General features: G+C 39.2%; 1 protein-coding gene across 3 annotated transcripts; it reads left to right on the plus strand.

Annotated features, from left to right (window-relative positions):
* The first annotated feature begins 19,008 nt into the window (after nucleotides 1-19,008).
* LOC104235937 (tetratricopeptide repeat protein SKI3) lies at nucleotides 19,009-49,260 on the plus strand. 3 transcript variants are annotated; one of them, XR_713308.2, is made up of 22 exons: nucleotides 19,009-19,282; nucleotides 19,367-19,642; nucleotides 19,723-19,845; nucleotides 19,932-20,015; nucleotides 20,115-20,165; nucleotides 20,456-20,548; nucleotides 21,062-21,202; nucleotides 21,333-21,413; nucleotides 21,618-21,865; nucleotides 21,947-22,118; nucleotides 34,748-34,863; nucleotides 34,956-35,013; nucleotides 35,272-35,337; nucleotides 35,564-35,776; nucleotides 35,920-35,971; nucleotides 36,353-36,726; nucleotides 36,810-36,904; nucleotides 40,611-40,853; nucleotides 41,047-41,690; nucleotides 43,922-44,125; nucleotides 48,284-48,519; nucleotides 48,645-49,260. XR_713308.2 is itself a non-coding variant. In XM_009789777.2 (22 exons), the coding sequence occupies exons 1-21, from the start codon at nucleotides 19,280-19,282 to the stop codon at nucleotides 48,463-48,465; spliced, it is 3,519 nt and encodes a 1,172-aa protein (XP_009788079.1). In that variant the 5' UTR covers nucleotides 19,009-19,279; the 3' UTR covers nucleotides 48,466-48,484; nucleotides 48,645-49,260. The 3 variants fall into 3 exon arrangements, 2 of the variants coding, with proteins under 2 accessions (XP_009788079.1, XP_009788078.1); XM_009789777.2 differs by having other exon boundaries at nucleotides 48,284-48,484; XM_009789776.2 differs by lacking the exon at nucleotides 48,645-49,260 and having other exon boundaries at nucleotides 48,284-48,622.
* Nucleotides 49,261-72,089: the final 22,829 nt, after the last annotated feature.

Genomic DNA, 72,089 nt, shown 5'->3' on the forward strand with positions numbered 1-72,089 from the left:
AAAATCTGAAAAATAACTATTTAGACACAACTAAATTTTTCGGACAAAATTGCCCCTACGGAGATTCTGCTGACAGCGTAAAATGGGTCGCCTCAACGATTGGACTTCCGCGGCTGCGCAAAAGCAAGCGCAGACCACGGTTCTTCTCTTCTGAACTTGGTCTGAACTTTGAGTTCGTTGGGAGCGGAAAATCAACCGCCTCAGTGCTCCTTCAACCGCGGCCACGAAATATGTACGCGGATCGCGGTTTTCAATTTGAGCTCCAAACTTAGTTCTCTGATTCTTAATTCCGCTGAGGGCGAGAATTAGACCACGGTCATGTCAGATGGTACTACTGCCGCGCAATTTTACCGCAGGAAAAGATGACTATTAAGCCCAATAAATGACTCTTTGAACCTGCTACCACTGAGAGCGTAGTTAAGACCGCCTCAGCGGTGAATCTTCCGTGTCTGCTTCTATTTCTTCGCTTTCAGCGCCTTTGTGACTCAGCTTTGAACTTGTGTAGGTTTCACTCCTTTATGAGTTGGTTATGACTTTCTTGTCTCTTTTTGACCAAACACTGCAAACAAGTACAATAAGTTAGCTTTCGGGAATACTTGCACACACTTTTAATCCAAAACCTAAGCAAAAAGGAGCATAAAATAGGCTAGAATCCCTAGTTATCAACCCCCCAAACTTAAGCTTTTGCTTGTTCTCAAGCAAACAAAGTAATTCCCACCTCCTCAAGATAAAAGAATGAAAAATTTCAGCTGTCCTAAAGTAACCTCATCAAGAATCAATTGGTACTAACAATTACCCTCAACTCAAATGCATTATTAAAAATACACAACATTTTTAGCATCATGGCTTTAGTGTAACTCAAAAGCATCAAGAGTTGGCTCAACTCATCAAGGAAACTCTTTCTACTATATTGGTCATTGTGGAACTCAAACTCATACTCCTCGACTCTCCATATGCAAACCTCACTTTTAGATTCTAGTACTCAGAATGAGGATTGTGGAAACACACTCATCTCTCTCAAAGGAAGGTCACAAGTTCGACTCTAAGTACCATAAGTTCGCCCCTTATGTGAGTCACCGCTAATGTAAGCTCACTTAACTCAAGATCATATAGGGCTTTTGCGGGAATGTAATGAAGTCTTTTGGTTCAAGGCAGGGTATATTGGTCAATGAAGGTTTCATCTTTCCTTAATCACCTCATTTTCTTCATTTTCGCTCATATTTTCTTGACTCTTTGAGTCATTTACTTCTTCCTTAGGCGCTAGAGAGACACATTGTCACTCTTTCTTATTCTTTTTAATCCTTTTTCTCCTTTCTAGTCTTTCCAAGACTTTCATCTTTGCTTTTATTGAATCCCTTCATTTCTTCTACATTGATCACTTTCTTTTTGACTTTTTAGCTTTTCTTTCTTTTTCTTTTTGCCTTACCTTTTTTTTTTGTACCTTTTATCACTTTTGCATTCCTCGTCTCTTCCCCTAAACTTATACTTTTGCCAATTTGTGCTAAGGAAAGATCAGGTGCCATGAGAGGATCATTTTAGAACAGATAAAGGCTGGTATCATGGTTTTTGAAATAATAAGGGCTATGGCTCAACAAGGTTGACTAAGGATATCATTTTTGGTGGGCTATGGATGTTTTCAAGTCTCAATTTGGATAAAGGAGAGCCTATAATCACTTCTCAAGTCGAGCTACACTTAGGATTTCACCTAGACAAACATTCAGGGCAAGTTCTAGACTTATTGGCATAGGACTTGGACTTGCAAAATCAAAACCTCACCTCATAAGCTATTGGGTTGCTAAAGAGAACAGAGTCGGGGGCCTACAACAACTTTAGCTAAGATTAAGCAATACAAATGGTTCCTAAAAACCACTCGATGATTTTTAAGTCAACACAAGAGTCTAAAGGTCACAACTATCACCATCCTTTATACATCAATTTGTTTTTAACCATAAGGTCAAAGGTAAATGTGTTAGGCCAAAGTGAAGCTTTGCCTGAGGTACTATTGTTCACTAGCTACTATTTATACAAAAACGAAAAAAAACATACTCAAACTCTTAAGAAGGTTGTCATGTCATCCATCATGGGAAGAGCCACCTGGTTCACACAAACTCCACCTTTGGAAAGTCGTGGCATTAATAAAAACCAAAGGCTTATTGATTACGAAAACTTGTAAAAATAAGAAGCTAGAACTGAAAAAGAAGCTACTAAATGAAATAAGAAGCTATGCTATTAAGGAAAATTGCAAAAGAAGTAACAAAGTAAAATGCAGAAAGTAAACTGAATACGTACAATAGGGGATTGAGACGAATATACATAAGAGGAAATGAATATATACATGGAAAAGTAACTTTATATACATACCGAAATTGAAAAATAACGAAAAGTGAAAAATAAATAGTAAAATTATATACATACCAAAAGTGCAAAATAACAATAAAGAAAAATCAGTATCATAATTACAATCCAATTATCAAATCATCAAAATAGGACCACCCCATCCCCCAAATAAAAACTAGCATTGCCCTCAATGCTAATAACAAAAATAAGATCAAAAGGGGTTAGAGAGTAAAGAAAACTCCCTATGGGCCCTCTATCTAAATAGGGTCCTGTGGCTGGGTCCCTAGATCACCTCCCCCGGGGTCCTGTGGCTGGCCTGATGCACCTCCCTTAGGGTCCTCCAACTCAATCTCTAAGTCATCAGCCTGAGGAATCAGTCTCCCCTTCCTAGGCTCTCCATCAGCCCCCTGCTCCGGTATCTGCTCTGCCTGAGTTGCTGGAATTTGGTCCACTAATAATAGCTCCAATGGTAGGTAGCCAACTGATTTCATCTTTTCCACCTCTCCTCTCAACAACTTCACTGGCTCCTTTGAGGCCCGAGTCTTTTTTAGCTTCTTCATCTGCTTGCTCAGCTCCTTAATTGATTTTCCTTGAACTGTAAGAGCATCCATGATGGGATTCTGGTTGTCCAGGAGCTTCTTCTGGTTGTCCAGAAGCTCCTTGAGAGTTTCCTTCACTGAAGCTGGCACCTGGGGTTGTGCGGGAACTGACTGGGTTGCCACTGAGTTGGATATTATAGACAACTTTGATGTTGCAGCTTGCATCCAGTTGTTGATGTTGGAGAGAGTCTGGTTCAGCCTATGTGCAGTCAAAAAGTATGCTGATGAGGAGGGCACTGAGGAAGGCATGGAAGTAGATGGTCGGGGGGAGGATGTGGTATGGCAGTGGGAGGCTCAGAATCAGTGACCACCACTGTTGGCTCTTCATGCGGGACAGTAGAAGTAGTAGCTTTGCCCTTGGATTTGGGGTTGCCTGGACCTTGAAGGTTGTACCATGAGAAGGGCCTCTTGGGTTTCACCTTGATATCGAAATCCCTTTTCTCAACCTCTTGATCCTCAAGTTACATGGTGAGGAAGTTCAGGAAAGGGTAGGATCTCTCATCCTTGTTGACCACTCTGGTTATCACCCTGGACATGATATTCCCGATATTGATCGGGTACCCCGCCATAATGGATGCCATTATAATCGCCCGGGAAACTAGCATATCACTGTCATGAGTAGTGGGGTCTAATCTACTGCACACAAATGTCTCCCAACCCTTCGCCTCAAAGTTCAGGGTGTTCATGTAGATAGGGACCCCCGCAGTCAACCAAGCTGGAGTAGTACCCGGGAGAGCAAGTATTGATGCTAACCATGGGCGGGCCGCCTCATCTATGGCCACCTTCTCTAAGTACAACGACTTATCTTCATCATTGAATCTAACATAGTCGTTCAGAGTTTTTCCATCAAACTTGATCTTCAGGTTTCGCACCTTAGTCACAAATGTGCCCTTTTTGATATGGGCGACATTTGCATAAAATTCCTTAACTAGGTGCTCATTAACATCCGGCGGCCCACTTATGAAGTGTTTTCACCCCACTCTTTCATCAAATTGCTACTTCACATTGGGGTTGTGGGGCAGAAGATCCCGCTCTATAAATTGATCTCATATATGAGTGACCTCTGAGGCCACCACTCCCAAAATTTGTGGTAGGCTTGCTCACTGACGAATCTCTATTGCCACACCTCAGGGTTTCTTGTTCTTACCAACCCTTCAGTCTGGGTGTCACCTCCTCCCCCATCATCTGGTGTCTCGGCATCTACATCAATGGGCTCCGGTCTATATGGGGAGGCTATAGGAGAGGCTGATGCTGAGGACTCACTACTCTCCGCTGAGCCATCAGACGACTCAGAAGAAGCAGGAGAAGTAGGAGAAGTTGGGGGTGTAGGCACGTCTCTCAGTCGAAATCTCCCTGGGAAGTCTGGTACATGAACGGGCACAGAATAACCCTCTGAGGCCTCCTAGGAAGGAACATACTCACTCCCCTCAGTGTGGGATATAGCTCTGTCTGCAGCTTTGATATCTTTCCGCACCTTCCCAATGGATTGCCGCACTGCTAGGGGTAACTTGATTTGTCCTCGTCCCCTACCCCGGGAGGACTCTACTTTCCCTTTTTGTTTGTCACTGCCACATTTTATTTTAACCATTGTCTGCATACATAGTCAGTGAAAGCTCGTTAGTATTGGTGCTAGAAGAAGTAGTAAAGAAAAACATATGAACAATTTACAATGGTGTAACAACACTGAGAACCGCTAACAGCGGATAAAGAGGCGCGGCCGCGGAATGAGCACCGCTGAGAGCGGAAAAAGGGGCGCAACCGTGGAGGGCATGAGGATCAGACTACCCATCCTCTGATTCTACAAATCCGCTGACCGCGGAAAGTTGGGCGCGGCTGCGGAAGTTACGCCATTGTTCGCGGAAAAACAACCACGGTCGCGGACCCATTTTGTGTACTGCTCTGAATATTTGCATCGCTGACCATGAGAAATGCAGCGCGGCTGCGTAAAATGGGTCGTTGTCAACGGAATTTGCCACCACTGACCGCGGTATACAAAACTTCCAACTCAGATTTTGCATATGAACACTGACCGCAGAAATACATACGCGACCGCGAAATTCAAAAAACGACTGAGTAACCTAGGGTTCAATTTTTCTTGCCATTAGCGGATATCTCATACATTATTAACCCCAACTAGGTATTAACTAATTATACCTAACTATTTAAGCAATATTTAATTAACACTAATGAACCCTAAGTTAAAATTAAAAGAAAAAAAGGAAGAAGAAATAAAAACTAACAAATAAAATAAAAACAAGTACAAATTAAAGAACAATTACGAAATGAAATTACCAATTGTGTGATGAGTGATGAGAGTGGACTTTAATTTTTGTGTTTGTACGGATTAGGACTCACATGAACAGTGAAAATTAAGCTTGAGAATTTAGAGATAGAAAAGGGTAAAAGGTCTCTTGACCTTCTATTTATACAAAGTATCCTGGGACCTACCAAACTTGCCTAGCGCGATGGTGGAATTTCACCGCGGTCCGCGCTTTGGACTTACAGAAGGGCTGCTTGGTTAACACTTCCGCTGAGAGCGGAAAATGGGCCGCGGCCGCGAAAAGGCACCCTGACCACGAAAAATCCTCCGCGGGCATGGATGATACTTCAGAGAAGTCTCATTTTAGACTTTTCAAGCCCGCGTCTGCTACCAAATTACGCCTCCGCGAACTAGCCACCGCTGACCGCAAAAAAATGGGGCACTGTCAGTGGTCCAACTACAGACTTGTCAAATTTTTCCATCTTTGTCTTGCACTGCATCAAACATTCCTATACACATCTCACAGCCAGTTAGTCCAAAATAAATCTTACACTAAGAAGAAGATCAAAAAGAAGGAAAACACATGGGTTGCCTCCCAAGAAGTGTTTGATTTAATGTCGCTGCACGACGCATGTTACCATCAATCATTTGAGATGGATCATTGCCACCACGTGGTTGTCATCAAACTTGTCAATATAATGCTTTACTCTGTGCCCATTAACTATAAATATTTTACCATTTTTGTTTTTCAAATCAAGAGCACCAAATGGAGTTACATGCACCACCTCAAAAGGACCACTCCATTTTGACTTGAGCTTTCCCAGAAACAGTCATAACTGGGAGTTGAATAAGAGAACCAAGTCACTTTCCTTGAATTCCTCGCTACGGACATACTTGTCATGTAAGTACTTCTTGTCCTTATATAAGGACGAGCTGGAATAGGCATAAAACCAAAACTTATCAAACTCATTAAGTTGCTCTACCCGGAGATTTGCTGCAACATCCCACTCAAGATTTAACTTTTTCAAAGCCCATATGGCCTTGTGCTAACTCGATCGGAAGATGGCACGCTTTCCCTGTTGATTAGCATGATTTCAGGAGGCTTGATTATATTTAGGAAATCTGATTTTATTCTAATTTTATTTGATAGTTGGATTGATTATATAGATTTATTTTATTTCCTTTATTATCATTAGGAGCTTTGTATAAATTCCCTTGCTCATGGGATGTAAAGACACACAGAAATACAAGAAGCCTTTTCTTCTTCTCAAAAATCTACATGGTATCAGAGTCATTGCTGCCTCTTTTTAGGTGAGTTATCTCCATCGCAGCTCTAGGGTTCCTTTTTCTCAAAGGGGTTGAGTTTTCTCTCTATTGTTGGTTGTCCCCAACACATACTCCTTCTGATTTCCTTCTAATTGGGATAAAACATGGAAACATTCAAGGAGACGGTTTATGGAGAAATCTTGTCTTCGGATGAAATTCAGCTTCTCTATCGTCTCCTAGCCAAACTTGACTCCGCTAATGTTTCCACATCCAATCATGTGCAATCAGGTACTGCCTTGTTGATAACCTTAATACTTGGATAGTCGATTCTGGTGCAAATAGACATATGACATGCTCTTCTAAATGCATCCAAAACTATTCCCCGTCTCCCAAAGGAGATAATGTTAAAATAGCTAATGGTTCTTTAACACCTATCTCTAGAACAGGTTCTGTCATTTGTACTCCTGATATTAAACTATCATTCATGCCCTATGTCCCTAAGTTCCTTATCAATCTTTTATTTGTTAGTGCCATTACCAAAGCTCTAAACTGTAAAATTGAGTTCTTTCCCGATTATTGTATTTTTTAGGAACTTCAAACAGGGAAAAAGATTGGCAGTGGTAAATTACGTGATGACTTGTATATATTAGATATCATTCAAAAATCTAGTCAAGCCTTTTTTGGGGAAAGTAAGGATGTCAACCAAGAAATAATACAACATCATAGACGGTTAGGACACCTATAATTCTTTGTTTTGAAGAAGTTATATCCCAAATTGTTTTCAAGGACTCGATTTGAATCTTTGTTCTGTGATGCGTGTGAATATGCCAAGCATACTAGAAATTTTATCCTGTGAGTGATAATAGAAGCAAAACTCCATTTATGACTATTCATTCTGATGTATGTGGTCCTACCCAAACTATTTCTTTGTCTGATAGTCGATGGTTTGTTACTTTCATTGATTGTTGCACTAGGATGACTTGAGTATATTTATTAAAAGCCAAAAGTGAAGTTTGATCTTCTTTTCAGTCATTTCATAAGATGATTTGTACTCAGTTTGATGCCAAAATAAAAATCTTGAGAACTGACAATGGCAGCGAATATATGGATAAAAGATTTGGTGCTTATTTGGAGTCCAATGGGATAGTCCATCAGACTAGTTGTCCTTACACTAATGCACAAAATGGGGTTGCTGAAAGAAAAAATAGGCATTTGTTAGAAGTAGCAAGATCTCTTATGTTCACCATGTATCTACCAAAACCTTACTGGGGGGGATGCTATTCTAGCAACTGTCTATCTTATCAACAGAATGCCACTTAAACCCCTCAATTTTCAAAGTCCTCTAGAAGCTTTAAATGGTAAGAATGAATATATTGTTCCTCCAAAAGTGTTTGGGTGTGTTTGCTTTGTTCACACTAGAAATTCTAGAAAACTTGATCCTAGAGCTATAAAGTGTATTTTCATTGGGTATTCTCCGACACAAAAAGGTTACAAATGTTATCATCATCCCTCTAGGAGATCTTTTGTTAGAATGGATGTTACCTTTCAAGAATCTGAGCCCTATTTCACTACTACCTCATCACCTCTTCAGGGGGAGAGCAATAAGGAGGAAGAGGTGATTCTACCTAGTTCTATTACTGGACCTCTAGATGACATTATCATATGGGAAAGTGAAATTGGAGAAAGAATTCAGGGGAAGACTATTGGGCATTTGGATAGGCCTGATTTGAAAACTTACTCAAGGAAAAGTAGAGCAGAAGAAGCCATCATACAATCTACTGAAACTGAACCTTCTTCTACTGGTGAGTTATCTACATTTCCTAATGAGTTAGATAAACCTATTTCTCTTAGAAAAAGAGTCAGATCTTGCACCACCAAACACCCTTTATCTAATTTTGTCTTCTATAATTCTTTGTCTCCCTCCTATAGAGCCTTTGCCTTGTCTATTTCTTCTGTGTCTATTCCATAGAATTGGAGGGAAGCTTTTGCAGATCCTAAATGGAAGCAAGCTATGATTAAAAAAACAAAGGCCTTGTCAAAAAATGAGACATGAGAACTTGTCACTTCACCACCAGACAAGAAGTTGGTTGGCTGAAAATGGGTCTTTACTGTGAAGCACAAAGCTGATGGCTGCAAGATTGGTGGCTAAGGGATTCCCTCAGACTTATGGAGTGGATTATCAAGAGACATTTGCCCATGTTGCTAAGATGAACATTGTTAGAATTCTTTTATCTTGTGCAACTAATCTTGATTGGGACTTGCAACAGTTTGATGTGAAGAATGCATTTCTTCATGGAGACTTAGAAGAAGAGGTGTATATGGAGATTCCTCCTGGATTTGATACTACACAGAGTCAAGGAAAGGTATGTAGATTGAAGAAAGCCTTATACGGACTAAAACAATCCCTTAGAGCTTGGTTTGACAAATTCAGCAAAGCAATGATCTCCTTCGGTTACCAACAAAGCAATGATGATCACACCCTCTTCATAAGACATCAAACGGGTAAACTCACTCTTCTCATAGTTTATGTTGATGACATAGTAATGACAGGAGATGACAAATAGGAGATGTCTCAATTGAAGAAGTTGTTGGCACATGAATTTGAGATCAAAGATCTAGGAAAATTGTAGTACTTCTTAGGAATTGAGGTTGCTAGATCCAAAAGAGGAATCTTTATTTCTCAAAGGAAGTATATTCTGGATCTTTTGAAAGAAACCGGTATGACAGGTTGCAGACCCGCATATCGCCCATTGAAAACAATCACAAGTTACAAAGCGGAGTTGGAAAATTAGTTGATAAGGAGAGATATCAGAGGCTGGTTGGAAGACTCGTTTATCTCTCCCACACTAGACTAGTCATAGCCTATTCAGTTAGCCTGGTGAGTTAGTTCATGCATGATCCCCGAGATCCTCATATGCAAGTTGTCTTTCACATTTTGCAGTAACTGAAGTCTGCTCCAGGGAAAGGTCTACTTTTCTCCAAACATAATCACCTCCAAATAGAAGCCTTTACAGATGCAGATTGGGTTGGATCTCTAGATGATAGAAGATCAACATCCGGTTACTGTACGCTCGTAGGAGGAAACTTGGTTACTTGGAGAAGTAAGAAGCAAACTATAGTTGCTAGATCAAGTGCGAAGGCAGAATATAGAGCTATGGCCCAGGGTGTTTGCGAACTGCTTTGGCTACAAAAGCTACTACAGGAATTGAAACTCTATGAAAAAGGAAAACTTTCCTTGTACTGTGATAATAAATCTGTCATCAGTATAGCTCATAATCCAGTCCAGCATGACCGAACAAAGCCTGTGGAAATTGATCGACACTTCATCAAATAAAAAGTTACAACTGGTGTCTTGAATTTGTTTCATGTGCCATCGGAAAAATAGCTAGCTGATGTGTTTACCAAAGGTCTCAACAAGCGAACTTTCCATACTTTGAGTTGCAAGTTGGGCATGTGCGACATCTTTGCACCAACTTGAGGGGAGTGTTGATTAGCATGATTCAAGGAGACTTGATTAGCATGATTTCAGGAGATTTGATTATATTTAGGAAATCTGATTTTATTCTGATTTGATTTGATAGCTGAATTGATTGTATAGATTTATTTTATTTTCTTAATTAGCGTTAAGAGCTTTGTATAAATTCCCTTGATCATGGGATGTAAAGACAAACAGAAATACAAGAAGCCTTTTCTTCTTCTCAAAATTCTATATTCCCAAACACCAACCAGTACGAAGACATACCAATCGGAGTCTTGTAAGCAGTCCTGTAAGCCCACAAAGTATCATCCAGTTTCTTTGACCAGCCAGTCCTATTTGCATTGACAATCTTTGACAATATGCTCTTAATATCCCTGTTGGAGACCTCAACTTGCCCACTATCCTGAGGATGGTAAGGGGTTGAAACCTTGTGATTGACACCATACTTTGCAAGCAAAGTGTCAAATGCCTTATTGTAGAAATGAGAACCCTCATCACTGATGATTGCTCTAGGAGTGCCAAACCGAGTAAAGATATTCTTCTTGAGAAAAGCCACCACACTCCAGGCCTTGTTGTTGGGTAACTCCATGGCCTCAACCCACTTGGAAACATAATCAATGGCCACCAGAATGTACGAATTGCCACATAAACTCACAAAAGACCCCACGAAGTCAATGCCCCACACATCAAATATGTCAACCTCAAGGATAGTGGTGAGAGGCATTTCATCCTTTTTTGAAATTCCACCCGCTCTCTGACACTCATCACATCTCTTCACAAGCTCACCTGTATCCTTGTACAATGTAGGCCAATAAAAACCACAGCTAAACACCTTTGAAGTTGTCCTCGCCCTACCATGATGACCATCATATAGAGAGGAATGACAAGCATCAAATTTTGAACAAATAAGGCTTATCCCAGTAGTTGTCCAAACTATCCCGTTTAAGCTTTTTCCTTTGGTTAGAAGAGAGCTCACACGAAATAATACCGGTCACAAGAAATTTGGCAACATCTGCGAACCAAGACATGTTATTCACAAATACGGAGAGGAGTTGCTCATCAGGAATGAATCATTAATTTCGAGGCCATCACGAGGCCTCCCCTCCTCCTCCAAGTGGGACAAGTGGTCCGCCACTTCGTTTTCACACCCTTTTCGATCAACAATCTCAAGGTCAAACTCTTGAAGCAGTAGAACTCATCTCATCAACCGAGCCTTAGAATCTTTCTTTGTCATCAAGTAGCGGAGTGTTGCATGGTCAGTATGAGCTACCACCTTGGCACCCATGAGATAAGGACTAAACTTCTCCATTTAAAACACAATTGCTAGCAACTCTTTTTCCGTCACCGTGTAATTTACTTGAGCATTATTCATTATTTTGCTTGCATAATACACCAGGTGAAACTTCTTGTTTACTCTTTGACCCAAGATCGCTCCTACCGCAACATCACTTGCATCACACATGAGCTCAAAAGGTAAGCTCCAATTGGGTGCGGTAATAATGGGAGTGGTTGTCAATTTGTACTTGAGAAGTTCAAAAGCTTTCATACATTCATCATTAAACACGAACTTTGCATCTTTTTCCAATAATTTGCACAAAGGATTCACTACCTTGGAAAAATCTTTGATGAATTTTCGGTAGAACCACGCATGCCCAAGAAAACTCCTCACCCCCTTGACTGAAGTAGGAGGAGGAAGCTTTGAAATCACTTCAATCTTTGCCTTATCCACCTCAATACCGTTCTTTGAGATCTTTTGGCAGAGGATAATGCCCTCCTCGACCATAAAGTGGCATTTTTCCCAGTTAAGTACTAGATTTATCTCCTCACCTCGGGCCAACACTTTGTCAAGAGTACCCAAGCATTCTTCAAAAGAGTCACCCACAACGCTAAAATCATCCATGAACACTTCCAAGAAGTATTATACCATGTCGGTAAATATAGCCATCATACACCGCTGAAAAGTAGTCGGTGCATTACACAAACCAAATGGCATCCTAGAAAATGCAAAGGTGCCATACAGACATGTGAAAGTGGTTTTCTCTTTATCTTCCGGAATAATCAAAATTTGGTTGTAACCTGAGTACCCATCCAAAAACAGTAGAAGGCACGCCCAGAAAGTCTATCCAGCATCTGGTCAAGAAAGGGCAATGGAAAATGATCTTTGGGGGTCACTTTATTCAGCTTTTGGTAGTCCATGCACACCCTCCATCCGGTGACAGTCCTGGTGGGAATCAACTCATTCTGCTCATTGGTGACCACAGTCATACCACCCTTCTTTGGCACACATTGCACCGGTGAAGTCCAAGAACTATCTGAGATGGGGTACACAACCCCAGCATCTAGCCACTTGATCACCTCCTTTTTGATAACCTCTTGCATAGCCTCGTTCAACCTCCTTTGATGTTCTATGAAGGGTATGGCATCATCTTCAAGTATAATCTTGTGCATGCAAAAGGCGAAACTTATTCCTCGAATATCATCTAAAGTCCATCCAATTGCCTTCTTCCTTCTTTGGAGTACCTCCAGTGTGGCATCTACCTACACATTAGTAAGACAAAAGAAAGAATAACAGGTAAAGTTGTACTAGGGCCCAAGAATTCATACCTGAGGTGTGAAGGCAAAGGCTTCAACTCCAAAACAGGAGGTTCCTCAATTGAAGGCTTTGTTGGCGGAGTCTTTCTGTTCTCAAAATCCAAAGAAAGCCTATGGGGCTCATAAGAATAAGAACCCATTCTGTGCAAAGCATTGACACACTCTACCCTACCTTTATCCTCATTCACATCAAGGTTCAACAATACCGCTTCTAAAGGATCCTCCACATTGATCATGACACTAGTATCATCAACTATCACCTCCATGACAAGATCCACAAAAGAGCAAACTTCAGTACTATTCGTCCGCCTCATTGATTTGCACACGTGAAAGATAACTTTTTCGTCACCCACCCGAAAGGTGAGCTCCCTTGCTTCCACATCAACCAATGCCTTCCCAGTTGCTAGGAAAGGCCTTCCCAATATTATAGGCACCTCATAGTCGGCTTCGTAGTCCAGAATCACAAAATCAACAGGCAAAATAAACTTGTCCACCCGGACAAAAACATCATCAATAATACCGAGCGGCCTCTCCATTGTTCTATCCGCCATTTGCAATCTCATTGAAGTAGGTCTCGGTTGACCAATACCCAAAGTTTTGAATACAGAGTAAGGCATCATATTTATACTTGCTCCCAAATCACACAAGGCTTTTGCAAAATACGCACTACCAATGGTACATGGAATGCTAAATACGTGGGATGTTCAAGATTTGGAGCCATAGAGTGCACAATAGCACTCACTTGATGAGTCATTTTGATGGTCTCACAATCCATAGATCTCTTTTTAGTCACCAAGTCTTTCATAAACTTGGTGTAACCCAGCATTTTATCAAGAGCTTCCACCAAAAGAACATTGATCGACAAGCTTTTCATCATCTCAATAAACCTCTTAAATTGGTTTTCACTCTTTTGCTTCGCAAGTCTTTGAGGGGAAGATGGAGGAGGCCTTGTCAAGGGAGCCTTATCCTTGGGTACTACCATTTCCGGTATGTCTATTACGTGTTCCCTATACGGGTTCACGACATTTTGAGTCTCTACCTCATTATCATGAATATCAATTCTCACTTCAGCATTCAAATTCTCTTCACTCACTTTCTCATCAACTATAGGAACATCATCATCTTGTACTTCAACATCATCACTCACTACTTCCTTTTGCTTGGAGGTATTCACTTCACCACCTCTACCGCTTCTTGTGATCACCGCCATTGCATGCCCGGTATTGTTCCCACCCTTCGGGTTTATTGCCGTATCACTAGGTAGAGCCCTCTTAGGACAAGTATTCAAAGATTGCAAAATCTGGCCAAGTTGAACCTCCAAGTTTCGGATTGAAGTATTATGGGATGCCAACAGGATATCAAAGTCGGTGTTCTTTTCATCATTTGTTCAAACATCATCTCAATCCTTCCCATCTCATTGTTTGACAAGCTAGGACCTTGGGACGGAAATGGAGGCGAGTTTTTTGGTTGTTGATACATCAGAGGTCTTTGAAAGCCTTGCCTCCAATTCCCTTGATTGCCATTATTCCAACCCCCTTGGTTGTTGTTTCCTCCCCAATTGCTGTTGTTGCCACTCCAGTTGCCCTGGCTGCCCCAATTCTGATTGTTGTTCCCCCAATTGCTATTTCCCTGTTGGTTTTGATTCCCCCAGTTTCCTTGGGATCTCCACTATTGTTGTCGGTTAGGAGCATTGCCCCTTTGTCCTTGGTAGTTGTTCACATACTGAACTTCTTCACTTTGTTCATCATACCCATCATCTTAGTTGAAACCACTGCTATCATTATCATATATATCCGGACTTCCTTGACCTTGTTGACCTCTTTTTCGCCTTTTGTTGACCAATATGTTTACACCTTCCATAGCATTTACTTGTCTCAGCGCTTGAACTTGCTGCAATTGGGCTTTTGCCAACTGGTTCATTGTTGTAGTTAACTCTAATATTGCCTGGCCATGGTCATGGAGCTCTTTGTGCAGGTGAATGATAGGTGAATGACAGTGGGATCACCCTGTGGCACATTAACTACCCTCTCGCCAATTTTTTGCCACAAGTAATATTATTGCGAAAATAATAATAATTTATCGCAACAATTACTTTTGTTGCTAAATATTGTTATAAGCCACAAGTATGTAACCAAAATACAATTTATGGCAACAGTATTTCTTGTTGCGTTAAGTTAGCCTTTGGCAACAACATCTTTTGTTGTTGCAAAAACTTTTCCCATCAACATTTGTTGCAACGACATGCAATAACTTTCATGTTGTTGCCAAAAGTTTTCGCAACAATATTTAATATATGGCAATGAAAAAATTTGTTGCGAATTCCGAACTTTCTTGTAGTGCCATCTCATCCAATATCTCACACGCCTCAGCATAAGGTGTATTCGTAAAATTTCCCCTACTAGCTGGTTCACTGCACACTGATTGGTCGTGTTAATACCTCGGTAGAATGTTTGTTGGATCATTGCTTCGGTCATGTCATTGTTTGGACATTCTTTCACCATTGTCTGAGATCTCTCCCATATCTCATGAAGTGGTTCATTAGGTTCCTGTTTGAAGGCCAAGATCTCATCTCTCAATGTCGTCGTATGCCCAGGCGAGAAAAACTTAGCTATAAACTTGTCCGCCAACTCATCCCACATAGTGATGGAATTGTTGGGAAGTCTTTCGAGCCAATCCAAAGCTTTCCCTCTAAGTGAAAAAGGGAACAATCTTAATCTCAATGCATCATCCGACACATTTGTCTGTTTGCTTCCCCAACAGGTATCCACAAAGCCCTTTAGATATTTATATGCATTCTGATGGGGAGCACCTATGAAGTACCCTCGTTGCTCCAATAAAGTTAACATCACATTTGTAATTTGGAAATTGCCCGCCCGGATCCGAGGTGGGACAATTGCACTTGCGTACCCTTCATTTGGAAGCACCTGAGGGGCCACTCGTAGAGGAGCTTGAAAAGGGTCTGGAATGTTATCATTGGTCAGACGGCCTCTTCTTTGAGCTTGAGGTACTAGAGGTACCTCATTTTCACCATTATCATCTACCTCCTCCCTCAGGATAGCATTTCCGATAGGATCATAGTTTGTCATGTTGTACCTGAATTGATTAACTCACACAAGTAAGTAAAACAGAAGGAAAGAAAAACAAGACACAAAAGTAGTTAGATAGATAGCCAAAATCGTTTAGCTCCCGACAACGATGCTAAAAAGTGATCAGCTCCAACTCTGTACCACTATAGAATGGCAAGAGTGGTCGATGCAGCTTTTACCCGAAAGGTCGGGATCGAATCCACAAAGAGCTAAAATTAGTTTGGAATTGGGTTTCTATCTAATCTAGCTATGTGCGATGTTCTTAATTGCACTTCCAATTTTTTTTTGGTTATTATTATACTTTTAACACTAATTAAGAATGAAAATAAGCTAAGTATGATATTTTTGTAAGGGTTTTCTCAATTAGTAAAAAGGCACTAGGAAAGTGACTTACACCTAGGTGAGTATCTAACGGGGTCTAAAACTTAGGGCAAACTTATTGTAATTGGGATCATGATATAACCATCGCACATAATTACTCACTCTATACCTCTCGGTAGTTTGAGTGACTTTGCCTTAATTGGCTTTCTCAAGCCCAATTGGGTGTTTAAACAATGCAAGCAAATTGACTCAAGTCGATTATTACTATCTCTAGGTTTAATCCTTTAATTAGGGCTATCAATCTCTTGAATGTACTCCAATTCCTTGTTAGCCTGAATTACCTAGACTTAGTCTCTCTTTCTCAAGAAGAGCCTAAGTCAAAAAGGCACAAATTAGTGTTTGCAACCACCAATTCAACAATTAAAGCATGTATCAAGTTAAATATCATTGACTCATAAACATTTAAGCCCTAAAGTTGAAGACCCATTAAATACGCACACTATGGTTGGGTCACAACCCTAGCTAATAGGTTTAGCTATTCATAATCAAAGAAGAAATCAAAGATGGAGATAAAATATAAGCCATAAAGAGTAATTACAAGAGTAAAATCTAAGATTAATTGTTAAAGATGTTCTAAAATTACTCTAAAAAGAAAAAAGAGGTTGTTCACGTGCTCCACAAAATAACAAATGCCCTAAAAATCTGAAAAATAACTATTTAGACACAACTAAATTTTCTAGACAAAATTGCCCCTACGGAGATTCCGCTGACAGCGGAAAATGGGTTGTCTCAGTGCTTGGACTTTCACGGCCGCACAAAAGCAAGCGCGGACCGCGATTCTTCTCTTCTGAACTTGGTCTGAACTTTGAGTTCGCTGGGAATGGAAAATCAACCGCCTCAGCGCTCCTTCAACCGCGACCGCGAAATATGTACGTGGACCGCGATTTTCAATTTGAGCTCTAAACTTAGTTCTCTGATTCTTAATTCCACTGAGGGCGAGAATTAGACAGCGATCGCATCAGATGGTATCGCTGCCGCGCAATTTCATCGCGGGCAACGGTGACTGTTAAGCCCAATAAATGACTCTCTGAACCTTGCTACCATTGAGAGCGTAGTTAAGACCGCCTCAGCGGTGAAACTTCCACGTCCGCTTCTATTTCTTCGCTGTCAGCGCCCTTTTGACTCAGCTTTGAACTTGTGCAGGTTTCACTCCTTTATGAGCTGGTTATGATTTTCTTGTCTCTTTTTGACCAAACACTGCAGACAAACACAATAAGTTAGCTTTCGGGAATACTTGCACACACTTTTAATCCAAAACCTAAGCAAAAAGGAGCATAAAATAGGCTAATCCCTCTCTAGGTGATTGTTTGATGGCGAATATGTCATTCACTCCTGCCTCCGTCTTTTTTGCTCTGACATGGTCTGTTACGAACTTGTCAGCCATTTCCTCGAATGTTTCAATCGAGTATGCAGGCAACTGTGAATACCATGTTAGCGCGCTCCCGGTGAGGGTTTTGCCAAACTTTTTCAATAAGATGGAGGGTACTTGCTCCTTGGCGAGGTCGTTGCCATTGATAGCAGTGACGTAGTGGGTCACATGATCCTCAGGGTCCTTCGTACTGTCATGTATCTTCAGGTACGACGACATTTTGAAAGTTTTGGGTATTGCATGCAATGCGGCTCAACAAACCGACCGACGTCCCTTTTTGGTAAGAGATTTGGGGCCCCCGGTATTTTGTCCACCCGTTCTTGATGTTCTTTCATCTGGTCTCGGAGCATTTTGTTTTTGTTTTCCATTTCTTCCATTTTCCTTAGGATGGCTGTAAGGGCATTGTTACCTGCATCATTAACATTGTGAGTAGTACCTGCTGTGAGTGGAATGAGGTCGTGCTGTTCGATTGCTGTTGGCTCAGCGCAGGTCCTCGCGCGCACTCCGGTTGCTTTATAGGTCGGTTTGTCGAGGATGCTGGTCAACGTAGGCCTCGAGTAGCTTTTTCACCGCTAGTGGTGCCTCTTCAACTTTGGATGTGGAGGCTTCTTTACCGCTGGATGCTATAACGCTGCCATAAGGAGGGGGCGAGCTGTTTCGCTTATGAGAGGTATTTGGAGTTACCTCCTCATCCTCCGTTTCATCGACTTCGTTGATGGTGTTAAGGAGATTGGTGGTGAGGTCGACTATTGCTTTTCTCTTTTCCTCTCCATTACGTGCCATGTTAGATTTGTGTGTGCAAGGAAATATGATGTTTTTGCGTTTTTTAGATCTAGAGGAAACTAAAATTTTAACTAGAAAATTCTCACATACGACGCCAAATTGTTTGACCAAAAAGTACACTATTTGTTAAACTAATTAAATAAAAGATTAGGGGGCTAATCCTATTTAAAGGTAATAGCCTTGGATCTAAAATGGGTTTGTGCGGATAACATGGGACCACATAAAAACGGATTTAATGCAATACACATTAAATGTTATGGTTGTTAATGGGATGAGAACAATAATAAGCAATAAATACAATAAATGACACTAAATGTAAATAGAGAGAATGATTCATCCAATATTAAATGAGGTGGATGATGACAATGATGTAAGACAAATGACTAAGAGAATATTGGACACTTTCTCGGATATGATGTGAGAAATGTATAATAAACAACAAATCGAATCTCTTTGGAAAGACAAATGTTTGTATTTTACTAGAGAGTCAACTTTTCAAGAGAGTTCTTTATCATATAGAATATTACATGCCCTTCACCTTCTCTCTAACTTTCTATTTATACGAGACATACCCTTAATCTGACCTAAAGTACAAACACAGAAAATATTCAACGGAATATTCTTTAAAATATCTTATTATAAAAATAGCCGTTACTATTGACTTAAGCATTCGACCTCGGCCATAACCAACAGCTCGGCGGTGAATTCCTTTAATTATTTATTCGACCCCGATCTAATCGCCTCTTAGTAATTTTTCCTCGTGCCGGGTTCTTAGATTTTGACCCATACACCAACGGGTTTAAAATATAAATTTTGAACAGATTCAGTATCTTCTTGATATTTCATGAAGTTAAATTATGAGGAACACAATCCCGTGCAACCTGAACTGAAGTGCGTCTTTGTCTATTCCCCTCTTACAAAAGAAAGAAGGGGAAAGTAAAGAAAAGGAAATAAACAGGGGGAGAAAAAAGAAATGAAATATTAGAGCTGGATTGTATAAGAGCACATAACCGGAGGTTGCCTCGTGGCGGTGAGACTACTAATAATTGGAAGCTGTAGTGCCGGCAAAGCGTCGTCTCCTCATCGAGGGTTTCGTTCAGTAATCACGGAGCTTCGAGTGCCCTGAAAATGGTTCTTCCTTTCAACCCTTTCATATCTTTTGCTTTTTTTAACGACGTCAGTGACTGAACCTGTCTTTAAGCTTTTAACTGTCAGAGTGAAGAAGACGATGCTATAAGACGGTTAGAAGAAGCAGTTGTGGACGATCCTTCGCTCCACTTTGATCTCGGGGTCTTGTTATGGGATAAGGGAGGAGACATTCAGGAAAAAGCCGCTCAACATTTTCTCATAGCGGCGAAGCTCAACCCACAAAATGGTGCTGCTTTCAGATATTTGGGACACTACTATGCTCGAGTGGCTGTCGACTCTCAGAGGGCTGTCAAGTGTTATCAGAGAGCCGTCAACCTTAATCCCGATGATTCAATTGCTGGGGTTTGCCGCATATTCTTTGCTAAATTACATTTTCTTACTCACAACAGAATCACATTGATTTTTCTTCCTCTCTCTATCAGGAAGCAATATGTGATATACTGGACGGAAGTGGAAAAGAGAGCTTGGAGATAGCTGTATGCCGCGAAGCTTCAGAGAAGTCACCCAGGGCCTTTTGGGCTTTATGCAGATTGGGTTTCCTTTTGGTTATTGTTCCTCATCCTAATCTTCTACTTCTACTTGTACATTATAGGGTTCGGTTCCCTGAAACAATTCCCCCACCCTTGGTTAGGTCAACCAAAAGAAGTGGTCCGAAGCAGTGCAGAGTCTTCAGCAAGCCATTAGAGGCTATCCAACATGTGCTGATTTGTGGGAGGTTATTTTCCTCTTTTGTTTCTCATGCGATCGTTTTAGTTGCTGTGTAGTTTATTCCGTCATGTCTCTCAGTGTCTTTGTCCATCTTGCACTTATCCAGGCTCTGGGTCTTTCCTACCAGCAAATGGGCATGTTTACAGCCGCTGTTAAGGTAATTACCTTTGTTTTAGTTCACAAGGGGGGCAGTTAGAGAAGTTATCTCCCAATAAAGAAGGATGGCATGCCATAAAGGATATAGACATCTGTAAATATGCTAATATTACACTTTGTTTATAGTTTACTGTTTCAAAGGTTTGGATTGTAGATCCATAGATGTATATGTATTAAAAATAGTTGAATGGAATAAGATGTTTGAATAGTTTATTGCGTTGTGTCACAATGATAGTACATCCCTTTGATGTCTGTTACTTGTTGCTCAATCTTGTCTTCTCATTATAACAGTCCTATGCAAGAGCTATTGAATTGGAGGAATCAAGAGTATTTGCATTGGTGGAAAGTGGAAATGTCCATTTGATGCTTGGTTCGTTTCGGAAGGTAACATTTCTCCTTGCGTCTGGACCATGCTCCATTTTATGCAATTATTAACAAGCTTGATGTATGTAATTTAATTGTGGGTTTGGATTGGTACTCCTAAACATGGGCTGGTTTAGTAGACTGTTGCCTGAACGCAAATTATCAGGTTGTCTGCATTGTGTCTCTTGGAAATATCGTAGCACGTATTATTCTTCCAATGAAAGTCATGTAAGGAATAAGGATAGACATAAAGGTTTTTTTTTTTTACTTATTAAAAAAAAAAAGAAAAACTCTCCCACTAAAAGAAAAACAAAATTCTCCAAGTAAAAGAAAAAGAAAACTTCTGTTAGAGTAAGGCTATATGTCTATGAGCTTATATGAGCGAGTACTTGCATAAGCCTTATTTAGGCTCAGCCTCAATGAGTTACAGTGAGTAGCATAAAAGATCTCAGGATAATTCAGCGCGATCATACCTATAAAAGATATTCGGATTCTTTTAATGTTTCTTTCTTTACTCTTCCATCCTGAATGAAGGGAATAGAGCAGTTCCGGCAAGCTTTACTGATCTCACCTCTGAATTTGTCCGCGCATCATGGGCTTGCCTCTGCACTCCTTAGTTTGGCAAAGGAATCTATTGATTCTGGTGCCTTTAAATGGGGAGCTTCACTCTTAGAGGTTAGTGATCCAGTAATTTTGAAGTTTCACCTGCTTCTGTAGTATTATGGTGCAGAAGGACATACTTATTCTATTCCTTCTCCCTTCTTCTTTTGGTTGAGATTTTTTCAAGCGATTTGCTTAATTTCAGGAAGCGTCGAAAGTGGCTCTAGAATGTACTTCCATTGTTGGCAATATGTCTTGTTCTTGGAAGCTGCATGGAGATATTCAGGTAGCGTCCAGTGAATTTTGTTTTTTCTTTGCATAATGCCATTCATTTTCGTGCAATTTTCTGTACTCTTCCATTTCCCAATCCTTCATGCCTTCCTACAGTGTCATATGGAGTATGTCAAGCCTACTCCCATCAAATGACTTTACTACATTGATGGTTTGGTGTTGACTGGTTGACAATGGTGCTGCTTCTTTCTTTTGTTAGCTCATATACGCGAAATGTTTTCCATGGATGGATGAAGGATTGGGATCAGGAGCTGATGAAAAATCATTCAGTAGTTCAATCCTGTCATGGAAGAGAAACTGCTGCTTAGCAGCCAGATCTGCTTGTCGCTCCTACCAGCGGGCTTTGCATTTGTCCCCTTGGCAAGCTAATGTGTATACTGATGTTGCCATTGCATCTGAGCTTCTTTTGTCGTTGAAGGAGAACTGTAAAGATGACATTAACTCTTGGTATATGTTTTGTTTTATTGCTTAATGTATGATTGCATTTGTACGAGCATAATCTTTTAAAGACACTAGCTCATTCAACAGGTTTGTGTCTGAAAAGATGTGCCTTGGAGGCTTATTACTTGAAGGTTGCAATAGCGAGTTTTGGGTAGCCTTAGGATGTTTATCTGATCATTCTGCATTGAAACAACATGCTTTCGTACGGGCGCTGCAGTTGGACGTTTCTCTTGCAGTTGCATGGGCACATCTTGGAAAGGTAACTTGCTGCATTAGTTTCCAAGATTATCTGTCTTCATTTATCTCTCAAAGCTTTCAGAGTTTATAGGAGGAATAAGAGATAAGAAGTTAACTGAAGAAACTGAATATTTTAGTAGAGTAATTAATCTTTTTCTCTATATTGCTGCTTGAAGATTCTTTGGTAACACTAAGTGATTGATTTGTATCATGGATCACGTAATAACTGGTCCATTTATTAAATATCGATGCTAGAATCCATAGAATTTGGACAGCACTTCTTCCTCCAATCTTGAGAACAACTCGTGGAGTTTGCCAAAATGTATGTAAATTGGTTTATGATAAGATATTCAATCACAAGAGTCAACAACAATAACAAACCCAATATAATCCCACAAGTGGAGTCTGGGGAGGGTAGTGTGTACGCAGACCTTACGCGTATCTTGAAGGTAGAGAGTCTGCATCCGATAGACCCTCGGCTCAAGGAAAGATGAAAAGAAAGCAATAGCACAAGCATTAACAACAACAAGATAATAAGAAAACGAAGCGAAAGGAACAATGCGTAGTATTAGAAATCATACAATAATAGGACACCGGACTAACACTAATACTACTGGTATGGGAAACACCAGACTAACAAGAGCAATATGCCTGAAAAATCATTCTTTTTCTGCATGAACTGTTAGAAAATTTAGTTTGGGCGTGCAATTAGTTTCCTCATTGGAGTCTTAAAAGTGGATCGATTCCTCAATTTGTTAATTTGGTGGTTTAGGGCTCAAACCCATGAATTTCCAAGTTCAAATCTTCAAATCAAATCTAACCCATGGTATAATATCATCATCTAAGCTGAAGTATTTCACTTGAATCTTAAATATTGATACCCATCTCAAAGAGAGCACAAGGATTACTAATTACTATGAATGGAAATTACTGGCTGTTTTTTGGGGTTGTTGAGCACGTCTTGATTTGTATAACTTTACGTAGATTTAGGCTCTCCTTTTTCCCCCTCAAAACTTCTGTAGCTGCTGCAGTGGAGAAGCTGTAGCACTTATTTTCCCCCATTCTCTTTCGCTGTCTCAAAGAAGATCAAGCAGAATGCTTGTATTTGCAACTCCAAGTTCAACGCCCCTCAAATACCCTTCCTGTCGCCATCAGCTATACACCATAACATTTGGCTGGCCCCTTATTATTTTATCATTATATATGTACCTGTGAAGCACTTATATGCTGCTAAATAAAGAATACCTTTCAGATCTGAAAAATTGCCCCAAATGCTCTTTCTCCCTTTGTCATTGTTCCAGTAAAGGAGGGAACTTGGTCTATTGGATTTTATGTGCAAAGCTTGTATCAATTCCCTCCTTTGAGACACCTCACATGTGACATGACTATTCTTTCCCAAACAATTCACTTTTGAATTCTAATTCAAAGAGATATTAAACCATCGCATAACATTTTTGATTTGCCCAAAACTTCACTTTATTACATTTCTAATTCCATTGCTCTTTTTGGACTTGCTATCCACGTTTCTTTTCCCTAAATATTACTGATTTATGGATAAATATTAAGCACTATTTCCACCTCAAAGTTGTTATGCAAAGTTTCACTTATCTTTGTCGTCAAAGCTCCAGTTTTCCACCGTGATTGCCCATGGGTGTCAACGATCATTGACAGTAATTGTCATTCCATTTTTGTTTTCAATAGTTGGGCAGAAGAAGCCCAACTAGGTATTTGGGTGGATCACAACCCGAAATATTTTGGACTTGCTAAAAGAGGCATCCATGTCGGAATGGGCTTGCTTTCTTTCCCTAAGCGAGGATACAACAACAACAACAACATCAACAACATACCCAATTTGATCCCAACAGGAGGGGTCTGGGAGGGTAGTCTGTACGCAGACCTTACCCTACCTAATGCAGGTAGAGATGCTGTTTCCAATAGACCCTCGGCTCATGAAGGGCAAGAAGAATAAGAGGAAAGCAAGGAAGGAAGAAAGATGTAAGAGGAAAGAAAAGGGAGAGATAAAGGATAAGTAGTACCAAATAATATCAACAGAGAAGACAATACCTGAGGCGAGCAACACCACATAACATAATAAAAAATCTAAGCATATGAAGAGACATGCATGCTACTAAGACTATCGGCGAACAACTACAAACGATCTACTAACCTTCTACCTTAATCCTCGACTTCCACACCCTCCTATCAAGGGTCATGTCCTCAGTGAGCTGAAGCAGCGCCATGTCTTGGCTAATCACCTTTCCCCAGTACTTCTTAGGCCTACCTCGACCTCTTCTCAAACTCTTCATGGCCAATCTCTCACACCTCCTAACAGGAGCATCAATGCTTCTTCTCTTATCATGTCCGAACCATCTCAGCCTTGACTCTCGCATCTTGTCCTCCACGAAAGCTACTCCCACCCGGATAGCTTCATTCTTAATCCTATCTCTGCTGGTACACCCACACATCCATCTCAACATCCTCATCTTTGCTACTCTCATCTTCTGCACGTGGGAGTTCTTGACTGGCCTACACTCAGCCCCATACAACATAGCCGGTCGAACCACCACTCGATAAAACTTACCCTTAAGTCTTAGCGGCACATTCCTATCACACAAAACACCGGAAGCGAGCCTCCACTTCATCCATCTCGCTTCGATGCGATAATAGACCCGAGATACTTAAAACTCGCTCTCTTGGGGATAACTTGACCATCAAGCTTAACCTCTACGTCTGCATCATGGGTCCCGTCACTGAATTTGCACTCCAAGTATTCTGTCTTGGTTCTACTCAGTTTGAAACCTTTAGACTCCAAGGTCTGTCTCCAAATCTCCAACCTCGCGTTAACCCCGCTACGCGTCTCGTCAATCAACACTATATCATCGACAAACAACATGCACCAAGGCACCTCCCTTGGATATGACGCGACAGTACATCCATCTCCAAGGCAAATAAAAATGGGCTAAGAGCCGATTACTGGTGCAACCCCATCACCACAGGGAGATGCTCCGAGTCACCACCCACAGTCCTCACCCGAGTCTTAGCATCATCATACATATCTTTAATCACCCTAATGTACGCTACCGGAACGCCCTAACCTCCAAACACCTCCAAAGGACCTCTCTCGGAACTTTATCGTATGCCTTCTCAAGGTCAATAAACACCATATGGAGATCCTTCTTCCTCTTCCTGTACTGCTCCACTAATCTCCTTACCAGATGAATCGCTTCCGTAGTCGATCGCCCCGGCATGAATCCAAACTGATTCTCGGAAATAGACACACATCTCCTCACCCTGGCCTCCACCACCTTCTCCCAAACCTTCATAGTGTGACTCAATAACTTGATACCCCTATAATTGTTGCAATTTTGGATATCACCCTTGTTTTTTATAAAGCGGAACCATTGTACTCCACCTCCCTTCTTCAGGCATCTTCTTTGTCTTAAAAATAACATTAAACAACTCAGTGAGCCACTCCAAACCTGCCCGCCCCGCGCTCTTCCAGAATTCCACCGAGATTTCGTCTGGCTCCGTCGCTCTGCCCCTGCACATCTTACGCATCACCCCTTCCACCTCCTCTACCGTAATCCGCCTACAGTACCCAAAATCCCGCCGACTCTCGGAGTTCTCCAACTCACCCAGCACAATGCGTTTATCCCCTCCTCATTCAACAGTTTATGGAAGTATGTCTGCCATCTTCTCCTAATGAGTGCCTCGTCCATCAACACTTTCCCATCCTCGTCCTTGATGCACTTGACTTGATCTAAGTCGTGGGCTTTCCTCTCCCTCACCTTGGCCAACTGGTACAACCTGTTGTCCCCGCCTTTGCCCTCGAACGAGGATCCTATGCCAGTTTCGATGCCAAAAAACCAGGATCTTAAATTATCAGTTTCGATTTCTAATTTCAAGTCCCACATGTTTATGTTTTTGTTTTTGTTTGTCTATCGATCATGCAAATAATTTATAAGGTTAAAGTTTGTCATGAATGGTCAACAATGGGTTTATTTTTCCAGCAGTTGTTTAGATGAAGTCTAAGATATCCCATGAACAACATGTAAAGCGATTATACTTTATAATGTTGATACTAAATGAACAATTTGGTGATTAGTTCAATAAATTGTCATCCCTAATTATTGTTAGTTAAAATAATATAAAACCGTGATTGCCACCAACCGTAGCCTTCGGAACTCGCGGTGATGGGCCTACCTCTCTACCCTTCTTTACTTAAATATCATGCGTAGTGCGTATGTATGAAGGACACTCAATCCTTCTATGCTTAAAGAAATCTCATGGGTACACCACAACATAATAAGAGAAAACAAGCTACTCCTCAAATGTATAAAGTCCTTCTCGATTCCATCAAAAGCTCTCCTATTTCTCTCTCTCCAAATGATCCACATGATTGCAAGTGGAGCGACATCCCAAGGTTTGCGTCTTTTTCTCCTCCTTCTGAATGTGCAGCTGAACATTACTCCTTTACTGTGCCTGACATCACCGACATCACCCACTGAAGTCCAAACCAACCCAATACTTCACATCACAAACAAAATGCAATCTGACAATATAAAAGACGGCAATCTAAATCTTCGCCCGAGTACTTGCACATGAAACCAACTGACACTTGTAACTTTCCTCTTCCTCAAATTCTCAGCCATTAGAATCACCCCCTCGTAGCTAGACATGTGAAGAAGCACACCTTTCTTGGTACTCTAGGAATCCAAACTGAGAGATAAGGAAAGATTGCTTCCTGTCTACCCAAAAGTAAACGATTAAATGTCCTTCAAACACCCCAAACAATTAAATGTCATTTATGGTCGCAATGGCAAGCGTTACTGAAGAGGCTTCAACGGAATTTCTTGTGGGGCATAGAAAAGGGGATAAAATGTCATTTAATGAACTAGAATGTGGCTACAAGCCCTATAAGGTATGAAGGGTGTGGAGTGCAATATTTGAGGATGTTCAAGAAAGCCTTATTGGGAAGTAGCTCGGGAGGTTCGCTAAGGAATGTTAAGAAAAATTTACCTTCGACATGACTCGACTCCAAAAGTCAGCTCTCAATCTTGCAGGTTTCCCAAGACTATATACAGATTAGTTTTCCAACACATGCATTACACGTGTATTCCATGCTAATTACAAATTTCTTAAAATGATAGAAATAATGTTAAAATAAGTGTGCGCTGAGTTACACGAAGTTAGAAAGGAGAAAGTGCAAGCTCAAACTGAATATCAAATATTCAACATAAAAGTTTTCTTGTTTGTGATATTTAGCAACACATGGTTTAAATTTGAATATGAGCAACGTCGGCTATGGTTACAAATGCTTCATGTCTTAAAGTTTGTGCCATGTCTTTAAGGAATTGTAACCTTCGCCTTTTTACAGTGGTATACATTTCAAGAAGCTATTGTCGAATAAAAGTAGTAGATACTTAATAGTTATTGACATCAAAAGATTCAATTGATATATATAAATCATAATTGCCCGTAGAGATATCCTTTGTGTGATTCAAACTTATGAGCCTTTCATATGTGTATTTTTGACACAAGAATATTAGTTGCATTGTATATGTACAAGTGCAACCGAAATGTATCACTCTATTGTTAGTTACAATTAGTATAACTTCTAAATACCAAACTGTATAAGATTTATCAATTTCGTGATACAATAATCCCGGTAACCTATTAGGAGTGTAATAAAATATTAAGGCTTAATAGCAAATTGTCAATTTGACACCCATACCGGATAGAAAAAATCAATATCATTCTAAAAAAACGGAGTTAAAGCTAATTATCACATGATATTTTTTCATTGATATCCGTAGCTTGAATATGGTATCTTGCCTTATAAATTGTCGTAAGTTTTGTGGTTTTCATGTTTCTATCATTTTCTATGGTGTTCTGCATTTTCCAAGTAAAATGGACATCCATAATCCATCAAATACCATCTCTATGCGTATCAAAATACCTCAGTTCTAAGTTCCTCGGGACCAACAAAGAATTATTGAGCTCGAATCACTGTGGATATGCAAAAACTTCTGCCTTGACTAATCTTAGGAGTAACATAGGGGAAAAAGCCGAAAAATGTAAAGAAAGAAAAACAAAGGCAAGAGTGGAAAAGGTTAAGTCATCTAAAGAGTCCGAATAGAAGTATCTTTAATTATAAAGTTTATCTTTCTAAACAAAAAAAATATTTTACTTTCTTCTGTAATAATACCATGGGGGAATAAAGAAAGTTTTTGTGATCATGCTTTATTTTTGTTACTTTCTGCACAGATTACTTTGGTCCTTATTTACAAAAGTAGTCTTGAAAGATGTCAAGTAGTACTAACTTATATAAAGTTGTCAAAGAGAAAGTACAAAGAAAATTACGATAGACAATGAAAATGAAAAGACTAACATAAAAGATTGAAATGAAGAAATTAACATATAAGTGGTGTACCTTTTTTGCAGAAGGTGTTGAGAGGACACCAAGCAGTGAGTATTTTAAAGGGAAAAGCAGATAATAATTTGACAAAGGACAAAGAGATAAAGCTGACTGACTTGAAGTGCTCAGTCTTAACAGATGGAAGCTGAAAGAAGAGAACATAAAAAAGAGTAACAGACAAACTCATATAACCTCTACATAAAAGCTGGAACGGCTACAATAAATTCGATAACCGCGATTCAAAAGTTATTTAAATTTATAACACAGCTAACCACCATCTTAGATGCTAAAAGCTGAAGAGTAAGGTTTCTTTTGGGTCAAGAGCAAAATGGTATATTAGCTAGTAAAGGATATTATGGTGAATCAGCTTTTAACTAAAAGTGTTCACACTTGTAATATTCTCTGTATGATATGATATTACAACCCATACTCTCAACCAATGTAAGGTCTCTAACAACCTCGAATGCCCAGGGCTGGACATTTGGAGCTTGGATAGTATAACATAGGATGTTTGGCTCGACCTTGACAACCCAACATTAAGGTGTCTGGCTTTGATACTATGTTAAGAAAAATGAATCGTGGATTTAACGCAATTGCAGAAGTTATGTCATGAGTTAAGAATTGTTCAAAATCATAAAAAAAGATTGCAACTCATACCCCCAACCAATATAGAATTCTAACAATATAGAACATTCAAAGGACTGATAGTAGAAACATATGGTACTCAAAACGGTGGTGGACTGGAAACATCACACTACCTTATGGTTACAGATTATGGGGGAACATTATGAAGGTACGTGGAGAGTTCATCGACAATATCACCTTTAAAGCTGGAATTGGAAGCATAGGTGGTGCAGAGACATCAGTTTAAGTGTTACCTTCTCAACAAACTTCAACATATTGAGGTAGGAGGAGACAACAATTTGTTATGTAGAGAAAGCAGGAAGGTGCTCTTTGGGATTTGAGATTTAGGAAACATTTACGATACTGGGAGGTTATAGAATTTCAAAGAGTCATGAGCTATTATACAAACATAACATTACATAAATGGAGCAGAACACCTGAAAATGTAGAGGTTGGGGAAGTGAGATGTTCTCGTGAAGTTCTTCTATGATAGGTTATTAAAAATAGAGAACTCGTGCTTCCTATATCTATTAGTTGAGTTTACTAGAGTGCGAGACAGGTGCTTGTTCACATGGATGACAACAAGTGGGGTGATCCTAATTGCGGACATTCTGCACATAAGGTAATGTATATTATTTGGTTCTTTATGTGCAAAAGAGCGGGAGAAGATATGAACAATTTACCAGTACACTGCTAGTTGCAAGGCAATTGTTGTGGACAAAACTAAACCTGTTCGGAATATAGCGATCAACTTTGAGTACAATGAAAGACGTGTTGCATAGATGTCTTTCAGAAGAAGGCGAAGGTGACGCAGAGCGTGATGTTGGTCCCCTTATGTGGGTACTTTGGAGGGAGAGGAATAAGAGAGCATTTGAAGGAGAGGTAAATAAGTTTGTCCTGTTGAAAATAATTTTCAACTTTTTAAGCATTCACAAAGTTCCTGTTAGTATTGATGATTCTGTGTCATTTATAGAACCACTAGTTGGGAGTAGCCCCGGCTGCACCCGGGCCCAATGATCATAGAGAAATTGTTGAGTTTCTTTTTTCCCTAAGAAGTTGCTTGTAGCAGTTAGTAGTTAATCAAGTGTCAATTAATAGTAACTTAGTGATTTAGTGCTTTTGGATTATGTTGCTGCCACTGTTCAAAGTTGTAGATGGTTACAAACACAAAAGATAGTTGGAGATACAAAACAACTAAATTGTCATTAGTAAATTAGATGTAGTATCAAGCAAGAAAAAACAGAATGGGAGCTTACCAACATTGGTATCATCTTCAAGCCAGTAACTATTATGTCATTTTCACATGTTATTGCGTATCCAAACCTAAAATGTATTTAACATGCAAGAGTTAGTTGCCATATGAGCTAGCCTTAATATACTCAAATGAATAAAAACTGTAATATAACAACAGGGTATCTCACTTCTTCAACTTGTTCATTCTAATACTGAAAAGTGCTTACCAAAATATATCAAAACGTGAAAATGAAGGAACAAGGGAAAATACAACATGCATAGAGACAGATTTGTATTTATCCTTGTTGTGCAAGATAACTGTACTTTCGCTGCACCATTTAAAAAGTTTTCCTCGTATATATTTACCCTGGAAAGAAAATTTTAAACATATGTATTCAATGATTTTATACAATGTCAAAAGCAGTGCTAAACGCAAAGAAGGTAAGGTAAGTTTATTGTCTTAATTGTAGCTTTCTTCTTTTGTCAAATAGGTTTGTATACTTGGTACAAAATGATCAACTGAATTGTATAAGCGCACATATTCAGAAAACGAGGGTCAGAAAGAAATTGCTTTCATTAGTGCTCCAATTTTCCTCTGCTTCAAAAACCATGTTGATAACTATCTCCAACAACAACAACCACCACCCAGTATAATCCCACTTAGTGGGGTCTGGGGAGGGTAGTGTGTACGCAGACCTTACCCCTACCCTGGGTAGAGAGGCTGTTTCCAAATAGACCCCTGGCACCCTTCCCTCCAAGAACTTCCCACCTTGATCTTGGGGAGACTCGAACTCACAACCTCTTGGTCCATAACTATCTCCATTGTTAATAAAATCATTAAAAAAATCTGTGAATGGCATAATAGAACCCCTTTAAACCTACTGTATGGATATATAAACCTTTACTCTAGCTGAAGTAAGAATATATTGATAAAGAAATAACATAGAGCAACACTTACAGGCATAAGAGAATATATTAAAGAAATGACATAAAGCAGCACTTACAAGCATGATAACTTCTTTTAGCTTTGAATGCATATGCGATTCAGCAACTCTTAAGCATAAATGTGACTGAGGAAAAAGCATCGTTAAATCAATCTCTAGATAATGGATACAGAAAATTAAAAGACCTCCATGTATTGACTTTAAATTTTCCAAAGAGGAACGTTTGTGTACGATTAAAAACACCAGCATCAAGATTTTTGAAAATTTCTTAGTCTCGCAAAAATCTCTGAGGTCGAGATGTGTGTTCTGCACCCATTTCTCCATGAATAATATACCAAATGTGCCCGAAACCAATAGGTAGCATCAACTTTTTTATTCGGTATAAAATATTAAAATTCATATTAACAAAATTGTCGTGAGGAACGATGACTATTGCAAGAGGCGAAGGGGATAAAATCAAAACATGCCTTGGTTCTTTTTGTAATTTCATGACCCTTTTTAGGCATCTACCTTACAATGAACCTTGAGTAACAGGTATAAGTACTAACATATATATGTGTAAATATTTTGTTCAAAAGGACAATCACATCGGTCCCTACCCCTCTATGTTTAGTCAGAATAGGCTTATACAAGCCACATCATCCGGATGAATTAGTTGCATCAAGTTTCTTTTGCTGCAATATCGTAATATAGTAGCATGAGTAGTAGAGAAGAATAACAATGTAAAAAACTAATTTTGTTTTCTTATTTTAAGTGGCACATTTTTAATTTAATCTATTTAACAAATTTGATGTGTATTCTTCTTTAATCTTTTCTTATTCCTTTCAAATATATGCAAGATAAATACATTATATTTTTCATAGATGAATTTGTTCAATAGATGAATTAATTTTTTATAAAATAAAATTGTTATATGTTACAGTGCTTGCTATATTATGTTAACTATTTAAAATCAATTTTAATATAAATATACACCTAATGAATGCAAAATGTTTAAACTCTAATAAAGAAAAACAACGTCTAGAATATCACTTGAAGTTGCTAACCTAGGAAATTATGCCTGAGCCGAGGGTTTATCGAAAATAGCCTTTGTACCTGATAGGGATAGGTCTGCGTACATACTATCCTCCCCAGACCTCACTTGTAAGATTATTGTTGCTAACCTAGGAAACCATAAGGGAAAGTGTTCAATATTAGTACAAAAAACATCCTTCCAAATCACTAAAAAGTACAGAAAACAACTATTGCTTCTTTTTGTACCTGTTAACTTTATCGAAGTTTTAAAAAAATGGAATAGCAGAAAAATTTCCTAAAACCCAATTGCAACTCTAGTTTTTAGAATTTACGTTCACTATATTTGTGAACAGAGTCAATAATCAAGGTTTAGAAAAGTAAATTCAGTTTGCTAATATGTGAAACTATTCAATTATTTATTAACTTATTAAAATACTATCTAAAAATAGGAATATAATTTTTTTTTTGAAATAATGGTCATTTAAGGTTTCCTCTTTCAAAATAAAATATTAATTTACTATCCAAACGTTTAATTTAAAATTTGGAAAAAAGACAAAAACAAAGTAAGCAAATACATTATAATCGGTTTTGGTACTCCGATCTTCCTATTTGCTGATGTTCACGTATTTTGTCTTCTTATGATATCTTAAATAAGTTCTATGTTATGGAATATTAATATTAATGTGAAAACTTAGCTAGCGTTTGGACATATATTTGGTTGAAACTTGAAAAAAATATTTTTAAAATTGGGTTTGAAAGTTGAAACTGTGTTTGGACATGCATTTTATTTGAAAAGAACTTGAAATTTTGTGAGTGGACGAAAAAATCTCACCCAAAAGCTACTCTAAACTAGATTTTGGGAATTTGAAAAAAGAAAAGCAATTTTTTTTTTAAAAACTGATCATATTCCATGAACAAACAATACTTTTAAATTTTTTTTGAAAAAAGGTTACCAAAATTTATGGCTAAACGGGAGCTTAGTATAGCGAATTTGGGTTATACTAAAAATAAGGATGTTATCCTTTACCAATGATATTCTCTTTTATACACCACTGCGTTTTCAATTAAGTCCTTATAAAATTCACACAAAATTATAAAAGCCATAGTAGGAACGAATTCAATTTTGTTGATTGTGAAGGATGAAAGAGTTTATTTGTCTACTATTTTTATTAGATAAATTGAGATTTAAAAGAAAAACTTACTCATTTCTGGTTGGAGGAGCAAGTATCATTTCTATTCCATGATAGTCCTTAGCAAATTACGAACCTAAGAATAAATAGACAAAGTTCAGAGAAAAACCTCATCTTAATTGGCTTAATCACCACGAGAAGTTGCACGTCTAAATTGACATCCAATAACTACTACAAACTAAAGTTTTATTGAGCAATAGTTAATTGGAGGTTAATAAGCAGCCCTCGATTTGGCCGGCATGTAACCGTAAATGCAACATGTAAGTATGAGGTGTCAGATAATATGTTAAGCAATTTTTTTTGGAACCTTAGGTGTCATTGAAAGTTGGGATCTTTACACAAATGTCAGGTCATATTTACTGATTACTTTTTTTAGACATATACATAGGTTATACATATATAATACATAAATTATTTATATATTATACTCCATGGCTATTTTTAGTTTAAGCAGTTGGACGAGCTATTATTTGGATTAATTCTTTTTAAAAGTTGGATCTGGACACCCAGTGGCGGAGACAGGATCTCCGCGAAGGGGGTTCAAAAAAAAGTTAAAAAAGATTGTAGTAAGGTTTTGAATCCCCTTGACCACTAAGCTATACTTTTAGGCTATGTCAAGGGGATTCAAAACTTAATATATACAGGTAAAAAATAGATTTTGTCTTATATATACGGTGTAATTTTTCGGTGAAGGGGGTTCGGGTGAACCCCCTTCCGCCACCCTAAATACCCCCCTGTGGACACCACATGCTTAAGGCAAAAGTTGCATGACTTCTTCCACGTAGTACCATGAATCATCAGGTTTTGTGGGCTAGTCTTGAAACTTGATCAACAAAGAGGGGCTATTATGGGCCAGACAAGCGAGCATGTTGATGACACAGATAGCTCAAGTAGCTCAACTGTGCCTTCTAATATAAGAGAATATCATATACAACATCAATAAATTATTAGTGTATTCATCTTCTCTTTTTGACAATGAAATTATTACTGTATTCATATCTGCAACAAAAAGTAAAAATGATCAGGTTCTGGCTGTTCACTTGTTTTTTTTCTTTCTTTCGCCTGCGTCCCTCTTTTTCAATTTTTTTTTTTTGGGGTTCTCCTTCTCCAATGTGCTGAACTATTCAGCATTGCAAGTCCTCATACTGTAGATTAAGGTTGGGGTTGTTATGTAAATTGATTGATCCATGTGAGATGATTAGAGTCGTCTAAAGTTGAGTATTTATAGCTTTATCGGCTGGAGGGGAAAAGTCAATTGGCTCAGCTAGCATTTGATCGTGCAAGAAGTATTGATCCTTCACTTTCATTGCCATGGGCAGGCATGTCAGCTGATGCTGCTGCAAGGTAAATTCATTTATGTTATATAAAAGAACATAAACAATGATGCATTTACACCTTTTATGTGAAATATAAAGCTGAATACGCTTCTTAAACAGGAATCTGAAACCAGACGAGGCTTACGAGTGCTGTCTTCGGGCGGTTCAGATCTTTCCAGTACATTTCTCTCTTTCAGTGTTGTTTTCAGAATTTTTTTGAACTTTCACCTTTTTTTTAACAAGATGTTTGAATTTTCACCTTGTCTGGGAGTTTTTCATGTTGCGTTTGTATCTAAAGTTTGTATCAGGTGAGCATCATGATGCTTCTGAAAACAAACTTTAGAGTTCAGATACAAACCTATATACAGGCGATATGGTTTTTTCCAGTTGTTCATTGTCCAATTTGGAGGTTCTTACAGTGCCTGTGTATGAATAGCTTGCAGAATTCCAAACTGGTCTAGTTAAGCTTGCTCTGCAGTCTGGTTATCTGCAATCTCCAGAGGTACTTAAGCACTCAGTTTACAATCGATTCTTGTCTGTTTAGGCTCTGAGTAATTGACAAGGGAATACTTCGGATAGCATTGAGTCTATAACAGCAACAATAACAACAAATCCAGTGTAATCTCACAAATGGGGTGTGGGAGGGTAGTGTATACGCAAGCCTTACCCCTACCTTGTGAAGGTAGTTGGATAGCATTGAGTCTAAGTTTTTATAATTGTTATACCAGGCATTTGGAGCCATCCAGCAGGCTTTGCAGCGTGCACCTCAGTATCCTGAATCTCACAATCTGAAAGGGCTAGTTTGTGAGGCACGAGGTGATTATGAAAGTGCTGTTGCCTCGTATAGACTGGCACGCCTTGCTGCCAGAGTTTTTGCAGGAAGAGTTTCAAAATCGTATCCAGCAGATATATCTATTAATTTGACCAGGTCGCTCTGTATGGTAATATACTTTATCACATCTTTTCAGGTTCAACTTGTTTTACTTCAGATCCAATTTGCAATGCTACTCTCTTTTTTTCTCACTATTTATGGGTGCTTTGATTAACTCTATTTTATGCAAGTTCTGAAATGCTATCCATACAGGCAGGAAATGCTGATGCAGCTATCCAAGAATGTAAATATTTGGAAAACAAAGGTATGATTCTTGATCATAACGGCATTAGTCGTTCCCAGTGAGAAACTACTCTTCTGTTTTCTGCTAAAGAAAAATATCTTTGTGAAGAAAACAATAAAAAACTATCATGGTGAAGCATTAGTGTGCTGCTTGTCTGTGATCAAATAATGATTATGAATTAAAATTTTACACGAGTGCTGAACTTCTTATTGGTGCAGATGTTAGGCATTGGTATGTCTTAGAGTTCACTTTAGCTGGTTTTGCTGAAATCATGGAGTAGCTTCTTGTATAAAAATTTATTTTGAATTTTCCCTTTCCTGCTTGCATGCTTTTGCTCTCATCCAATCTAGAGTGCTATGGCGATGTTTGGTCTCTTAAACCTGTAAATTCCATTTTCGCTAGGTCTTCTGGATGTAGAAGGTTTGCAGCTTTATGCGCTTTCTTATTGGAAACTTGGCAAGTATGACCTTGCTCTTTCAGTGGCAAAAAGGCTCGCCTCATCTGCTTTACCAACAGAACATTCATTGGCTGCTGCCTCCATCAGTTTCATCTGTAGATTAGTGTATCATATGTTAGGGCAGGAATTAGCTATTAGAAACATTTTGCAACTACCCAGAAGAGCCTTCGAGAGTTCACAAGTTAGGCTTGTAGCATCTGCTATTCATGCATTAGATGAAAGTCATCAGCTTGACTCAGTTGTTTCAAGTGTTCGTGAGTCTCTTTCATCTAGCAAAGAGATTGCTGCACTGGATTTCCTAGCCACACTTGGCTTACTAGTAAGTCTTCTATTTCAGTTGCCTCTTATGACTTGATGTTGGGCCGCTAAGTGTAAATCAGGATTTTCTTATCGGGATTTTAGGTCAAACATGGATCTAACGACTGCTTAGGAGTTCAGAAGGGAGTCAATTATCTAAGAAGAGCTCTTCATGTTTCTCCAAACAGTAATTTGATAAGGTGGTCACCTGAGCAGCTGCATTTTCATGTTCTCCCACTCTGTGCATGAACTAGTGAATTGTGATTGTTCGTAGCGCTTCACGTTAATGTTTTTTCTCCATTTATTTGAATTGTGATTTCCTTGAGATTGAAGGGTTGGCTAATTTTGAATGCAATTTTGGTGGCTCTTCCTGATTGAAGTTAGAAAAGAAGCGTGAGATTCTGTTTTTATATTAGAAAGCATCTGTTTTTTTTTTTGAAAAACAAAAGATTTTCTTGCCGTGGTTTTAGCCAGAAGAAATTTATTGGTTGTGCTCAAGTCCGTTTGTGTTTGACGAAACTAGCATGAGTTATAGTGGTTTCTCCTGTCAATTCGAAGGAGCTCAATTAAGCTCCTCGCTGAGACGGATGCAAAATGAGTATTTGTACATGCATGTTCCAAGTTACATGAGACCCATCATAGAGCAGTGTTGGTGTCAACAAGTTTTGGCAGTACAGCTGTTTTTACTAGTAGAGGGCTCAAATGAACTTGGAAAGAACAAAAAGCTAATAAACAACAGAAGAGATGTCCTAATATGTGCAAGTCATATTCCAACACTTCAAAAGCTTTTTGTTCGTTTTCCTCCAAATTACCCAGTACCCACATAAGTGATAAAGGGGTGACATTCCACGCATTACATTGTTTTCTTCTTCACATGAATACCCAACGATACATTCCTCCTCCACTGTCTCAAGTATTGCTCCCTATACTGCATACAAATTCAGGGCTGTCCACCATAGTTGACTGGCCACCTTGCAATGCACTAGTAGATGGTTCACTTTTCTACCCGAACACTTGCACATGAAGAACCAACTGACTTATTTGATTTTCGTTCTCAAATTCCTGTCGTCAAGATTACTTCTCTAGCCGCTATGTAACAAGCAGACCTTTCTTGGCTCTATCAGAATCTAGATTAATAAGTATGGAAATTCCGGATCCACCCTCTTCAATAGCCTGGTTTATAAGGACTATAGCATGTTAAGATCCAAGTCTTTTGACTCAGATACATAAGCCAAATAACTTATGCTACCTTGGGACTTGTCAGTGTTTTTAAGTTATCCGGAAATTTGTAATCAGAAGAAATATTGAACACAAATGAACAGAACTGCAATACATAATGTTGCTCTGGTGGGACATCGTACACTTGACAGGAAGTCCAAAGATTTTCAATCAGGGCATCTTTAATACTAGATATAATTTTGGACATGATATGTAAAAACATGCATGAACTGGATGCCCATTTCACTTCAGCATCAAGGTATGTAAAATCAGTCCAAAAACTTACCTTGAATATTCCAATTTAATGGCATTTAAGTTGTTAAAGGAGAAATTGTTATTGAAAAGGAGTTGAGGAGGTTGTGGAGGAGAAGAAAAACCTATGTTTTTCTCAAAAAAAGAGAAGAAAGACCTAATTGTAGAATGTTTATCCCATAAATCTAATTTTCCGAAAAATTTTCTACTTGATCTTCACAATGCCCATTATTATGTCTGTTAGAATAATTATGTGAATGTATGTAATTACTCCTAGTCCCTTATGTAATAGGAGTAAGTTATGTGTTATGTATACATTAAATAGGGCTTATTGTAACATAGTCAATATCAATCAATAATATTTTCTCCCGTGCATTCTCACATGGTATCAGAGCAGGACCCATACCGATTTTCCGATGTTGGGCCCCCATAATTATCCACGCTCCAGATGTCCAGTCCTGGACGTGAGAGGGGATGTTGAGTCCCACATCGACAATGAAGGGGATGGGTGGTCTCCTTATATGGACTTGGGCAATCCTCACCTCTTGAGCTAGCTTTTGGGGTTGAGTTAGACCCAAGGTCCATTTAATATGGTATTAGAGCCAGGTTTTGATCCTGGGACCTGTGGGTTATGGGCCCACAAGTCTAGTGTAATGTGGTTGCTCTGTCTAGTGCAGAAGCAGAATATCGAGCAATGGCTATGGCGACATGTGAGCTAATTTGGATCAAACAGTTGCTCAAGGAGTTAAAATTTGGTGAGATTAGTCAGACGAGACTTGTATGTGATAATCAAGCTGCTCTTCATATTGCGTCAAATCCAGTGTTCCATGAGAGAACTAAACACATTGAGATTAACTGTCACTTTGTTAGAGAAAAGATACTCTCGGGAGATATTGCTACAAAGTTTGTGAAGTCAAATGATCAGCTTGCAGATATTTTCACCAAGTCCCTCACTGGTCCTCGTATTAACTACATATGTAACAAGCTCGGTACATATGATTTATATGCACCAGCTTGAGGGGGAGTGTTAGAATAGTTATGTGAATGTATGTAATTAGTCCTAGTCCCTTATGTAATAGGAGTAGGTTATGTGTTACGTATACATATAAATAGAGCTTATTGCAACATAGTCAATATTAATTAATAATATTTTCTCCTGTGCATTCTCACAATGTCTAAAACTTAAGACTGGCCTTTGGAAAAACTTCCCACTTTAATGTGGTATAGGAATAATCCAAGAACTACATTGCTTTCTTCATAGACGTACTGTTGGTTTGTAGGAGGAGCAAGATTTCCACATTATAAGTATAAGTTATTGGCAGTACTTTTTTAGTGGAAGGTGTTCCTTTTATTTGGCAAGTAACAAAGTACTTTTTATAGCCTCCAGGTGTTTGTCTAGTGGTAAAAACACATTGGTGATATGTGGTTTAGGCACATGTCACGAGTTCGAGCGCTACCATAGACAAAAACTTGGTATTTAAGTGGAGAGAAGTAGAGGGATGGACCCATTTTCCATCGAGTTTCAAACCTTGAGCCACTAGCCTTTGGGATTTTATTGGTTATTAAAAAAAAAGAGTACTTTTCACAACTGCAAGCAGCAAATTGCTTCTACCTTTTGATTGTCTAATATGTTGAAACTTCGTCCTTATTAATGTAAATTATGAAAAAGTTATGGCTTTGCACACAAGGGTGTGGTCTAGTGGTCAATGAAATTTAAATGGACCCTGGGAGTCCAAGGTTCAAATCTCAGCAAGATGCAAAAAAAATGCTCGGTGAATTCGTCCCGTTATCTAAGCCTTGATGAGCTGAGTTACTAATGGGAGATAGTAGGTTCGATTGGTCGAGGTGTGTGTAAGTTGGTATGGACACTACTGTTATAAAAAGAAAATAAATAAATTATGAAAGTTATGGCTCTTGGTGCCAGCCTGTCAGTTTCTAAAAAATAAATAAATTATGAAAGTTATGGCTCTTGGTGTCAGCCTGTCACTTTCTAAGTTAACTCCTGCAAAAAATTCAATCTTTCCATAGCTTCACTTAAGTTACACATCAATGTCCAGTTGTCCACGGTTTTCTTTTAACTTGGGGGTCGGGGTGGGGTGGATTCCCCCACCCTTTGAAATATTCACATCGTTGCCCTGTTCGTCATGTTCAAGCATTCTTGCTGAATATCATTGGTCAGTTTTCTCTCATTTTGCACAATTGATTTGTTCTGTTCATAATTTTCATTCTTGTTTTCCAATAATTGTAAATTTCAATTATGGGCTAGTTCGTTTGAATTACTTGCCATATTGATCTTGATACTTGATAGAATTTAGCAAATGTATTGTTGATTTGCTATTCCCTATTTGAAAATTCTTACCATATGTAAAGTTGCAATTTCTGCTCTTAGTATGATGATCAAAGTTGATTGATCTGCTGTAATATTCTGGTGAATAGGAACCTTCTTGGTTATCTATTATTATCCAGCGAAGAATGGAAAGATGTTCACATTTCAGCTCGATGCTTCATAGTGGATCCTTCCGAACATCTGAAGCAGGAAGGTGTTAAATCCAGTGTTGAGATTTTTGGTGCTGGAGCAGTTGCTTGCTGTACTATGGGGAGCAGCAAGAAGACATTACCCATGTTCATCTGTAGAGAAAGTTTGACATCGGGGTGCAAAACTATCCAGCTGCTGCAGAAGTACTGTTCTTTATCCACGTGGCTTCTGACTTCATTTATGAAAATTTATTTCTATTATACACTATGTGCAGCTTGCTTTATTGATATATGAATCTGATACTCCTGATGCAATGGAGGAAGACATGGAATTTTTGTCCATGACATATATGCCAAAGCTGTTCCGTGCATCTAATTCGACTCTTTATCTTTATAGGTGTGTCCATCAGCAGCCTTGGGACCATACTTCCTATTACCTGCTTATACTAAACTATCTGCAAAAGGCGCGGGAGGAGAAATTTCCGCATAACATGTGTGTTGTTCTTGAGCGGTTAATAAGTGTGGCTCTTCAAAATGAGCTTTATGCGAAGGAAGACATTTCGTACCAATACCAAAAGTTCCAGCTTCTGCTTTGTGCTGCGGAGGTTAGTTTGCAATGTGGGAATAATTTCAATTGCATTATGCGTGCAAAAAGTGCTCTAGAGATGCAGCTTTCAGATAACTACCTCTTCTTTGCACACTTGCTACTGTGTCGTGCCTATGCTGTGGAAGGTAATTATATTGGGCTTCATGAAGAGTACGTTAGGTGCTTGGAGCTCAAAACTGATTATCATATTGGTTGGATTTGCCTTAAGTTTCTTGAAAGTCAATACAAGCTGCACTCAGATTCCAGTGCACTAGCCTTGGCCTTTCAAGAGTGTTGCAAAGAGATAAAGACTTCGTGGAACATGTGGATTGCTATATATAATTTGGTTCAAGGTCTAACTGCAGTTTGGAATGGGGAATTTATTGACGCAGAAGAGTCACTTGCGCAAGCTTGCTCGTTAGCTGGTGGTGAGAGTTGCCTTTTTCTCAGCCATGGTAACATTTCCTGAACTTTAACTCCCTTTCTTTTGGGTGGTAATTGCAAATAATTACTTCAAATTTTAAATGGCCTACTATTGGAAATGGGGGGAATCTATCAAATATATTGGGCCAACAGAGAAGACATTCCAAATTTCTGATACTTTTGAAAATTTAATTTTCTAGAATTGAATACACTTGATTTCTTTTGACTGGTCAAGTTGAGAAATGAGCATTTAAATATTATATTCTTTGATATCCTTGTAAAATGGGATCTTCCTCTCTCTAGTTCTTTTTTTCTTTTGATAATATAATACTTGTATTGATGTTGTAAGAAAATATTTGGTATACAATTAATTGGTAGACAGAAATTATAGAACTTAGGACAAAATATGGTTCTCTTCAAAAGACAGCCAATCGTCTATACAAATTGGAATCTCATGGGTGTACAAAAAATATACAAGTAACAAATGATGGACCCTCTTTTTTTTTGTTTCCTTCTGAAAAGGTAATAACTTTATTTAAAAGCAACACAAAGTTAGTGCTGGAGTTTCTGTATAATGAGGAAAACACCAAAAGTATGGCTCTTCTTCTAATCCTAGAGAGCCTCTATGGTTCTAGCATAATTTCTGCCTCATTTACGTATTCCTTTTTTCATAAAAAATGAAATAACATGATAAGCTGTAACATCTTGAACTGATTTGTTCTTCTCTTTAAAACATCTTGAACTGATTTGTTCTTCTGTTCAAATTATCTGGAATATTAATATAGCATTGAATAGCTTGGTGAACCGTTCTACTCCAACCTCTCCAAGACACTTCCAAACCTCGATGGAGATACTAGCTGGACCACAAGCTTTTCTAATCCTCATATTTTTCATGGCATCCGTTACCTTTGTTGGCCTAAGTTTACGAGTGTAGCTAAAGTTTCATGGCATCCTTTACCTCTATGCACAAACATGTGGAGGCCCAAAATGTTACTCTCTTGGTTCGAGTTGAACAATTGATCAAAATAGCCTCTCCATACCTCAGTATCTCCTCTCAACACTTGTTGAGAATCGTCTTTAATACACTTCACTTGGTTTAAACCCTTACCCTTCTTTTCTTTCAGTTGTGCTATCTTTAACATTTCTTTCTCCGCTTCTTGTATCCCTAGCTTCTGGTACAAGCCATCTAGAGCTTCTCTCGGACTTTCCTTCTGGCCTTCTTAGCTTCTCTCTTGGCTCTCTTATATTCCTCAAAGGTTTCTTCATTTTTTGCCTTTGACAACTTCCTGTACCACTCTCGTCTAGCTCTAATAACTGTTTATACCTCCTCATTCCACCGCCAAGATTCATGTGTGGAGGTCATAGATCTTTAGACAAATGTATCCTAGGATGTCCGCCTCCCCCTTAAGTCCCAAGCTCCCTTCTCTCGTAGTTTTTCTTGAAATGCTTACTGGTTAGCGCCCTTTAAATCCCACCACCTAATTCGTGATTGTTTGCAGGTCATCTTCTTTTTCACTCTACTTTTGAATTTTACATCTAAGACCATTAACCTATGTTGGGTGGTCATTGCTTCTCCTAAAATAACTTTACTGTCCTTACATGTAGCTCATCATGTCTTCTTTTAAGGATAAAGTCTATTTGGTTATGGTTTTGCACACTGTTATAAACTCTACTTGTGTGAGTTTGCTCGCAAATAAGCCAAGGACCTTATAAATACCCATGATAGAAGCAAGTTCCCACTAAAGAGATCTTTTTCGGAGCCACTATAAGGTGCATACACACTTGTCAAGTAGCAGGAACAGTATGTAGCAAAGAAGTTAACTTGATAGTGACACAGTGTTCCCCGTAGCCACCATTTCCCTATCCCAATTTCTCCTATCCCACATAACCAAAATCAGACCCTAGTGCCGCTGGCCTCCATTGCTTTGTGACCCACATCTACTTGCCCAAATTTGTCTAACAAAAATACCTGAATCCCCTTCAAGTTGTTTCCTGGAGACATAAGAAGTCTGCTGTCCATTTATGAACTAGCATATTCACAACCCCCTCACAGATGATGAGCCATCATTTGGACAAAAGGGTATTCTACCCCTTCCAAAAGTTCTATTTCTCTCCTGAGAATCCACATAAGCGTCCAGGGGGTTGCATTCCATGGTCTGCACTTTGTTTCCCTCTATCCGGTTTCCTGCCTTTCCCTCTGTGTGTCTATCAAATGCTGATGGTATTTATGGTCCCGTTGGGTAATGGAGATTTGATTATTCAGGTGCTATTTGCATGGAGATTGCCAGACAACAGTCCGATTCAGAGTTTCTATCACTTGCTATTAGAAGTCTGAAAAAAGCAAAAGATAGTTCTTCGATGCCATTACCCTTTGTCTCACTCCTACTGGCGCAAGCAGAAGCTAGCCTCGGCTCTGAATCAAAGTGGGAAAAAAACCTCATTGAGGAATGGTCATCTTGGCCACCAGGTTTGATATTTTATCCCTTTGTAATTCAGTTTTGTTTTATACAGTTAAGTTTGGACTGTGGTTGAGAACGTTGCTTGACTCAATACTGAGTGCAGTATCCAGTAATAGTGAGTAGCTGACCTCTTAGTCCATTCTTGCCAGAGTGCGACCCTGCTTAATCTTTATATTTTATGCTTTTTAAATATGATGTGGACCTACATTTGGGGTTGAAAATTCTGATCTGAGACTTTCACTAGCCTACTTAATCTTTATATTTTATGCTTTTTAAATATGATGTGGACATACATTTGGGGTTGAAAATTCTGATCTGGGACTTTCACTTTCTCGCACAGTGTTCGGTCAAGGTTTTCTAATATATGCATCTTCCGTTTGAATTCCATTCCATTTACCTGTGTTTCTGGACATAGCTAGTTGCCAAACATGATATGCCAAAGGGGAATAAGAGATATTTATACATAGAATGTTTGGGAAAGTTGAAACCCTTTTGTCTTTATGGCAACTACCACACAAAGAAACTGAAAAGAAAAGAAAATAAAATAAAAGAGAAACCTATCTTCCATAAGTACCCAAATATCGGGTGCATCATTGTCCAAAATTTGTGGTAAAATGATCAGTATTGTCAAAGGTGCACTTAAGAAGCTCTGAAGCGAGGTGCAACACAAGTTGGGCAATTCGCTTCGCTTAGGCAGCGCCTTAGTGAAAGCAGTTTTTTTTTTGGGGGTCAATCCAGCCAAAGAATTGCCCTTTTGGAAAAATAAGGTTTGTGGGTTCTGTTTTAAAGAAGAGACCGTACAAAACTATAAATGTTCTTATAAGCGATATGTTAATTGTTAGCAAGGTTTCAATGGATGAATATGTTAGTATAAAAAACTCGATTAAAAAATTGATCAGGGCATTTGAATATAAGTTTTTTTTTTTTTTTTTTTTTTAGAAGTATGGGAATTTCAATTAAATGGCATCAAGAAGATGCATAGCAAAAATTACAACATAAAGGTATTGTCTGCTCATATACAAAAACTTACAGGACAATTAAGGAGCAGACAATCAGAAATAGTTCAGCACTAGTTACAAGTTCCTGGTTGAACCAACTAAATAATTTAATTAAACAAGTGGCTTTAAGAGTCAGGTTGGGAGTTGAAATCCCATCAAAACATCCACGGTTCCTTTCATTCCAAATACTCCAAAAAATAACACCAGTTACCATTGACAAGTCTTTTTGATAGATTTCCCAACTCTCCATGAACACAACTCTCATAAGCTTCCTTGATATTGTTTGGCATAACCCAGGCAAGTCCAAAAACTGATTAAAAACATACTCCAAATGTCAGCTGCTACTGAACAATGCAAAAAAAGATGCCTCACACACTCAGATTCCATCTGGCACATATAACATCTATTCACAGTCGATATACTCCTTCTGCTAAGATTGTCTTGAGTAAGACAAGCTTCATACAATCTTGTCCACATAAAGTCAGCTACTTTGTAGGTAGTTTGGTTTTCTATATAAGCTTCCATGGCCATTTGTCAATCAATTCCTTCTTGGAGCATAGATTGTCATATCCTCTTTTGACAGTATAGGTTCTCTCCTTTGATTCACCCTATTCCAACCTATCCTGCACCTGGGAGTTGACATTAGCACCTGATAATTTATTGAGCAAACCCAACAGATTATTCAACTCCCAATCTTGGATGTCCCTTCTGAAATGTCGAGCCCAAGCACTATTTTGCCAATAATGTGAGATAGTTGCATCTTTATTACTAGCAAGTAAAAATAAAGCTGGAAATCATATTTCAGGGTCTCTGTTCCTAGCCATTTATCTTTCCAGAAAGATATATGAGCCCCATTCCCTAGCTTGAGTGATGACTTGCGCTTGAATTCTCCCCAAAGCTTTGAAATGTGTTTCCAGGGGCCTGAACCATGTGGAGCTCTCCCCTGCCTAGTGCACCAGTTGTTTGCCACCCCATACTTTGCTTGAATTACTGTTTTCCATAGCCCTGAACTTTCCATGTTGTACCTCCAATGCCATTTCATCAATAAACTCTTGTTATGCAAGGCAAAATCCTTTATCCCTAGCCCTCCATGGTTCTTAGGAAGAATAACTCTTGGTTATTTAACCAGATGGAACTTGTGAGTGTCACTTTTGCCTTCCTCTAAAAAATCTCTTCTTAATTGATCAAGTCTCCTTTGTACCTTAGCTGGGATTGGGAATAAGGACATGAAATATGTAGGTATGCTATCTAGCATACTATTGATGAGTGTAAATCTGCCTCCAAAGGATAGGTATTGCATTTTTCAGGAAGCTAGTTTTCTTTCAAATTTTTCAATCACACCATTTCAGATGCCTTGAGACTTGTATCTAGCTCCCAATGGGAGCCCCAGATATGATGTAGGGAAAGATTCCACTTTACAGCACATAACCTCTGCAAGCTCATCCAGATTTGGGACTGTGTAAACAGGATAGATGGTGCTTTTCAGCATGTCATGTGTAGGCCTGAAATAGCTTCAAAGATCATTAGAGTGAGATTAAGATATAGAACCTGTGATTTTTCAGCTCTGCAAAAAATCAAAGTGTCGCCTGCATATAGCAGATGCGACACTATCACAGAATTGCCCTCTTCATTGCCCACCTTAAAACCCTCCGGCCAGTGGAACTGGTTAGCTTTGTCTAACATTTTGCTTAGGCCTTCCATATCAAGAATGAACAAAAAAGGTGACAGTGGATCTCCCCGTCTGAGGCCTTTTTGGGTAGAGAAAAACCCAACAGATCCACCATTGATTAGAATTGAGTACTTCACTGTGGTAATACAAAATTTAATCCATCTAATCCAGTGTTCTCCAAATCCCATCTTCCTGAGTATATTAATCAAGTACGCCCAATTGAGTTGGTCAAATGCCTTTTCAATGTCAAGTTTGAAAAGTAGACTATGTTGCCAGACTTCGTCTTCCAATCTAATATTTCATTGGCTATTAGAGCTGCATCAATGATCTGCCTTGATTTGATAAAAGCATTTTGATGTCCTGACACTAGCTTCCATATCACCCCTTTCAACCTCTCTGCTATGATCTTGGATTGCTTCAAGTATCCATCTCATATGGATTGCTTCAAGTATCCATCAATGTGGGTGAAAGGCATTGGAACGGAAGAAAATTGTCATTGGAGTGGTGGACACCGGTGGCCGGTACAGATCTGGCAAGCAAGAGGTCGGAACTCAGATGGATCAAAGCATTCGACATCCCGCTTCATGCTTGGTCACTAGATACCTTTAAAACTGTTGGTGAATTTTGTGGTGGCTATGTTGGGGTTGATGAAGATATAAAACATGTCAATCATCTATGCATAAGGAACACTGAAGCCAAAACACCTGGTAAGATTAATCTTGATATAGGAGAATGGAAGTTCAAAATCTCCTTGGTGGATGAAGTTTCTGCTACTCCTAGATTGGTCGGAAAATCTGATATGCATCCGTCTTGTTTGACCCCTTTAAGATGGATGGTTTATAGGACTTGTAGATGGCTCCAGATTGCTTCACCCCTTTACAACAACAACAAACCAAGTGAAATCTCACAAGTGGGGTCTGGGGAAGGTAAAGTGTACGCAGACCTTACTTCTATCTTATGACGATAGTAGAGTTTTAAATTTTAACGTATAAAAAAAATATTACATCTGAGTAGCGATTTAAATTTAAGATGGTCTTTTAACTTGATTGACATGGTTTTTACTTCATTTATTTCACTTATTTGTAGTTTTTCAGATTGCTCTACCCTTGTACTTGTTATTTATACTTAGTTATTTTGTCTTGAATTACATATGTGCACACACACTTTTTAAGATCTTGCGCTTCCATTAAAGCATGTTTCTAATTGTGGTGCACTTAATACCTCAGTAGATCATAGTGCTCTTCAAGGCTCTTTGTTTTTGACAAGACCGAAACTGACAGGGACTACCTATTTGTACCGTTACTCTTCGTAGCAAAAAGACAGGAAGCTATTATTGTATTGTTACTCTTTGGTGGATTGTTTCGCTGCTGCTTGGAAACTATGAGCACTATCCAAATTTGTGGATCAGTGTCAGATGGCATTATAAAGAACTGTAACTTAATCCAACATGCTGCATTATGCTTATCCCATTCATGCTTTGGCTTCATTATGTCTTGCAGAGAGTAGGCCTGCCGAACTATTTTTCCAGATGCATTTGCTTGCTAGACGGCTGACAGAAGGTTCTGGAGCTATATCCAATCTGGAGCCATCTACAAGTCCTATAAGATGGATACTTGAAGCAATCCATATGAATCCGTCTTGTTTGAGATACTGGAGAGCTTTGTTGAAATTTATGGAGTAAATTGCAAGCTCCGCAACTCGTACGACAACTCAAATTCTGTCCTTTCTGCTACCAGCTAGGCATCTCTTTTTGTTTTTGCTTTCTATAATAGGGCAAATATTACGTTTGTATTTGCCTTTTGTATTAGTTAATTTAAAATTCTTTCTTTATTTGCTCATTTTGGTTCACTTTCTTTTCAGTTTGTCAATTCCTTTCACCTAGCATGTATTGTCATGCGTGTAGTTTGACATGGGTGCACCATAGGCAATGAGAACTCTTTGTTCCCAATTGAGGAAGGGGTAGGTAAGGCACACTGGCAGGCAGCAGCTGTGTGATTACAACTGTATTGGAGATGAACGTTCCTTTAGCATCATATTTCTGAGTAGCTGTCAATAACTTTAGGGGAATTTTGGGCAATCTCAGAACTGTCAGGTGGTGAGGTTGAGCAACAGTTATTGGCAACGGAGTAATCTTGTAAAGAAAAATGATCTAATTCGGAATTGTACTGTCAGGTGTCTGGGAATCAATATGCGCGCAGTGAGTAGCGTCCAAGCTTCCTTGATTTTAGCCTTTAGGGAAAGGTGAAAAACATTAAAGTTTTATTATAGTTTATCCATTTACAAACCAAACTGTAAGAGTGTTTTTATTGAGTTCCTCGGAGAAAGCACTTCCGTTAGCTACCCAGGTCCCTTGTTTGAGTCGAGTCCGGTTTTATCTCAATTGATCTCCAACTGTTATATGTATGTTCGCTACTCATTGCTCGAGGTTCGGCAACTTTTTATTGGGGTTAATACGATAGTCCATTTGAGTGGCTTGTCACATTATAAAACTAGCAGAAAATAGAATCAGTAGCTAAATGCCATGCAATAATTGGGGTTATATGTAAGATTTTCTTACGTAAATTTATTGGTGGCCCAATAAGTTTAAGGCCCATAATTAATTAATGGGCAAATCTCATCCGTCCGATCAGTTACTTGATAGACGTATCGGATTAAATAAGAACCTCTATAAACTGGTCCTTTCCCCACCCATTAGGGTTACTGTATTTTATTTCTTTCTTCCATCACTAAAGGCGGCGGTAACCTAAAGTTAGGGCAAGGAGCTAGAAACCAATTTACCGATTAATGCTTCTGCTTCACGATAATGGATTCTGCTTCAAGTATGTTTTATATGACAATTATATGTAAGATTATCATGTTCAAGATTCTGGTATGAATTAAAGTATATGCTTACATGTGGTATCAGAGCCTGGATTGTTTGAACGGATAATCTTCATTAAAGAACAACTATCTATCAATGCGGCGTTGTTTAGAAATCATGTACTGCCTTCGGCAATTATGAATCATAGTTTAAATATATTATCATGATCTTTAGATTTTATTTGTAAAATACAATATTGAACTCTAATCCTTTAATTGCTTTTAAGATTATGGAGGATAGAAAAAGGAAAACTATATTTTGGACCATAATTTTGAGTCGTTAAAGTTGAGTAAGTAATCTGAGGATGATACATTGGAAATTACAGGAAACACAATGCATATATATAAAAGTCAGTAATACAAACTCATCAATGTGTTTAATGTAGCTGTAGCTTAAACAACTTTAACGACACAATGCATATAAATAATGTTTTAATTTGTAAAGGTGTTTGGTTTATCTTAAGTCACCCTTATGTTTACGGTGAAGGTAGTAAAGTTTTATCTTAATATTTTGGACCATAATTTTGATTACTTGTTTAATGATTGCATTTAATTTCATGCATGTGTTCTATGTTATGTAGTTAGTTAGCCACCAAGTGGCCAATCTGAAATGTTTTACAAAAAAATATATACATTGATTACTTGTTTAATGATTGCATTTAATTTCATGCATGTGTTCTATGTTATGTAGTTAGTTAGCCACCAAGGTGGCCAATCTGAAATGTTTTACAAAAAAATATATACACATACATAATCATATTTTATGCATGTACTAATATTCATATAGTTTGTTAGTCGCCCAAGTGATCAAACTAGACCATTTAAAGTATTCACATGCGTAAAATCTTATAATATCTATTTTATGTGTGCACTTATGTTTATATAGTTTGTTAGTCGTTAAAGTGACCAAACTAGTATGTTTATGAAAAATATGCATACATAAAATTGTAGTTTATCCATAAAATTAATGAAATGCCTATAATTAAAAATTAGTGGATAATTTTTTTTTCACTATTGCTAGAACTTAAGGATTTACCTAAAGGTAAATCAATTATTCTATGAATAGCGAATATGATGAGGTAAATGAATATTCTTAGTCAAATACATATTGTTTGTCCAAAGATGACACATATATTTGGTTAAAAATATTTAATTACCTATTAAAGACTAAATGATACTTAAATTATGATAGTGTGTCGTAGTATTTACCCAAAGGAGAATTGCGATATGCTTTAACTGTTTTGTTAAATCCATATTGATTTGTGAGCATGTATTATCTATTTTGCAGCTATTCCTTTTCATTCGCTTGCTTCGTCTGTTATTGTTTTCAACGGATTGAACTTCTCTGAATGGCGTGAACAAGTCCAGTTCCACTTAGGTGTGATGGATCTTGACTTGGCTCTACTGAATGATATGCCCGCTGCCATTACTGATTCGAGCAGTGCGGATGAGAAGTCTTTCCATAAAGCATGGGAACGCTCTAACAGGCTAAGCCTTATGTTTATGCGAATGAATATTGCCAACAACATTAAGAGTACTATTCCATAAACAGAAAGTGTCAGGGAATACTTGAAGTTTGTGGAAGAATGTTTTCGTTCTACAGATAAGTCTCTCGCTGGTACACTTATGGCTTAACTCACGACCATGAAGTTTGATGGGTCACGTAGTATGCAAAACCATATCATCGAGATGACTAACATTGCAGCAAGACTTCGGACCTTGGGGATGAAAGTGGATGACTCCTTCTTGGTTCAGTTTATTCTGAACTCGTTACCTCATGAGTATGGACCTTTTTCAAATTTACTATAACACTATTAAGGATAAGTGGAAAGTTAGTGAATTGTCCAATATGCTTACTTAGGAGGAGTCAAGACTTAAGAAACAAGGGAGTCATTCAATTAACCTCATGGGTCAAGGAGCTGGTAAAGGACTTAAAGTGAAGGCCAACAAGTTCAAGAAGAAGAAAGCACCTGCTAAAGCTCCATAGGATGCTAAGAAGGAACATAAGGCAGATACGTATCGTTTCTGTAACAAGGAAGGACACTATCTGTCACGCCCGGAACCTGGGCCTGGACGTAACACGGCACTCGGTGCCTGACATGTGACCGAGCGAACCAACTGGCTGGCTGAATCAATATGTGGTATCATGACATATTGAATGCGAAAGATAAACTAACACATGCTGATATATTGAAAGTCTGGATGATATAAATCAAAGTGCGGAAATACTACTACAATTCTGAAACATATTTGTAGCCAACATAGCTTAATATGAAAAGTCTGAGACTCTGTCTAACTGTTACTCTAGTCTATGAAGCCTCTAATAAAGTACTGAAAACACTGACTGTCAAAAAAAATACTGAAGACTGTAAGGTAATGATAATGCCCCGAAAGAACTGGGACTACCAAATAGCTGGTACGAGAATCCTAGCGCTTGGAATCATCAACCTGTAATTCATTACCTGCATTGTGAGATGCAGGCCCCGGGCAAAAGGGACGTCAGTACATTTGAATTGTATTGGTATGTAAAGCAACTAAAAGAAAGAATTATAAATGCTGAAACTGAAACTAAGCTGATAACTGAGAATTTATAATTGATAACTGAAATGATAACTATTCAAACTGAAACTGAAATGATAACTGATAACTAAACTAATAACTGGTAACTGATATGATAGCTGATAACTGAACGGTAACTAATAATTGAACTGAAAGGAAGTAAGGATATGAATACTCCCTCTTCTAAATGATGAACAACCTGTTTATCTGAATATTAAACCGCGGCCTCAGGCGCAATATATATATATGTGCACAAACTGCGGCCTCGGGCCCAAAGATGCATAAAGCATTAGCTGCGGCCTGAGGCCCAAATATAGGTGTTCAACATTCAGGGATTTAAAATCAGGAACTGAGAATCATACTGCAATACATAATAGTGAAATACTGAATCACGCTGAGTTATATGATACTGGAATACTAGATCACACTGAGTTACATTATACTGAGTTACATAATTTTGGAACTGAATCATACTGAGTTACATAATACTGGAATACTAAATAGGACTAGAATGAGACATGTATTCTTGAACTGGTTATGAACACTGAAACTTCAACTGTTTATGACATGCTGAGTAAGCTATACTGAGACTTAGGGACATCAAGCCCAAGTCTATATTGAATACGAACTGATCTCACAACGTTCAGAATGAAAGTTATGAATGAGTTACGAAGCTAGAGAATAGAAGTTCTACAACTATTCAAGGAACTAGGCTTAACTATATTTCTGAGGCAATTGATACGTCGTAAAAGAAACGTAATGTAGGGAGAATCATTAACATTCCCAAACATAGAGAGTTAGCCTCACATACCTTAACTTCCTGCTCTTGATCATAATACAACATTCGCCAACCCTTTCAACTTTAATCTATATCAATACAAGTCAAAGGGATTCCAAATTAGCAACAATAGTCATGTTTTGGTCACTTAGGCATTTTATCAAACACTCGGTGGCATAAAGCTTCATAGCCCTTATTAATGGTGTTTCTACATCCAATAACCCATTCTTTTGCTCTTAGATAAATTCTAAAGTCTCAAATGGTTATAAACAACATTATTCTTTATCACCTATAAGGTAATCAACACCCATAACCAATAATAACCTATCAACAACCCAAACCTATCACCGTTCATGCTTTTCTATCAAACCCATCAACTCATATCTCATGAAATAGAGTCTATAACCATTAATTCTATGATAGAATCAACTAGAGGGTGAAGATATTACCTTTTTGACGTTCAATCTTCTTGAATTCGAGTTCTAGGGTTTCTTCTCTCAACAATGGTATCCCAAATCGAATATCTAATGATATGGAGGGTTTACCATGTTAGTAAGATGTTGGGAAATTGAAATTAACTTAGAATCACCATTAGAACTTACCTTGGATGGTGGAGGGACCCGTGAGGAGTTAGGTTTTTGAGAGTTTTCCTTTGTAGAGCAAGTGTTTTTGTTTTGGGGTTGTGGGGGACGAAATAGGGCTAAAAAATGACTTCCCAAGTTGTCCACCGCGTCCCGGTTGGCGCGGCCGCGGTCCCGACCGCGGTAAATCGCTGAGACACTGCCTTGCCACCGCGGCCGCGGTAAAACGCGGCAGGACCGCGGTGGTTGCACACCTCTTTGTAAAACGGGCATAACTTTTTGCACAAAGCTCCGTTTGGGCTCCACAATATATCGTTGGAAAGTTATTTCAAAGGCTACAACTTTCATGCTTTGAGTTTTCCCAAATTCCTTACACATTTTCATTAAAACCTGTTGGAATACGAACCTTCTGCAAACTTAGTCGATTTTGTCAAATCTTATGCACCTCACTTTCCATCTTGATTTTGAAACAACTATTTTCACCCATAATCATCCCGATGGGACTTCACATGTTAAAAATATATCCTTACTACTCCTTTAACTCATTCATACCTAAGCCAAATTTTTTTCGGGGTGTTACATTATCTCCCCCTTGGAATCATTCGTCCTCGAATGATGGTCCTGGCTGCAACTACAACTATCTATGGACATTAAACGGGTCTGGTAGACACATGAACTTTCATTAAGACTTGCATACTAAATTGAATGAATACATGATTACGGAACTGTTGAGATACTGAACTGAATGACTATTGCATTAACTGGATATTGGTCTGCCATGGATACATGAATACTAAACTAACGTGGATATATGAATATTAAACTTGCACGAATATTTGAGTATTGAAATAACATCGATATCTGAGTACTAAGCTGGCATAAATATCTAAGTATTGGATTGACATGAGTATCTGAGTACTGAACTGACATGAGTATCTTAGTACTGAACTGACATGAGTATTTGAGTACTGAACTGACATGCGTATTTGAGTGCTGGAAACTTGAATGTTATAACATGACACGTGAAATACGAGTTGTACCACCACTAATTCTGGTGGCAACTCCAACTCATAAGCTAATTGATTGATCCTCCGCAAGATTCTATATGGCCCGATATAGTAGGAATTATGCTTTCCCTTCTTCCTAAATCTCATAATGTTTTTCATAGGCGAAACCTTCAGAAACACCCAATCACCGACTTGAACCAACCAATTGGCGATCTACACTTTCTCCCATAAAAATCATGCTTTCAAAATGAGAAAGATAATCCTATTATAAGGCCCATATTTACCATCTTCGCTCAAAATATGTGTATTCTGTGATAAAACATTAGGTTTTCTGCTGCTCGATTTTCACTTACTGATAATTCAGATACTTGTCCATAAAGTCTGCAATGTCCTTTTTCATGCCGTTCCACCAATAAATCTCCTTAAGACCATGATAAATATTTGTGGTACCTGAGTAAATAGAATACCTGAAATTCTAGGCAACTAGCGTGATCTTCCCTCTTTTAGTCCATCTATGTCTGGAACACACAATCTGTCGTGGTACCTCAAAGCACTATCATCTCCCCCTTATTCCAAAGCTATTATTTTATGCCTGTGAATCCCCTCTTTCAGCTACAACAAGTAGGGATCATCAACTATTTCTTCTTCACTTCGCCTACTGGGGGGGACAAGTCATATTCTAGACAACAACTCTACTATCTTTGGAGTACGCAAATTGAACTCCTAGCTAGGCTAAGCAGTGAACTTCTTTCACCAGAGTTGTCTTATCTACCTCGATCATGAGTTATACTTCCCACACTTGATTATCTTCTTAAGCACTTCCTGAAAACACTTATAGAATTGTTGTGAGCTAAGTCTCATGTGATGGCACTACCCTTGTGATACATAACTGGGCATGATTTTATAGCTTTTCTGTGATCACTTTATCATCAATAACTAAGCTCGGTGATCATTCTACTCACTTTGTTTTTCTTACACATGCTAGACATAATCCATGTGGTAATTATACAATTTTTCCTCATTACCAAACTGATTTCCTTTTCATATCCCATGCTAACTATTCGAGTTTCAAATCTCCATCTGGGCTTACTGATGGTTTTCATATCATCCCTTAGTCCAAAGGTCTTATACTTGTGGATCCTTTTCCTTTTTGTTGGGATCCAAATAACTTTCCTTATTTCTGCAATTCTTTGCACTCTACGTCAATGACGACTCATCTTCCAACTTACTTTTGAGAAATCTTTCTTACTAGGAAAAACGAAATTATTCACTTAACGGAAAGTTAATGTATTCACAACTATCATACACAATCTTAATGATTTAACTCTACTCACACTGTCAATCCTGGAGAAACCATATTATGAAAATTCCTACAGGTTATTCTTCTATAGTTTTCTCTTTTACTGCCTAGCTGATTTTTTTCCCACTGTCACTGTACTTCGAGTTTAACTTAAACTCTTTGGGTTCTAATACATGCGTTCGGTATTTCAAACTGCCATCCACTAGATATAACCTGGCTAAATGGATCAAATCTTACCTCTACTATCTCTGCTAAAATTGCTAATTCACTGTATCTACTCAAAACTTACTTATTATTCTTTCACTAACCACCTGCTAGCATCATATTTTCTTCTCCTGCTTTGAATAACTAAAGTGAAGCATAAGGTTACTCCTAACTTCCCCCATCATCTGATCATATTCTTTTGCCGTACACTATCATTCTTTTTTTCTGAACTATGTACATATATCACACTTAGGGAAAGTTCATATATCTTAAACGAAATTGGAATATCTAACCCCCAAACTTTCTATATACTTCAAAATCACTTCAGGCTATAAACCTTCGGCCTAAACACATATTCACATCATTTGAAGGGGAACTGTCATACCTTTTATCTCATAATAATAGCCACTTCTTATAGTAACTTACTAATGTTGTACTTCTAGTTCTGATTTGTATAAATCTAAACAACTTAAAATCGTTCCCTAAAATTCACTATTGGTTGCTCTTGGTCCTCATTGCATACATCATATCTTCTAGTCATTTGCATGAGTTGTACGAAATCACATCTTTGGTAATAACAAATATTTCTGACTCCTAGGTATTTTACCCTTAGACTCTTTTCTTTCCAAAACTATAGTGACTAATGTTAGGGTCTGACATTTGAACTATCATCATCCAACTTGTGGCTCCATTTCCAAGAATTAGAAACGAGATTGTTTAATGAGGTAAAACACATATGAATACACTACCATACATAAACTTGTCCTTCAAAGTATACCATCATTAGATAAATCACTTCATGTATCGTCCGATGAGCCTTGGGTCTTAATCCAAACCTAAAAGATGCAAAGGTTTCTCTATAATCACTGTCGCGCACTCTTTTTCTCGCGAAATCGGGCTTGTGACATTTGGGAGGACAACTTGTTCCCTCTTGGGAATTGGGTTTTGGAACTTGAAGAGTCACCACCTAATGATTAAGTGCATTAGGACACTAAGAAGGGTTTGAGTTTGAAGAACCAGAGTTTGGGTAAGGGTTAGAAATTATATCGAGGGGAAGGTGTTAGGCACCCCTCAAGATCCACTAGTATGGTTCCCGACCATGTTACAATTGTGACTTCACATAATCAAGTAAGCAATTAAAGGCCTCAAATAGAAGGGGATTTTCACATATTATTGCAAGCAAATTGAAAGTTTGAAGAGAATAACGAAAGAAGAAATTTTTTGGACAATAAAACAAGTTAAAAGAAAGAGGGTCCTAGGTTTACAAACAATATGGATCACGTTAATGAAATACCCGGCAATCACTCCTCAAAAGAGGGGTTACACATGGTATTAGCGCACCGGTCATTATATCCATATCTACCCTTCCCACCCCGTTAAGATATTAAGCGTAGAATGGTGTCGTTACTTATTGCATACTAGTACCCGCCCCAATCTATCAACCTCGGAGGCATTGAGACTACTAATCCTAAAGGGGAGGGAGTTAGGGCTTTTCCAGAGTCTTCAAAAGGATAAAAATCTAGGCGACAAACAATAACAAATAGCAGTTAAAGGGGAAACAAATAGCAGTTAAGGCTCAAGTAGGCCTCCTCAACTAAAAGACAGATTGTTTAGCATGTCTTGCATGTACTGGTTATGGTCTGAATTAAATTAAAGTGTAGGATAGGCTGATTCATCACATATTTCTCAGATGATGAGTCCGAATTAGCCTTCCCTGGTTGTAGTTTATCAAAGACTGATGCAGTTAATTAATTACCTAATGGTTTGCCTAAGTGAGACCTATAGGCATGATATCTAATAGTGATTACTCCGATTTTAAAGAAGGCTTACTGATTGTAGAAAACACATAAATTCTGCAAATATTAAACTATATTACCACTGATTTTAGACTTGTAGATGAAATAAACGAATCAGATTCAACCGGTTACTCCTATAGGCATGACTTCTAGGCGTTGTTGATTTTAAGACAATTATGAAAATGCAGAAGTCCTATAGACATGGTATTTATAATGAAACTTATCATTACTTAACCTGTAACTATTTGCCTAATGATAGATGTAAAAATGCAGAAGTGCCAAAGACCTATAGTCGTGATTTCTATATGCAGAAGTGCAGAAACTTATAGGCAGGATTTCTATATGATATGCGAAAGTGCAAAAAAACTATAGACATGATCTTTATATATGCAGAGGTGCAGAAAACCTATAGGCAGGGTTTTTGATACAGAAATGCGGAAAACTTATAGACAAGATTTCTATATGATATGCGAAAGTGCATAACTTGTGAATAGTAATGCCTATGAGCATGCTGTCTACCCTTTGCATACATAAGTGACCCTCCCCCTTTTCACTAGAACCCCATAAGTTATTACAACATTACAGACCAGAATGAATTAAGAAAAGTAAAATTACATCAGAAATTAAGCTACAACTAAGGAGCCTAATTCAGACTCAAGGTCCAACAATATGAGGTGAACCAACTTCCAGGATTAGGTTTCCAAAGCCTTCTCTTATTTGGGATTTGTCAAAGTTCCTCAAGAGCCTCAAATGGACTCTGGGTAGTACTTACAACTCAAATATATTGCAGGATTAAGAGCATAGTGTAGTGTGGAAATGCTAGCCCTCAGATATCCAAGTTCAGAGGGAACTTAAGGTCCCAAAGCAAGGCTCATAAGAGGGGGGCAGAACTTAGAATCTAAGAGTAAATGTAAGTGCATAGAGGGGAAATTAGGGAGAGCCATGGCAGGCTAGTGGTCATGCCCAGCAATCAGGAGTGCTGGCATACCCCTGGCTAGCCTATTAGCCACATTTTGAGAGTTGGGATCCATTGAGGATCAGGTTCAGACCTAAGCAGCAATTTGGATGCTGTCAGGCCATGAACCTTAACTCAAACACATATAAGGGAGTGAGGGTATATGGAGTTCATAACAAACAGCAGATGCAAAGAGAGAGTAGCATATTCAATACCTAACATGAATAGCAAAGTAGACAGGAGTGTAGCAACTGTAAAATAAACACATAGGGATGGTGCTGAAATCGAAATTAAGGCATACTAGTTTCAGGGAGACAAATAAGTGAAAGCTGAAGTCTTGTAAACCAAATTGCAAGCAAACAGTACAAAAGATCTCAGAAGAGAGTAGAGTATTGAAAGAGTATTGTAATTGAGAGGTGTGTGTGTAAAGTGTTGAATTCGAAGTGTTGAACTGAAGGTTCAAGGTGTCTAAGTGCAGAAGGGTCGTGCCCCTTCAGTTAAGAAAAGGTAAGGGAATATTTTGCAATCAACCACACAGAATCTCCCTTCAGTTAAGGGATTCGGATTTCAAATGGGTAGAAGACAATTAAGGAAAGAATTGGATTAAAATCTTTTTCAAAGTAACACAAGAAGGGCAAATACATAGAAACTATTTAATGAAAGAGTATGATAGCAACACGGTTTGTGCAAATAAGGAAAGACAATCAATCATCAGCCAGTAAAAATCAGAAATTGAGTTTTGGTATTAATGAATCCAATCAGAAAAGGTGAAGAAAGGTTTTATTAAAGAAAATCAGTAACAATCAATTGAACCTTATTAAAAGGAATTCTGAATCAATCACAAATTGGCAAAATCTCTTTTGAAGGAAGAATTCCCCATATATAAAGCATACAGACATGTCAAACAAGAAAGAACTGTCATGCTAATTAGAAAAGAGTCTAACATAAAATGGTTCAGAATCCTAAGCAAAGGGATATAAGTCTAGTTTGTAGACTCATAATGAGTCTGAGAGTCTAGGGTCCCAAAGTAGAACCCTAACCCGAACACAAAATCAAACTTGCCAAAGAAAACCCCAAATCCTAGGGCTTCCACTTGAATCAGACACAGAGGTGAGAAGGCAAGCCATTGAAACAGACTCAGAGGCATGAGAACCAACATACCTGATAGTAGGTTTGAAACAATAGAGTGAAAAAAGTGGACTTAAAGAGCATAAAGAACATGTTTAAGAAAAGTCAGAACTTAAGCAAGTTCAGGAGAGGAGAAGGGTGATATAAGCTTAAGAAACAGTAGTAATACATGCTTGGAACTCCAACAAGAGTCCAGTAAAACAAACAAAGTTAAAGAACTCAGCAAAAAACACATACAGTAAGAGAATACTGGAAAGTATAGCAAAGAACATGTAGGAAAACATAACAAATATTAACATGCGAGCCTACTCTAGAGGCACAATAGAATACAAAGGTACAGAAGAGTCATGTATAGCAGAAAGAAAGGTAGAAAAACAACACATACGTGGTAAAACATAGTATAGGCAAACACACATGAAGAAAAGAAAAAGGAAGAATCAGAAAGATGTTTTAAAATCCTTTTGAAAACCCTAAATCAAAGACAAACGATTTTGAAAAGAACATTTGGGGGAAACACTTTTAAAATCAAGTACAACACAGATACAACATAGATCTAAGAAAACACACAAAGAAAAACCTCGAATAGCTTAGGGTTTCGACGAAACCCTATAAATGAGAAAGGCTTGGAAGAAGGTCCGATCTTGAGTCGGATGAATTAGAATCAGGCTCCTAATGCTTGAATATGTCGGAGCATGGCCGGAGAAGCCGTATAAATGTAGATCTGAGAGGATCTGATGGAGAACCATCGAGGTCAGGCCTCGAAGCTTCGAACAACCATGGTTTGATGGTGGAGGGGGGGTGAGTACCAACCATCCATGGCCTGAGAAGCCATAGATTCCGGTGAAAGGCGGTTGAAAAGAGGTAGGAGGAGGCTAGGGTTCCGAAGAGTTTTTAGAGTTCAGAGCTGGCTGAGAGGTGGAAATGAAGGATTAGGGTAGGTCATTTGAGTTTAATTATGGAAGGGTGAATTATGGTCGTTGATCTATATGATCAACGACCTAGATCTAAGAGGGTAGGTGGGAATCGGGTAGGGCCGTTTGGATTGGGTTATGGGTTGGGTCAAATAAAAAAATGGGCTTGTCCGGTTGGGGTTAGGATTGGATCAATTTAAGGGCTAAAATTGAAATGAAATGGGGCTGTAATTGAAATGAAATGGGGCTAAATGTTAAATAGCCAGTTTTTCCCTTTTACTTTATAAAAATAGTAAAAATGATTTTAAAAGCAAATTAAAAGTACTGAGCCAATTAATAATACATAAATATCATTTTTAAAATACTGGAACCAATTTTACAGTTATAAAATGCTATTAATCTTAAAGTAGGCTAGAATTGCAATTATATACAATTTAGTTTTTTAAATACCAAATAAATTTGTAAATATGTACAAAAATTATATTAACTATATTTTGGTATAAATATGGGAATAAAATAAATTATTCACCAAAATTGATGATTTTGGGAATAATTATGGATTTTGTACTACTAAAATGGATAGTAAATTAATTTTAAAAACTCTTCAAAAGATTGGAAAAATACTAAAACACTTAGGTATGCTTATGTATGCATATATATGCTATTTGGAAAGTATTTGTATATAAAAATACATAGGAAAAAATTGGGTATCAACAGCTGTCCCTTTTTACCCGGGAAAGATGAAAGAGTTGCCAGTAAAGATATGATGGCCAATTTTGACTGAATGAAACAATTTGAAGAATTTTGACCGAGCTCTGGATCCTGAGCTGCCTACATATCCCTGGTGTTACAGGAATCTGACCATATGTAGTTCAGGATCCATTGGCGGAATATACCGATGGGGATTTCGAAAAGCGGACACGATGTTTGGGTCGAGAAGGATGGTCAGAGTCTGATAGGCTACGGGAACTGGAGCGGGATCGCTCCTGCTGAGACGGTCGTTGCTAGCCGGTGTACCTGCAAATGAGCATATATTGTGCATAAATTTAAACGTGATGCAAGTTCCCATTGGACCATGAATGTTGTCCTCGGACGGTTAGGATGACGTCCTTGGACCATGACGTCCTGGGCCATGAAGCGTATGATAAAGGATTCGCAGGCTATGAAATGATGTTCTCGGGCTATGAGAATGATGCCTCCGAACTATGATGCCTTTGAATAATAATATGCAAGAGATAAAATGAGGTCCTCAGGCCATGGCATGGCATTCTCGGGCTATGCAAATAGTGCCTCCGAACAATGATGCCTTTGGACAATTTGGCGATCTTTTAGCCCATGAAATGCAGAAGGTGGCGATATTTCAGCCGACGTAAGACGTAAATAAAAGGTGGCGATATTTTAGCCGATGCAAGAGTGATAAAGTGGCGATATTTCAGCCATGCAGGATGGAGACAGTGCTTAGTCTCGGAAGGCAGAATAGTAGCCTTATGCAATACAGAGCAATGCAGGATGGAGACAGTGCTTAACCTCGAAAGGTAGAAAGGTAGCCTTATGCAATGCAGGGAAATGCAGATGGAGGTAGAGCTTAACCTCGGAAGGCAGAAAGGTAGCCTTATGCAATGCATGAATGTAGATGGAGGTAGAGCTTAACCTCGAAAGGTAGAAAGGTAGCCTTATGCAATGCAGGAATGCAGATGGAGGTAGATCTTAACCTCGAAAGGCAGAAAGATAGCCTTATGCAATGCAGAGAAATGCATATGGAGACAATGCTTAGTCTCGGAAGGCAGAAAGGTAGCCTTATGCAATGCAGGGAAATACAGATGGAGACAATGCTTAGTCTCAGAAGGCAGAAAGGTAGCCTTATGCAAGGAGGAATGCAAATGGAGACAATGCTTAGTCTCGGAAGGCAGAAAGGTAGGCTTATGCAATGCAAAGAAATGCAGATGGAGACAATGCTTAGTCTCGGAAGGCAGAAAGGTAGCCTTATGCAAGGAGTAAAAGGGCTAAATGATGATAGAATTTTCTTAGCTGATCGCGGATCGAGATATTGCAACTGCTGGGGATACTGTGTCTACTGGGAGCACTGTGTGCGGATGGCAGCTGTGAGTAAGTGCAATGGTTCTGAGAGTTATATTCCTGAGCAATGTAAGTCTCGTGAGTGTATAGTATATTTGATGATTTTGCAACTCAAGTGCCTGCATTCAAAGAAAAATCGTGAGTTTTGTAAAGAGGGGAGGTTAGTTCATATTCCCGCTAGCTCTGCTTGACCTGCTCAGCTCCGTTTCGATGATATTGGGCGTATCATTGGGGTAGCATTGCTAAACAAAGCAACTTTGGTAATAGACATGCATGATTTAGTAAAGAAATGTGACAATAAATACATAATTAAGAATAGTTTTCTTTAGATGAACTGACAACGACGATGTGGTCCAAGATACTGCAACTTCTCTCGCTCCAGAATTTTGAGAGTCCTCCTCAAAATTCTGTCCCAGTTTACCAGGCTGCTGCTTCCGACAGCTGCGTGCATCGAATGACTGAAATCACTTCGGAATTTTGAGGGTTCTCCTCAAAATCCTGCCCTAGTTTCCAATAGCGGGGGGAAATGAAAATTTTATTGAATTATGGCCAAACCCGTAGGGCTGCCTATATATCCCCTCTTAAACGGGAATTAGGTCAGGCATAGTTCAAATTACATCATATGAGGAAAGCATAAAAGTCACATATAGTATCACTTCACTACATCTGAATTGGTCGGCTTCGGCCAAACTTCACCGTCCATTTCTGCAAGTATGAGGGCTCCTCCGGTTAGAACCCGGTGAACCATGTATGGACCCTGCCAGTTGGGAGAGAACTTCCCTTTGGCTTCATTTTGATGCGGGAAAATCTTCTTTAACACTAGCTGCCCCGGTGTAAACTGTCTCAGCTTGACTCTTTTGTTGAAGGCTCTGGACATTCTGTTCTGATAGAGCTGACCGTGGCAAACTGCATTCATTCTCTTTCCGTCTATAAGAGATAGCTGCTCGTAGCGACTCTCTACCCATTCTATATCGTCAAGTTTGGCTTCCCGTATGATTCTTAAGGAGGGAATTTCTACCTTGACAGGAATGACTGCTTCTGTACCATAAACCAACATATAGGGAGTTGCCCCGGTTGATGTGCAGACTATGGCGCGTCATCCCAATAAAGCAAATAATAACTTCTCATGCCACTGCTTATGCTTCTCTATCATCTTCCTTAGTATATTCTTGATATTCTTAGGCGGCTTCTACAACTCTGTTCATCTGAGGTCTGTAAGCTGTAGAATTCTTGTGTTTGATCTTGAAGGTTTCACACATGGCTTTCATCAGGTCGCTATTGAGATTGGAACCACTATCAGTGATGATTGACTCCGGAATTCCGAACCGACAAACAATATGGTCGCGGACAAAATCTGCTACCACTTTCTTAGTCACTACTTTGTACGATGCTGCTTCAACCCATTTGGTAAAATAATCAATTGCCACTAGAATAAACCTGTACCGTTTGATGCGGCAGGCTCGATAGGTCTGATAACATCCATTCCCCAAGCGGCGAACGTCCATGGCGAGCTTGTTGCAGTAAGCTCGTTTGGAGGCACCTTTATCATGTCTGCATGTATCTGACAGTGATGGCATTTTTGGACATACTGGATGCAGTCTGTTTCCATAGTCATCCAAAAATAACCAGCTCAGAGTATTTTCTTGGCTAAGACAAAGCCGTTCATATGCGAACCGCATGTCCCTGCATGAATTTCTTCCAATATCTTGGATGCTTCCTTTGCATCGACACACCTTAGTAACCCAAAATCAGGAGTCCTCATATACAGGATTCCTCCGCTATGAAAGAAGTTATTAGATAGTTTCCGAAGTGTGCGTTTCTGAGTAGGATTTGCGAGTTCTGGATATTCTCCTTTCGTCAAATATTCCTTGATATCATGAAACCAAGGTTTTCCGTCCGCTTCTTCTTCTACATGAGTGTAGTAAGCTGGCTAATCATAGATCTTTACCAGAATAGGATCAATGAAGTTCTTATTGGGGTGTTGTATCATGGACGATAGGGTAGCCAATGCATCGACAAACTCATTCTAAACTCTGGAATATGTTGAAACTCTGTCTTTGTGAACCTTTTCCTCAATTCCTATACATGATGCAGATAAGGGAGTATTTTGGAGTTCTTGGTTGCCCATTCTTTTCGGACCTGATGTATAAGCAAGTCTGAATCTCCGATCACTAGCACTTCCTGAATGTTCATGTCAATGGCCATCTTGAGCCCTAAGATGCAGGCTTTCGTACTCGGCCATGTTGTTAGTGCACGGGAACTTGAGCTTAGCAGATACCGGATAATGCTTACCGGTTTCTGATACTAGGATTGCTCCTATGCCAACTCCTTTGAAATTTGCTACTCCATCGAAAACATTCTTCAACCGTCATAGGATTCTGCAATGTCTTCTCCTATGAAAGATACCTCTTCATCAGGAAAATACATCTTTAGAGGCTCCTATTCTCCATCCACGGGATTTTCAGCAAGATGATCTGCTAGTGCTTGTCCTTTGATTGCCTTCTAAGTCACGTAAACAATGTCGAATTCACTCAGCAGTATCCATTCTTTAAGGATCCATTCTTTATATGAGATAAGTAGTATAGGCACAGAAATAGTGCCTCAACTTCTGAGCTACCCAAGTTAGGGCACAAACATGTGTGTTCCAATAGAGAATATCGGGCCTCGTACGGGGTGAACTTCTTGATAAGATAATAGATGGCCTGCTCCTTTCTTCCCGTTTCATCATGGTGCCCCAGAACACAACCGAAAGCTCCATCCAATACTACAAGGTAGTGTAATAGAGGTCTACCCGGCTCGGGCTGGACCAAAACTGGCGGCATTGACAGGTATTCCTTGATTCTGTCAAAGGCTTTCTGACAATCATTAGTCCATTTGGTAGCGGTATCCTTCATCAACATCTTAAAGATTGGCTCACAAATAACAGTGGATTGAGCTATGAACCGGCTGATGTAGTTAAGCCTTCCCAAGAAACTCATAACCTCTTTCTTGTTCTTCGGTGGTGGTAGAGGCTTTGACCTTTGACGGATCCAGTTCTATTCCTCGACGACTCACAATGAACCCGAGTTGTACCTTCTTAGTCTATTGAAGAACTTCTTCAGATCTTTCATGTGGTCATTGGATCTCTTGGATTTGATGATGACGTTGTCTACATATACCTCGATCTCTTTGTGTATCATGTCATGGAAAATAGCAGTCATGGCCCTCAAGTTGTACCTTCTTAGTCTATTGAAGAACATTCTCAGATCTTTCATGTGGTCATTGGCTCTCTTGGATTTGATGATGACGTTGTCTACATATACCTCGATCTCTTTGTGTATCATGTCATGGAAAATAGCAGTCATGGCCCTCATGTAGGTGGCCCCAACATTCTTTAACCCGAACGACATCATCTTGTAACAATACATCCCCCACAGCATAATGAAAGCCGTTTTCTCCGCGTCTTCCTCATCCATCCATATCTGATGATACCCAGCAAAACAATAAATGAATGATTGCAGTTCATGCTTGGCGCAGTTGTCAATTAGAATGTGTATGTTCGGAAAGGGGAAGTCGTCTTTCGAACTGGCCCGGTTGAGATCCCGGTAGTCGACACAGATTCTAACCTTCCCATCCTTCTTTGGCACTCGCACAATATTGGCTAACCATGTTGGATACTCTACTACCCTGAGAACCTTGGTTTTGACTTGCTTGGTGACTTCTTCCTTGATTTTCAAACTCATGTCAGGTTTGAACTTCCTGAGCTTCTGTTTTACTGGTGGACATGTCGGATCGGTGGAAGTTTGTGAGCTACAATAGATGTACTAAGACCAGTCATGTCATCATAAGACCAGGTGAATATGTCCTCATATTCCCTTGGAAATTCCGTGTACCCTTTCTTTTCTGATGGTGACAGATGAACGCTGATTCGTCTTTCTTTGACATTTTCTGCATCTCCCAGGTTGACAATCTCAGTTTCATCCAGGTTAGACTTAGGTCTGTTCTCAAAATCCTCAACCTCTTTAAAAACCTCTTCTGGTATATCATCTTCTTCTGAGTCTATATCCGTTTGTTGTGTTGCCTCATCGCATGTCACAATCGTCGGTTCATCAAGATAAGTAATAGTAATGTTGTGTAAATAAAGTAAATGATAAAAAGTAACAAGAACAAGATTTATAAGAAACTGAAATGCTTTGATAAATTTCATAATTGTTTTGAACATTGGAGCTCTTATTTCAATATTAAAAATGCGGAAAGAAAGTTAATTAGCGAAGAAATAAAGATAATGCATGGTGCTTTGTTTAGCCTTGCTACCCCGAAGCTTTTCGGGCCCTGGTGGTTCTGATGGACCAATTGTTGAGGCGTGCTCCTCGGCTCACATCCTGTATAGAAGGGCTTTCCTCCCCCTCCTCCTCGAAAATGACACAACAGTCCATATTATCATCTTCCAAAAACAAATTCCTCATCACCTCCAGTGCTTCCTCTTCTCCTAACCCATATATGACATTGGTGGGCTGGAAAGTCTGTTCCAAGCAAGGTATTGGATGTTCTAGTGTGTAGTAGGGACTACGCCATGGTGGCGACCAGTGGTTGAATTCCTCCCAAGTGTATTCATATCCCAAACCGAAAGCGGTACCGTGTTTATTCAACTTGATAGTCTTAGCGATTCCTTGGAGATTCTTGCCAAGTCCCTTCCCAGGTTCGTATCCGCACCAATTTAGTATACTTTCAATTTTGCTATCCCACCATTTGTCCTTGTCCACGGTGTTGACTCGCTCAATGTGATGGTAGGTTTCTCTGCCTATCTTCCTTCTTCATTCGATTGCTGGGATGGTCTGGCGACTGTATATGGGATTGCTACCGTCACCGTGAATAATTACCTCTTGGTGATTCCACTCGAATTTCACTGCTTCATGTAGGGTTGATGCCACAGCCCTAGTGGCATGGATCCAGGGCCATCCCAATAGCAAGTTGTAAGATGCTCGGACATCTATCACTTTGAAATCAACGTCGAACCAAGTCAGTCCCATTTGCAGACACAAACTGATTTCCCCAATAGTGGACCTTTGGGATCCATCGAAAGCTTTGACATTGATGGCTCCATCCTTGATCTCATGCAGGCTCTTTCCCAATATTTTGAGAGTCACCAATGGACAAATATTAAGGCTGGACCCTCCGTCAATCAGGACTCTGGTGATGAAATGATCTTCACACTGCACAGTGATGTGCAAGGCCTTGTTGTGTCTTAGCCCTTCAGGTGGAAGCTTACCTTCGTGGAAAGTGTTTTGTTACTCTCCAATACTTGCCCCACCATGTTTGCCATTTCTCCTTCTGTTATGTTGTTGGGTACATATGCCTCGCTCAACACCTTCAATAAGGCAGTATTATGTGCGTCAGAGCTTTGTAGCAGAGCCAAGATAGATATCTGGGCTAGCGTTTTGTTCAACTGATCAATGACCGAATACTCTTTGGCTTGTATCTTCCTCCAGATATCATCATGCCCAGTTTCAGTGACGGTTGGTCGCCTAAAAGCCTGCTTACTAGACTCGGCTAGGTGTTTTGGGGTATAGACCCTGTTGGTTCTTGTCATACCCTGTGTTGCAATTGCTTCTCCATATTTGGTTTTCCCTTTCCTTCTCGCCTAGGCGGTGTAATCCCATGGTATAGCCTTTGGGTGGAACGATGTTATGGCTATCATGGCCATCGGGATGGGTACCTTTGCCTTGGATGGTAACACAGCCACTTCGAATGGTACATGTGTCTTTGGAGACCCAAACTCAACCTCAATAGGTCCTGGCGTCTTTGCAGAAGAAGGTGCTTCGAACTCAAGTGGTATGGACATGTCTACTTCATCTTTTTCAGAAGGCTGGATCCGGATTAAGTGTGATTGTGGGTTCCTTTGTCTTGTCACCTTCAGCGATCAATCCGATCAACCCTTTGGGGTCCCAATCGTCCTCTATCTCAATCATGTGAACGCCCTCACACTTGTGGTTGGGTATAGGGTTGTTATGGACATTCGGAACTGGCTCCTTTGCTATAATTATCTTGTTGTCAATCAAAGCTTGGATCTTATCCTTCAGAGAGCGGCACTCATCAATGGTATGCCTTTTCATGCCAGAATGGTATGCACATGTTTTGTTTGGGTTGACCCATTGGGAGGGGTTTTCGGGGTTTATGGTAGGGATAAGGGTGATGTAACCAGCAGCTTTGAGCCTTTCATACAGCTGGTCGATAGGTTCGACAATGGCGGTATACTGTTTGGGGGGTCTACGGTCGTAGTTTGGTCGGGGTCTAGGAAAGTTTTGGCGGGTAGTAGGTGGTTGATAGTGAGAGGGTTGAGTATTATAGGCTTGATAGACATGTGCGGGTTGGGAATATCTGGGCGAAGTGGGCTGATATGTGAGAGGTGGAGGTGATTGGTAAGTAGGCGGTGGAGCTTGGTAAGAGGGCAAGGGTGCTTGGTAATTTGGGGTAGGCTGATATGTGAGTGGAGGTAATGGGTAGGTTTGGTATTCAATTGGGGATTTTATTCTTTGTGCAACCATCACGGCGCTCACGTCCCTTTTCTTGGACGTGCCACCAGACTGTAGAGCCTTGTTGGTGGCCTGCAAAGCTTCAAAGTTAGTGACCATACCACATTTGATACCTTCCTCGATCTTTTCCCCTAGCTTGATGATTTCGGAAAGTTTCTAGTTTTCAATCAGCATTAACCTTTCATAGTACTGTGGGTCTTGAGCTCGGACAAAAAACCTGTTCATTTGTTCTTCTTCTAAAGCCGGTCTGACCTTAGCGTCTTCTGATCTCCAACGAGAAGCATACTCGCGGAATGTCTTCGAGGGTTTCTTCTTTAAGTTCTAGATGTAGAACACGTCTGGTGCATTTTTCGCATTGAACCTGAACCTGTCCATGAAATCGGACGCCATACTTACCCAATTTGATCACTTCTTAGGGTCTTGGTTGATTTACCAAGACAAAGCATCTCCTTTCAGACTTCTCATAAAGAGTTTCATGCGAATCTTTTCATCCCTTCCTACTCCGACCAGCTTGTCGCAGTACATCCTCAAATGGACTCTGGGATCCCATGTGCCATCAAACATCTCGAACTTGGGGGGTTTGTATCCCTCAGGAAGTTCGACATCTGATTGATTGCAAAGGTCCTCGTAATTCAGTCCCTCAATCCCCTTGCTTCCTTCGACACCCTGAACTTGGCTAGTCAGCTTCTTGAGTTCCGCGGCCAGATTCCTGATAAGAGAGTCAGACTCTGTTATGCTTGAAATAGGTTGAGTATAGTATGGTGTGGTTTCCATATAGATGGGGGTGTTGTGGGGATGATCATTGTGGAGTTTAGTGGTTCAGGAATGAGCAGTGGGGTGTTGTCTGAAGTGTGGCATGTGTTGCAGTGGCGATGGGGAGTGGGTTGGTTTTGTGGTTTCGGGATGCTTTGTGGAGGTGTGGGGTTTTGAGTGTTGGCGAAGTTGACATTTGGGGTAGTGAGGGAAAATGACAAATTCGCCAAGTTCCGAACTTGGTCCAGTTCTTCTTAAAACCTCAATAACTTCTGTTCGAGCTAGGAGGCACTTTCCTTGGAAACCTGAATACCCTGAGGAACCTCTACCCTTTCAACTGAGTTCTCCTTTCTGATGTTGCTCAAATCTTCCATATTTCCCTTGTTCTTATTTCTGATAGGACTCGGAGGAGGAAGAGGTGGAGGGCCCTTAGATCTTGTGGAGTATGATGACGATGCTAGAGTTCACGAACTAACTTTTGGGGAGGGGAATAAACAAAAGGTAAAACAAAAAAAGGTAGCAAGTTAGTGCGGATTATGAGAAGAAAACGTTGCAATATTTAAACACATAGTGCAAGAATATGAATCATGTCCTAATTTGGGAGCCTTGTTGTGCCCGAGGTAGGCCTAGCGACAAGTTGATTTGGAGAACTTATAATGCTAAATGCCTCATTTTATTGATAAAAATAAGACAAATCCCAAAATGACACTGAAATAGCAGGAAAAAAATAAAATGTCACTAATGGCCATTGGCCTTATTACATTTTTAAAGCAAAAGAAAAGACTCCTAACTACTTGGTCCCAAAAGGACCTTCCCCAGACTCGGCATCTTTAGCTCCATCAAACAGCTTCACCAGCTCACGTAGTCCCAGCAGCAATTAGGCTCTAGCCAAGTGTCCTCCTTCGTTTCCCTCAGCGTTCTGGCAGTTTTTAATCATCTGGATGAACTTCCTTTCCAATTCCACTAAACCCCACTCTAAATACCCTAGTCGCTTGTTGGCGCTGACAACCATATCTTTCCATTCTTCAATCAACTTTTGATGGGCTTCTTGAATCTCCTAGTGCTCACTTTCGCATTCTCAGATCCTCTTGCGCAATTGGTTGTACTTGCATGTGCTTCAGCCTTTTCATCGATGATCCTGTGACCTCGAACAAACCCAGGTTGGCCCAGACCATTGTGATTATCCTCCAGCCATCCCGAATAGTATGGGGTGCAGCTAGCACGGTATCTGTCTGGCTCGATAGTATCTCTTCCCATGATGATCTTGCAATGCCACATATGCTAAGCTTGGCACTTATAAGGACTGTCATCAGCTTGGAAATCAGCCCGGAAGTGACTCATCTTGTCGACCCTTGGTATAACCTGCTTCCTACCAGCCTGTCTCATGACCCAGATGGGGACATAAGGGTAGGTTCCTCTTAAACCGATCAGTATCAGAAACGGTGCGTCCCTGGATCGGGCGATGAACTCGTCAGTAGGGAACCATTCAAACATCCATTGTATTTGATCCTCAGTCAGATTTTCAAACAGCTCCACCCATCTTTTGGCATCTTCTGGCTGAGCGAACATGTCGGGCATGTAGTTCATTCGTCTTGGTTGATGGAAGGCTATATGATTGTCCCAGTCTCTCCGCTGAATCTCTTGCTGATATTCACCCCTTTGGAGATGCTCCATGAGCCAGAGCTGGAGTAGCAAGTTGCAACCTTCGAAGTGTGGGGATCCTTGTTGACACTTTTCCAAGGCTTGGTACATTTCTGCAACGATCATGGGTACTATGCTAAAGGGTTTCCCAACAATTCCCTCCATTAAGGTTTTAATGACCATAGCTAGCCTGATGGGAATCCTTGCTTTCTTCATAGGAAACACTATCATCCCCAAGAAGCAGA

Source organism: Nicotiana sylvestris, chromosome 4 (assembly GCF_000393655.2).
Source record: "Nicotiana sylvestris chromosome 4, ASM39365v2, whole genome shotgun sequence".
Classification (NCBI taxonomy): Eukaryota; Viridiplantae; Streptophyta; class Magnoliopsida; order Solanales; family Solanaceae; genus Nicotiana; species Nicotiana sylvestris.

What these genes read in the sequence shown, in the direction of transcription:
- LOC104235937 (XM_009789777.2), top strand. An exon ending in CCGATGATTCAATTGCTGGG is followed by an intron (nt 19,643 to 19,722) that starts GTTTGCCGCATA and finishes TCTCTCTATCAG; the next exon opens with GAAGCAATATGTGATATACT. An exon ending in TAGCCACACTTGGCTTACTA is followed by an intron (nt 36,727 to 36,809) that starts GTAAGTCTTCTA and finishes TCGGGATTTTAG; the next exon opens with GTCAAACATGGATCTAACGA.